At 40.6% G+C, this 72,089-nt stretch overlaps 2 protein-coding genes and 1 non-coding gene across 3 annotated transcripts; all 3 read left to right on the top strand.

Annotated features, from left to right (window-relative positions):
* The first annotated feature begins 12,609 nt into the window (after nt 1-12,609).
* LOC124988059 (tripartite motif-containing protein 26-like) lies at nt 12,610-21,824 on the top strand. Its single transcript, XM_047557227.1, has 7 exons — nt 12,610-13,050; nt 16,008-16,103; nt 16,292-16,522; nt 17,226-17,248; nt 19,118-19,233; nt 20,664-20,696; nt 21,133-21,824. Exons 1-7 carry the CDS (start codon nt 12,610-12,612, stop codon nt 21,822-21,824), a joined length of 1,632 nt encoding a protein of 543 aa, XP_047413183.1.
* A 21,267-nt stretch (nt 21,825-43,091) lies between these two features.
* LOC124988380 (class I histocompatibility antigen, Gogo-B*0101 alpha chain-like) lies at nt 43,092-46,486 on the top strand. The gene is made up of 8 exons (XM_047557837.1): nt 43,092-43,236; nt 43,518-43,787; nt 44,008-44,283; nt 44,869-45,144; nt 45,272-45,388; nt 45,771-45,803; nt 45,940-45,987; nt 46,157-46,486. The coding sequence occupies exons 1-7, from the start codon at nt 43,164-43,166 to the stop codon at nt 45,981-45,983; spliced, it is 1,089 nt and encodes a 362-aa protein (XP_047413793.1). The 5' UTR covers nt 43,092-43,163; the 3' UTR covers nt 45,984-45,987; nt 46,157-46,486.
* A 5,676-nt stretch (nt 46,487-52,162) lies between these two features.
* On the top strand, nt 52,163-52,234 carry Trnaa-agc (transfer RNA alanine (anticodon AGC)). The gene has a single exon. It is a non-coding gene; the product is annotated as a tRNA-Ala (tRNA).
* Nucleotides 52,235-72,089: the final 19,855 nt, after the last annotated feature.

Below are 72,089 nucleotides of genomic sequence, written 5' to 3'. Positions count from 1 at the left end.
TCAAAAGGGGCTAGAAATTTTTCTTTTTATCCCTGAGGAGTAGATTCCATTTCCCTGACAACCTGAAGAATTAATTAAATAAGTAAATCACACTCTCCCTCAGGAGGGGGACACCCTGCTATACTGATACTATACTGATACTATAACATCTGCCTGTACAGCCACTGGTTGTCAAATGCAACCCCAAAATGTCCCTGTTTGATATGCAGTGTCCATTTTCCCTGGGTTATAAGTATATATGGCTAATTAATTGCTAATGAACTAATCTCTCTAGTTTGGAGCATGGTATTTGGCCACCCCAAACCCTAAGGTTAGCATCTCTGACTTACCAATGGGGGTGATTAAAACACATGTGTGGGATTCTGAACCACACAGTTTGTCTAGATAGCTTATACTACAAATGCATGTTTTCTGTTTTTTTTTTTTTTTTTTTTTTTTTGTTGTGGTCTTATTTATTTATTTATTTTTAGTGGTACTGGGGTTTGAATCCACAAGAGTTCTACCCCTCAGCTATATCCCCAACCTTTTAAAAATTAATTAATTAATATTTTGAGACAGGGTCTCACTAAATTGCCCAGGCTGACCTCAAACTTGTAATCCTCCTGCCTCAGCCTTTTAGCTGGGATTATAGGCATGAGCCACCATGCCTGGTGAACAATGCATGTATTTTAGAGTGGACACCTGCTTCCTCTCTGAAGGTGTACTGTATACCTCCATGACTGATCTCCAATAAAAACGTAGACTCCTAGACTCAGATGAGTTTTCCCACAACTCATCTGCACCTAGGAGGGCTTATTCACTTCACAAATATTGTCACACATTGTTGCTGCAGGAATTAAGCATGTTCTGTGTTACTCTACTGGAAAAGGACTCTTGAAAACCCAAACTTTCAGTTTCCTTTGGACTTCACCCTGTATGCCTATGTCCTTTGCTGATTTTATTTTGTATACTTTTGCTGTTATGTGATAAAATATATGTCATGTGAATATATCAGTTTTTGGTTCTGGTGATTCTTTATCACCAAGCCTGTCCTTTCAAAGCATCTATCTCTGTATGGTCTAAGTAACATCCTTCCATAAAGGAAGAAGCTCAATAGAATTAACCTATCATCTGGTGATTAGCTGGGCCCTATCAGGAGTGATCCTATATCAGGAGCCAAGAGTTGACTGAGAGGTTGTGAGTTCACCAGTGTTGGAAGTTTTGGGGGGCGAAATCCATTTTTATTGAGTTATGCATAACCTTCATCTTTACCACCATGGCTATTTTGTAATAGACCTATTGATCAAGCATCAAGGTGATTAATATCTACAGGATGGATCATTATACTTTATTTTGAGAGATTTCCCCCATGAAATTTAACGCACGAATTTTCTAGCTGCTTAGAGTCTTCATGACCAAGAGTTCATATTCTACCTCCAAAGTTGTCCTCTGCTAAAGAGAACTGCCTGGCTTTGTTATGCCCCCTTCCCAAGGGCGGCCTGCATGTCATGACTGGTCAATATTGAGTTACAAAACCCTAGACTTTGCCTCAGTGTTGGATGACTTCGCAGCATCATCCAAGCTCCATAGTTCCTCAAGATAGTGGAAGTTATTTTTTTTTAAGTTTACTTTAAAAAATTCTTTTTTATTAGTAGGTACTGGGGATTGAAGGCATAGTCTTGGTAGGCTAGGCAAATGCTCTGCCACTTAGCTACATTCCCAGTCCAAGATAGTTAAAGTTTTGTTGTGCCCAATTTCTCCCTTTTTCCATTTGTTCCAGATGTACATCCTGAAAGTACCCGCTAACAACTTCCTCCACATTAATCCCTGTCTCAGACTCTGCTACTCAGGGAACTCAATTTGAGACAGGCTACCAGAAGTGAGGTCTCAGAAGGTGATCTCTAGCTGCATGTGGTGGTATATGCCTACAATTCTAGCAATTTAGGAGGCTGAGGTGGGAGGATTCCAAGTTCAAGGCCAGTCTCAGCAACTAAGGCCCTAAGCAACTTAGTGAAACCCTGTCTCAAAATAAAAAAAATAAAATAAAGTAAAAAGGACTGGGGATGTAGCTCAATGATAAAATGCCCCTGGGTTCAATCCCCAGTGCCAAGAAAAAAAAAAAAAATGACCTCTAAAATGGGATTTGGGAGCTATATTAACTATTTTCTAGCTGTCCTCATTCCTGATAGTAGGTGAAACATCAATAGCCCCTGCATAGGTAGGAACACAATTGTTAAATTTTCCAGCATTAGTAAACTGCAAAAAGGTACCAGTGGATACGATGTAAAACTCATGTGAAAATGAAGAGAAATAGAATTATTTTTTAAAATAGAATTATATGGCTGAATATGGAAGCAATTATTGTTCAAGGGAGTGATAATGAAAAATTAAAGATAATAAATCAGGGACAGGGCAGTAAGAGAAGAATGGAGGCACTTTGGATTGTGTAGTGAGAAATGGGACAAGAGGGGATGGGGGAAGGAAAGATAGTGAACTGAGACAGACATTACTACCCTATGTACATGTATAATTACATGAATGTTTTCTCAGATATGTGGAAGCTAATCCACAATGGGGGTGGAGGGTGGAGAACGGAAGTCCAATGGAGTGGACAAGGGAAATGAAGGGAAGGGAAAGGGGATAGGAAAAGGAAAGAGTGGAATGACTCTGACCTAACTTTCCTATGTACACATATGAATACACCACAGTGAATCTCACCACTGTGTACATCCACAATAAACTAATTTAAAAAAATAACTATGGGTAGATGACAGAAAGATCAATAGAGGGAAGGGAGCAGGGAGTTGGGGGAAGGAAGGGGAAGGAGAAGTACTGGGGACTGAATTAGAACAAGAAATATTCTATGCTTTTATAATTACCTCAAAGTGGGTTCTACTGTCATGTATAACTAAAAAGAACAAGAAAGAAAGAAAGAAAGAAAGAAAGAAAGAAAGAAAGAAAGAAAGAAAGAAAGAAAAATACAGAAAAAAGGAAAACGTAGGTTTTCTGAGTTTTGTAATTTCAGGGTCAGGATAAATTTGGTCCTATTGCAGTAGCAACACCCCAATATCAGTAGCTAAAAGATTAAAGGTATATTTTGCACTCATACCTCATTCAAGATTAGCTGTAACTTTGTACTTTGTAGTTAAACTGTGATCTAGGATGACAGAGCAGTCAATTATTTGGAATCTTGTTGGTTGTCATGGCCGAGACAGAGAGAGACAGAGAGAGACTCTTAAAGCTTCTGTCCAGAAGCAGCTTACACTAGGCCTACTCACATTTTATTGGCCAAAGTAACTCCTATGGTCACACTTAAACACAAAAGGGATGGTGGAGAGCCAGAAAATGTGAACAATAATGACTACTGTAGTCATCATTAACCTCTATTCTAATTATTCGCCTTTATTCTAAAACCTTGCTCCTTAAAAATTACTATGGAGTGCCTTGGGCTTGCTAGAACTTTTACTAACTTACATAGAACTCAACATATTTTGTTTCAGTAATTCTATTTATTCCTTGGTTTGGAATAAGTTGTGACATAATGACCAAATGCATACACATTTATTTTTACATTTTAAATGTTAAAATACATTGGACTTATCATTTAACCATGAGTAAGTGTACAATTCAGTGGCATTAACATTCACAATGTTGTGTAACCAATCACCTCTATATATACTTCAAATATTTTCATCTTCCCCAACAAGAACTCTGTTTATGACAACTCTTCTGTCTCCTGCTTTCAACTCCTGGCAAACTCTATTTTATTTCCTGTTTCTGTGAATATATGTATTCTGGGGGAATGCATGCATGGAATCATACAATATTTGTCCTTTTGCATCTAGCTTATCATCTTGAGCATAATGTCTTCAAGGTCTATCATGTTGAAACATATGTTAAAATTCCATTTTGTTGTTCTTCTGAATAGCCTCCCATTTCATGTATACATATGAATGAGTTTGTTTATTCATCTGCTGATGGACACTTGGGTTGTTTCCACCTTTTACCTATTGTGAATAAACTGCTATGAACATTGGTATATAGATACCTTTTCAATTCCTGCTTTTGAGTCTTTTGGATATGGACCTGTGGGGCAATTGCTGAATTACATGGCAGTTCTATAAAGATTAACTTTTTAAAGAATTGAAAAGTGATTAAGGAATGCGACTGCACTGATTTTACATTCCTACCAACAATGAACGAGGGCCCCAATTTTTCTAGATACTTGCCAACACTTGATATTCCCATTTTAAAAATATTTTGACCATTTTAGTAGGTGTAGAGAGGTATTTTATTGTGATTTTAATTTGCATTCCTTAATGACTAATAATGTTGAAAATCTTTTCATGTTATTTTGGCCATTTACGTCTTAGAGACATGTCTATTCACATTTTTTTGCCTATTTTTGATTGTGTGCTGCCTTTTTGTTGTTGAGTTATAGGAGTTATTTAGGTATTCTGGATAATAAGTCCTTTTCAGATGTATGATCTGCAGATATTTTCTTCCACTTAAACATTGTTTTTGCTTTCTCAATAGTGTCCTTTGATGCACAAGTTCTTAACTTTAATGATGCTCAATTTATCTACGTTTTTTTCTTTTTTCCCTTGCCTTTGGTGTCATACCCAAGAAATTGTTGTTAGATTCAATGTCATGTATTTTCAACCAGGTTTTAGACTGAGAGTTTTATAGTTTTAGTTCATAAGTTTAGCTCAAATGGACTTTGGTATAAAGATCCAACCTAATTTTTTATCTATGGTTATCTGGTTCTCCCTGCATCGTTTGTTAAAAAGCCTGTCCTTGCCCCTAGTAAATGGCTTTGGCACCTTTGTTGAAAATCATTTGACAATATGTATCAGAGTTTATTTCTAGGCTATGTATTCTACTTCATTTGTTTAAATGTCTGTCCTTATGCCAGTACCATATTACTTTAATATCCTCAGCTTTGAAATAAGATCTGAAGTTAGGAAGTGTGACACTTTCAGTTTTGTTTTTCTCTTTTAAGATTGTCTTTGCAACTTGGAGTCTGTTTCAATTCCATTTAAATGTGAGGCTCTACTCTTCCATTTCTGTGAAAAGGGCTGTGAAAATTTTGATAGATTGCATTGAATCATGTTGGGCACTGACATTTTAACAATGTTGTCTTCCTATGCATAAAATAAAAATATTTTAAAAAATTATTCAGACCTTCCTTAATTTCAGCAATATTTTAAATTTTTAGTGTAAACATCTTCACCTCCTTGGTTAGGTTCATTTCTGAGGATTTACATTTTTTAGATGCTAATATAAATGGAATTGCTTTTTGTTATGCTTTGGATATGAGGTGTTTCCCAAGAGTCCCTGTGTTAATGCAGGGATGTTTGGAGGTGGAACGATTGGATTGAGAAAGCTGTAACCTAATAAATTTATCCTAGCTAGAGTGCACTGACTGGTTGGTAATTGTAGGCAGGTGGTGCATGCCAAGAGGAGGTGGGCCACTTGGGTTGTTCCTAGAAGGGTTCATCCCATCCCATTGGTACTCTAGGGAAAATGTGGGGCAAGAATTTTAGGATTAGCTGGATGTGGTTGCTCATGCCTGTAATACCAGGGGCTCAGGAGGCTGAGGCAGGAGGATCGTGAGTTCAAAGAGAGCCTTAGCATTTAGTGAGGCCCTAAGCAACTTAACGAGAGATCCTGTATTAAAAAAAAAAAAAAAAAAAAAAAAAAAAGTTTCTAGGATACCAATGTGTGTAGTTGTCTTTGAGTCAGACAACTAAGCTTTTGTGTCCTATTAGGTCTCCAGGCTCTCCAGATTCATGTCTGCTTGAAAATGAGGCTCGTTTCCAGATATCTACCTCATTCTATTATATGACAGCTGGAGCACAGGTCCTAGTTTTCCAGCAGTCCTCACTGCATTTCCCTGTAGCCCTCCCTTCTTTGTGTTAGGTTTGGGCAGTTTCACCAATCTGGTGTCTGACTCCAATGTCTCATGACCTATCTAAAAGTTGGGTAGATGTGGCACAAAGGGGAGCAGGAGAGAAACACGGGATTTTCAAAAGGGCAGAAGCGAATAACGATTGAGAATGGCAGGAACACTTAACAGCAGAGGCTGAACAAAACTTCTGCCACAGAATCTAACCCCACACCCTGGGTCCGGGAAGCCAGGCCCGGCCGGGGGCGCAGGCGTCCCGCGTTTCCGGGCAACCGCGGGGCTCCCCGGGACCGCCCGCAGAGGCCCCTGGAGCTCCGCCATCTTGGCTTGTTGGGGTTGGCCGCGTTACTGGCCTGGTCCTCTACTGATCTGTAAAATGGGACTGCTAGCGCCTTTGCGTCCCGCCTCACAGGACTGTTGAGCATCACAACACGGTACAAACAGCGATGACTGTAAACGCATATTAGCCCGCTCATTCCCTCGGCGCTGCCAGCGTGCCTTTTCCCGAGGCGATCCGCGCGCGTGGGGCCAGAAGGCCGCTGCGCGGGGCCCAGAGCAACGGCTGCTGTTCGTGGCCTGCCGGGTGGCGGCTTCACAGAGCGGCCACACGGTGGAACCGAGGGGCTAGCGTCGCGGAGGCGCGGGCAGGGTTGGAGCTGTCCAGGAGGACTCTGGAGTTATCGCAGAGGCCCCCGCAGCGTGAGTGCCGAGGTCTGTCGCTGGTCGCCCAGCGCGGAGCGCGCGGGCCGAGGAGCCTCAGGGGCCCCGAGTGAGGGCGTGTGGCGGGCCAGGCCTGAGCGGGCGGTGGGGCGTCCCGGACAAAGGGAAACGGAACAGGCAAAACAGGGATCCCTGTGAGGCCCAGGATGTCAGCTCAAAACAAAACATTTGCCCTGAGTTGTTGGCGTGGAAGTAAAAAACCAACATTCTGTAGGGCATTTTACCTTGCAAAATGATCTTCATTTACCTGATCTCATTTAATCTTTTCTGCACTCCCTCTTAGAACACAGGGATTATTAATATTATCCCCTTTAGTTGGAGTGATGTGGAGGGGGAGGGATGCTTGAGGACTATATTAAGGCCAACTGATGTCCTAAGAACAGTCCTACTAGGGTACCTCCAGGGCCTTTCGGTGGTTTAAACATAAAGAGCCTAAGGGTCCTTTGCAGAAATCGGGTGTTGACTTCAATGCCAGTGTATGGCTCACTCCAGAAGGCCAAGACAAAAGTATAAAAGTCTATCCGAAGATACCTTCAAACCACTTTCAGACACTTACCATGACAAGTAAAACTACCAATTAGACCCCCCCCCCCCAAAAAAAAAAAGAGATCTACTAAAGCTTATTGTGGCAATGATAGAATTAGGGAAAAGGATAGCCCAGGAAACAACACCGTGAAGACCCCTTTCCTTGGTCCCCCAAACTCACGCTCATTTTGTTAGTGGTTAATCCAGAGCGGAGAGGCATGTTGTGGAAAGGAACAGACTGGAGACCCAATTCTGGCTTCTACCCTGTGGCTGTTTGAATTCTCACAATTCTGCAATCTAACTTTATTATATCTTGTAATAAATAGAGATGATGCTTATCTCTCAGGGATGTTGGAGGATGACAGTATACAAAAGGAATACATTACCAATCACAAAGATAAAAACTTTTTTCATCCCTTTATAAGTAAGGAACGTGGGGGTTATGTGTCTTCTGAAAGTAATTCAGGACAGTTTTGCAAACATCTAGAGACCCGGAGTGGGGAGGAAAAAAAAGGACATTCTTAAGAACGTCAATTGAGACATGTTGATACATTTATTTTTTAAATTTTCATTAATTTATTTCTATATATTTTATAAAATTTGTATCTATTTCATGTTTTATGCTGTTGTACATGATACTGTTTTTTAAAATTACAATATCTAACTTTCACTTATTTTGTATATAAAAGTACAATTTTTAAAATGTTGGCTCTGTGTTTAGTGGCTTTGTTAAACTTGTTTATTCTTTTTGTAGAATATTTGGAATTTTTAATATATACAGTTATATCATTTGTAAATGAAGATTATTTCCAGTCTGTATGCCTTTTATTTTTCTTGCTTTAGCATGATAGCTGGGATGTTTAGTTTGAGGTTGAAAAGGAATGGTAAGGACAGACAGACATTCTTGTCTTTTTCTTTTTTATATTCTTTCAGTTGTACATGGACACAATGCCTTTATTTAATTAATTAATTTATTTAAAAAAATTTTTTTAGTTGTCAATGGACCTTTACTTTATTTATATGTGGTACTGAGAATTAAACCCAATGTGTCATGCATGGTAGGCAAGTGCTCTACCACTGAGCTACAACCCCAGCCCACATATTTATTTATTTTTTATGTGGTGCTAAGGATCAAACCCAGAGTCTCACACATGCTCAGCAAGTGCTCCACAACTGAGCCACACTTTCTAACATCTGTCATGATTTTCTCTTCAACTCAGGACTTATTTAGAAGTGTCTTAATTTCCAAATGTTTGGGGACTTTCCAAATATTTTTCTGTTACTTATTTCTAGTTTAATTCCATTATGGTATGAGAACATATCTTAATTCTTGTAAGATTGTTTAAAGTTTATTTTATGGTTCAGAATATGGTCCTTTCCTGTGACTATTCGAGGTACTTTTGAAAAGAAAGTGTATTCTACTTTTGTTGGGCACAATATTTTGTAAATGTCACTAGGTTAAGTTAGTTGATAGTTATTGTTCAAGTCTTCATAAATTTATCTATATTGATTTTCTATCTGATTTTTCTCAATTTTTGAGGGAAAAGAATTGAAGTCTCTGACATAATTTTGGGTTTGTCTATTTTGGATTAAATTAGCAGTTCTATCTTTTTTTTTTTTTCTCCCAGTGTTGGGGATTGAACATCTGGTCTGGACTTGTGCATATTAGGCAAGCACTTTGCACTTTGTCGCTGGGCTACATCCCCAGTCCAGTTCTATCAATTCTTCCTGCATGAGTTTTGCTGCTCTGTTGTTAGTTGCATACACATTTGAAATAACAATGTTTTATGGGAAATTGGTCACTTTATTTATTTATAATATAATAGACCTTTTTATCCTTTATAAGACTTATTGCTCTGAAGATTATTTTATTAAAATAGCTACTTCAGCTTTCTTTTAGATGTACAACTTGCAAGGATAGATCTAGATTCTAACATCATTTTCCAATATTTTAATTGTTAGTTTATAATATCATGTTTAATATGGGTTCTTTGGAGATAGAATATAGTTTAAAAAAACAATCTAACAACCTCTGTTTTCTAATAGGTGTGTTCTAATAGTTGACATTTATAATGATAATAATAATCATCATTGTTATTATTAGTGCTGGCTATTAAGCCCATGGTCTTGTGCATGCTAAGCATGTGCTTTTATCACTGAGCTACACCTCTAGTCCAAATGTAATTATTGATATTGTTGAATTTAGGCCCACCATTTTATTATTTCATCTTCATCCTCTGTTTTTTACTTTCTGTTCCCCTTTTCATACCTTCTCTTGGTTTACTTGAAAATTTTTTAGTATTTCAAGTTAATTTACCTATTGGCATTTATATTATTTTTTAATAGATGATCTCTGTGTTACAATATACATACCTAACTATTCATAGTATACTTTCAGACTTTATGATTTTAAGTAAAATGTAGAAACCCTACTTCTATGTTAAATCTCATATTATACATATGAACATCATCTCAGTGATGTTATGTTGTATTTTTTTGCTTCCAACAATCCTTCATGTTAGTACAGAAAGACCTGGCAGGACACAAACCTCATGAATCATTTCAGCTGTTTATTCAGGAACAAAGTTTCACACTGGAACAGGGGATGCAGGGATGAAATGGCACCGGGGACCCACTTTCCTGGTGGAAAATGAGCCCCTGAACAGAAAGGGACTAGGTTTATTTATATGTTATTATTACGAAGGGTGGCCTAGTGAATATATCAGTTTCCTTGGGCACTCAGGAATTTGAACTTTTTTGGGTTGGGGAGTCTATGAGCAAGGTCTGGAGAAGATTTACTTTGGAGGAGATTAACGCCTCCTAAAGACTGTTGCTTAAGGGTGATCAAATACCTCCTCCCCATCTGCAGCCTGCAGCCACACTTGGAAAACATTTGTCTTGAGAGACAAGGCTGTCAGTTCATGGCCTTCTTTTTCACTCCCTTTTCCCAGGCCACATTATCTTGGGGATTTTTTTTTTTTTTCCTTATCTATTACTTCATATTTTAAAGAACTTCTGAGGTATAAAATAGATAATTTATGCAAATTTTACTACTCTTGTTCTTCCTTCATTCCTCAAGTTCCAGATTTCCCTTTGTTATCTTGTTGACAGCCTGAAGACTTCCATTAGCAGTTCTTTTATGGCAGGTTTGCTGCTGACACATTTTCTTAGTTTTTCTTCACCCGAAAATGCTTTTAATTTACTTTTATTCCTGAAGAATATTTCTGCTGGTACACAAATCTGAATTTACATTTCTTTTTTTCTCTCCCAGCAGTTAACAGTTTTCCCATGTTTTCTGATCTCTGTGGTTTCTGATGAGAAATATGATTGAATAGAGAATAACACTTGATTAGTTTCCCCCTTGATGTAATGTTATTTTTTCCTGTCTCTTTTCAAGATTTTTTTCTTTGTTTTTGGTTTGTAGCAGCTTGGTTTTGATGTATCTCAGGTGATTTTCCTAGAAATTGTCACCTCTTTGGCATTTGCTAAGCTTCTTGACATAAATCTAGGTCTTACCATGTTTGGGACAATTTCAGCCATTCTTCTTTAAATATTGTTTTCTTCACAAATTTCTTTCTCCTCTTCTGTGGTTCTAATGACATGATTTTAGACCTTTGATACAATTTCACAGGTCACTAAGTTTCCGGGTTTTCTTAATTTTATTTTATTTTTAGAAATGGTGTTTTCTGGGGCTGGGGAGATAGCTCAGTTGGTAGAGTGCTTGCCTTGCAAGCATGAGGCCCTGGGTTCGATCCCCAGTACCACAAAAAAGAAAAAAAAAAAAAAGAAATGGGGTTTTCTGGTTCATTAGAATTATATATAATAGTGGAATTTGTTGTTACATATCTGTACATACACGCAATATAACAATATAATTCTGCCAATTTTGTTCCCCAGTACCTCCCCTCCCCTTTTCCCCTTCCTGTACTCTGCTCATCCCCTTTCTATTTTTATGAGATCCACTCCCGCTTCTTACCATTTTTTTCTCTGTAGCTTTTACATATAAGAAAAAAATATGACCATTGACTTTCTTAGTTTGGCTTATTTTGCCTAACATAATGCTCTCAGATTCCCTGCAAATGACATAATTTCATTCTTTTTTTTTTTTTATAAACTAAGAAAACTCCATTGTGTATATATAACACATTTTTTATCTACTCATTCATTGATAGGCATCTAGGCTGATTACATAATTTGGTTATTGTGAATTCTCCCTCTATAATAATGGGTATGCATGTATTGCTAAAATATGCTGACTTCATTTGTTTGGGATAAATACCAAGAAGTGGTATAATTGGGTTAGAATTTCTGGGTTTTTTTTATTGCTATTTTAAATTATTTTTCTCTCTGCTATTAAGATTGGATATTTTTTATTCCTGGTCTTCCAGTCCATTGACTCTTTCTTTCTTATCTTCATTCTACTTTTTAGGCCAGGCAATGAAATTTTTATTTCAGATACTGTATTATTTAATTCAGTGACCAGATGTAGGAGGTGGCAGTAAGAGAATGAAGTGTCTAAAATCACTTCTAGGTTTCTGGCTTGGGTTATGGGGTGGGGTTAAGTACCTACTCCTAGATAATGTGTTTGGATATGTAAATTTTAGGTGCTGGTAGTACATTCCAACAGTGATACAGTTGGCCTTTGTAGTTCCCTAAAGTTTGCATCTGTAGGTAGAGGTAAGAGTCAGTGAAAGAGCTGTGGTGGTTTAAACCAGTGTTTTTCAAAGTGTGTAGGTTCCTTGTATCATGACATCATTTTTGTGGGTTATAACATTTTTTAAAAAAATAGGTTGTAATAAAAATATGAATGTATTACAAATAATAAAAAGTAAATAATATGCTATTTAGTGAAATAAGCATTAGTATGTGTGTGCATATATGTGTGTATGTGCATATATGTGTGTATGCTAGGATGTGAATGCATTTGGTACTGTGGTGTTTAAAAAAAATGAGATGGTGAGATTTCCCAGGCAGAACATGAAGAGCAGACCAATTATTGAACCTAGTAGTTTCTAATATCTAACTTTCATGTTCTCATTTCAGTGTTTAAATACAGCCCTAAATTATGTAATTCTCATTTTTTACTATTATTTGCACCAAATATATTTTTACTGAGCTGATCAAAGAGCTATGCACAAATCCTTTAAACTCTCTTGGAAATTTATTTTCCCAAAATCTTCTAGAATACCCCCATACAATTACATCTCTGAGCACCCTTTGTAATGTTACACCAGAGCAAGCTGCCTGATATTAACATGCATTTAATTTTGCAGGCCAGAACTTGTCCTAACTAGTGTTCTGGAAGGAGCTTTGGATTTTGAGAAAAAAGGTGGGGAACAATCTGAACATAAAAATATTTTCTCACAGTTCCTTTTTGATGTTTATTAAACCCACAGTTTCCATTTTATCTTCATGTTTTCTTAGAAAGTGATTCCCTACCTCAAGAGAGAACTCTGCAGGTCCTGAGCATAGTGATCATGGCCACCTCTTCCCCTCTGAGAAACCTGGAGGATGAGGTGCTGTGCTCCATCTGCCTTGACTACTTAAGAGAGCCAGTGACCATTGACTGTGGTCATGTCTTTTGCTATCACTGCATCATTAAGGTCTGTGAATCTTCTAGGCAGCCATTATATTGTTCTCTCTGCAAGACAGCTTTTAAGAAAGAGAATATCCGCCATGTATGGCAGATGGCCAGTTTGGTGGAGAATATCTGGAGGATGAAAGTAGATGAGGAGAGGCAACCCACAGAGGAAAGATCACCTGAGCAAAGAGCAGAGAAGCTATGTGGGCGACATATGGAGAAGCTGCATTACTACTGCAAAGATGACCAGCAGATACTGTGTGTGATGTGTCGAGAGTCCCGGGAGCACAGACACCACGCTGCTGTTCTCCTGGAGAAGGCTGCACAGCCTTATCGGGTAAGAATCTAATTAAACACAGGCCTGTTCTTGTAGCCAAAAAAGTTCCACCATTCCTTAAGGATAAGGTCCAATTTTTAAACCACTTTATTGAGGTATGATTGACATGTGGAAAGCTGTATACATTTAACGTGTACAAATCAATGAGTTTGGGGATAAGTGTACATTGGAGAAATCATCACCAACATCAAGGCCATAGACATATTCATCACTTCCTAAATGTTCCATTCATTCCCTTTATTATTATTATTATTATTATTATTATTGTTGTTGTTTGTGTGTGTGTGTGTGAGTGTGTTTGGTAAGATGACTTATCATGTGACTTGCCCATTTTGTAAATTTTAAGTATACAACACAATTTTGTTAGTTTTAGACATTATGGTATATAACAAATCTCCAGAAGTTATTTATCTTGTTATAAAACTTTGTTCCTTCTGACTTCCATTCTTCTTCCACCTGCTTCTGGCAACTACCATTCTGTTCTCTGCTTATGAGTTTGACTATTTTAGATTCCATGTATAAGTAGGACCTTGTCATATTTGTCTCTCTGTATCTGGCTTATTTTACTGGGTGTAATGTCCTCCAGGTCCATCCATGCCATCACAAATGGCAGAATTTTCTTCTTTATTAAGAATAAATAATATTCCACTATATGTATATGGTACATTTTCTTTATCCATTCATCCATCAGATGATACTTAGGTTGATTCCATATCTTGGCTCTTATGAATAATGCCACAGAGAACATAAGAATGAAGCTATCTTGTGGAGATTATGAATATATTTCCATTGGATAAATATGCAGAAGTGGGGTAGCCAGATAATATAGTAATTTTTATTATTTTTTTTTGAGAAACATTTATACTTTTAAGAAATAATGGCTGTACCAATTTATATTCTGACCAACAAATGTATCAATATTCCCTTTCCTCCACATTCTTGCCAATACTTGTTATCTTTTTTTTTTCTTTTTTAATAACAGCCTTTATAATAGGCATGACAGTCCAAATACTTTAGTATGGAAAGTTCTCAGGCCAGACAGGGTGACACACACCTCTAATCCCAGCAGCTCGGGAGGTTAAGGCAGGAGGATTGGGAGTTCAAAGCCAGCCTCAGCAACTTAGCAAGGCCCTAAGCAACTCAGTGAGACCCTGTCTCTAAATAAAATACAAAAAAGGGCTGGGGATGTAGGTCAGTGGCTAAGTGCCCCTGGGTTTAATGCCTAGTACCAAAAAAAAAAAAAAAGAAAGAAAGTTAGTTCTTGGGGATTGAACAAAGAGTGCTTAACCACTTAGTTACATTCCCAACCCTTTTTATTTTTATTTTTTTGAGACAGGATCTTGCTAAGTTACTTAGGGCCTCACTAAATTGCTGAGGCTGGCTTTGAAATTGTGATCCTCCTGCCTCAGGATCCTGAGTCACTGGGTTTACAGGCATGTGCCACCTGGTGGTGACTCCATTCTTGAATTTGGATAATAAAACTGGTTGTTTCTGTCTTGGTCTGCTTTGTTGTGCTATAACAGAATACAATAGACTAGGTAATTTATAATGAGCAGAAGTTTATTGGCTATTGGTTTGGAAGCTGGGAAGTTCAAGATAAAGGTACCAGCATCTAGTGTGGGCCTTCTTGCTGCATTAAAACACCATGAAGGCATCAGCATCACAAAAGGGAGTGGGGATGGGCAGATCAAACTCACCCTTTTATGAGGAACTTATTCCAGTGATAGCAAACCCATTTACATAAAAAATGGCATCAATTCATTCACGAGGGAAGAACCCTTAAAACCAGTCACCTCTTGGTGTGATGGTACTATCTTTTGGCATGAAGCACTTCTTAGCATGAAGTACTATCTCTCCACACTGTTACAGGATTAAGTTTCCAACACATGAACTTTGGGGAAATATTCACACATACCAGTTTCCACAGCTTTTATAATAATAAAAGCCTGAATGTATTGGTTTTTGAGCCATTTGTTTCAGGTCTTAATCAACAATATAGATTATCAGCATGTAATCGTCTTCAGCATGTAATCATCTTAAAAATATTTTTGAAGATAGAGTTTCTAGTGTAAATATCCTGTATAAGTTTTTGCTCAGAATTTAATCTCACGGAAAATATTTTTACTGATAGACTAGCATGTTTTCTCTTGCCTGTTGAAGAAAAATGAAGCAACTCATTGTTTTCCTTTTCTCCTTGGCTCACAGGAGAACCAATTTAATCACTAAAAACAATTTAATCATTCTTTATATAATTTGGACTTAGGATATGATATAGTTTTGATATGGTTTAAGTTTTCCCCCCAAGGGTTCATGTGTTGGGAGCTTGAACCTCAAGTGTGGCAATGTTGGGAGGTGGTAGACTTTTAAGATGTCTGGTGGTTTGATCTCTCACACATGTGCTGCTGCCATCGTGATACTATCACCATGAGGTCCTTATCAGAGCTGGACTAATGCCAGTGCTATGCAAGTGAACCTTCAGAATTGTGAGCTAAATAAATCTCTTTTCTAAATAAAGAAATCCAGCCTTTCATATTTGTTATAGTAATAGAAAATGGGCTAAAACAGCATATATACTTTCCTTTACTTTTTGTATTTATTTTCCTCTATTTTCATATTATTAATGGATTTTTATTTGAATCATCTGCATTTTGGTGGGAAAGAACCTTCTAAATATGAATAAAAACTGTACCATAAGTCTTGATAGTTATTGTAATGATAATATATTATTCCTTTATTTCACTTTTAAGAAACTGCTTATGATTGTAGTATATAAGGTCAAATGCAGTCTGATTTTACTATGAAATCACTTTGCATCTCCCTTTTATTTTTAGGTCATTTTCTTTCTTTTTTTTTTTTTTTTTTTTTTTTTTTTTTTGAGGTACTGGGGATTGAACCCAGGGCCTTGCAAGATGTCATTTCCATCTTCATCTTGAGATTATTCATGTTTATTTCCATAGGGTAAAATTCTAAATCATCTGAAGATTCTGAAGGGAGACAGGGATAGAATTCAGAATTTTCAGTCTACGGGAGAAGATGAGATTCAGGCCCTGCTTGTAAGAGAATACACAGAAGAAGAATGTTCAGTGGGAGAGGGGTGTTTGTGATTTGGGAGGGGATGAATGGGGGTGGGTAATTGAAGGGATTTCTGTTCTGAATTCATCCCCAGAAAATCTCACACATGGTTCTAGTGTTCTCTGACCTCCCAGAAGAAATCATCATTCTCTTTCTGCATTTACTGTAGACAAAATTCCAGGGCCACAGGCAAGATATTATAACAGTGTTTGAACAGGGCCATCAGTTCTTGAGAGAAAGGGAGCAGTTCCTGTTGGACTTGCTGGTGGGGCTAGAGCAAGAGCTCACAGAAGGGAGGAGCAGCCATATCACTAAAGGCTCTGAGGAGATGGTCCGGCTTGGGACTCTGATTTCTGAGTTAGAGAAGAAGGTTCGGCAGCCAGCACTGGAACTTTTGCAGGTGAGAGACCAACTAAATTGCAGTTGAATCCTTTTGACCCAAACTGTGGCCACTCTGTTAGCAAGAGATTTGGAGCAGGAGTAAGGAGAGCCAAGGGTTTATTCTAATTTATTGAGTCTTTAATAAGTCAATCAGCCAGCCAATAGGTTTAAAACCCAAAATTGCAGGAGACTGTACTGTTTCCTTTTCTTGGTAAGGGGTGGGGATGGATTGGTTGGCTATAGAGAAATGAATGTGATAACAAACATGGTGTATGTGTGGGATGTTGGTGCAGGTGCTGAGGAAGATATGAATAGGGAGATAGATAAGAAAACAGTAAGGGGACAGAATGAGGGAACTACCTTTCTGGAGGAGTCAGTTTAAGTGAAAAAGATATTGAAGGGAAGAAGAGGTGGGTAAGATGGGACCAAATGAACAGAGGTCTTCCAAGGCAGGCTGAGATTTCAGTTTTAACCTGATCTCTGTGAATTGAAAAAAGTTTCCTGGTGGGAAGAATGTAGAACTTAAAAGGGAGGAAAGGATGGACAAGTATGTATCCCTATGAACTGCTTCTGCAGTGGAGAGCAGAACAGTTTCAAGCCCATCAGATTTACTCCCTATGTGGTCCTGCTGTGAACATGCTCCCCAGGGATCCCACAGGGACTGTTGATGGCACCCGAGAACATTCTTTCCGTGACAGTGTCTGTGTTCTTTTCCTTTCCAGGACACAAGTGATATAATAAGCAGGTAAGTGCTTCTTGACTTATTTTAAAACCACTTTGTTTTCTCTTCTTTTAATTTATGAAGATTTTACAAGGGCTAGAGGAGGATCTTTCAGAAGGAAGAGAAATTCTTCTGGTAGCGTAAGTTGAAATGTATTGCTTGAGACTGGGGAAGCAGTTCTAGAAAAATTATTGTCATGGAACATGTTAAGATGGTAATGGGCTGACGGAGAAACAAAATGGGAGGAGATTATAGAAGAATATTAGAGAATATTTAGAATCCACCTCTGTTTCTAAAACTTAGTTTCCTTTTTTTCTTTAATTCCTCCCTGGTTCTCAGTTGCAACTTCTGGCTGCAGTTTTCTCCATATTCTGTAGAGCACATTTCACCATCAGATCATCCTCCATGCTTGGTTGTGATGGTTTCCTGTGCTCTGACTGACTGTAGGAAGAGGACACTCCTATGGGTCACAGGGATGATGACTCTCTGGCATTGGGTCTGCAGAAATGTCTGTTAAAAACTTAACATTGGGGCTGGGGATGTAGCTTGGTGATAGAATGTTTGCCTGGTAAGTTTGAAGCCCTGAGTTCAATCCCTGCCAAAATCAAAACAACAAGGACAACAAAGAAAACTTTGACAACTTTCACAGTTACCCATGATACACAGAAGCCTTGGACAGAGATTCAAAGTCATGCATTTTGATAATGTGCGGCTCATCTCCAGAGTCATCCTGGACAATTTGCATATACTGAGCATGTACTGTGGGCCAGCCATTAAGTAGAAAGGAGGGTAATGAGACAGGTTACAAGATCCTGGCTGGGGAAACTAAACAGACATATTAAAGAAAAGTAATTATGAAAGAAAGCAGGGTGACAAAAAGTAGGCGTACTTCTTGCCTTAAAGTGTGCTGTTTGCTTTTAGTAAATGTTCCTACTTTCTGTATTTTTTATGTGCAGTATAAAATTTGGTTTTGTTTCTTTTCTTTCTTCTTTTTGTTGCTGTACTGGGAACTGATCCCAGGGGGCACTGTACTACTGAGCTACTTTTAATTTTTAACTTTTTTTTTTAATTTTAAGAAAGAGTATGACTAAGTTGCCCATGCTGGCCTCAAACTTGTGACCTCCTTCCTCAGCCTCCTGAAGTACTGGGATTGGGTATGCATCACCATACCCAACTTCATTTTACATTTTGATATTTTTTCTGTATGATCTTTAAGGAGAGTTATGTCTTAATTGTGGATTATAATCCTTACATAATGTAAATTATCTTTTGTTGTCTTATTTAATATTTTTCTGCCTTGAATTCAATCCTATCTAAAATAAGATCAAAACCTCAGATTTCTTTTATTTTGTAGTTAATATTTATCTCTTTCCAGCTTTATCTTAATTTTAATGGTTGAGGGTTTTTGATTGTTTGTTTGTTTGTTTGTTTGTTTTGGTTTTGGTCATTCTGAGGATCTAACCCAGGGCCTCGTGCATGAGATGCAGGCACTTAACCACTGAGCTACATCTCCAGCCACTTTTTTTTCAATTAGAAGCTTTAAAATTTTTTTAAATTCAAATCTGTACCTTAATTTTCTTTATCAGGTGTATATCCTCAAGTAATTTCTTTAGAAGTTGTAATGTTGGTAGCATGTTTTAAAGAGTTCCAATGTAGAAAATGGCTCTTTCCTTTTTAAACAAAACCCATAAATGATATATTGATGGGTAGAGAATGCTTGGGCTGTGGCCCTATTTTCAGAACTCTCTAAATTTTATCCTTTGGCTCTCATGTTGGGACTGACCCCTTGGAGTGTTCACTAATTGTACTGTTACTGGTGTGCCTTGTATGTGGTGACAGGGGCCATATGTGTCTTTCTTCCAGTGGTTTCCACTGTGATTTTACTTTCTCCAGGTACCCCAGGAAGAAGTTTTGGATTGAAAAACCCATAAGTCCTGCAATCAAAAAGCGGGCAGAAGAATTTTCTGATAAAATTCTTTCCTTAGAGAAAGGACTAAGAGGATTCCATGGTAAAGGAATGGGTGAAGGAAGGGGCTCTGTGCCTAGAAAAACCTTTTTCTTGATGTGTTTCCGTGGGTTTTGATTCTGGCCTTAGCTTGTTAGCATTCCTTGCTCTTGTGGAGGTCACTCATACCAGACAGGGGTATTGGAGTGGGAACTTAGTCCAAACCAGGGAGTCTTTGTTCATGACAGTCAAAAAATGTTACCTAGGCTAAGGTAGAATGATAATAAATGGGTCCTGGAGTTGATTAAAAATAATGACATCTAAAAAAGGAGAAATATTGGGAGGCAAGGAAAATGGTGTGACGGTTCCTTAAAAAAAAAAAAAAAGAAAAGAAAAGAAAAGAAAAAAGAATTGCCATATGATCCATTAATCCCACTTTTGGATAAATATCCAAGAAGTGAAAGCAGGTTCACAAATAGATATTTGCATATCCATGTTCATATTCATAATAACAAAGAAGTGTTAATCAGTGGAGGAGTAGATGAGGAAAATGTGTGTATACATACTTTGGAATATTATTAAACCACATGGGAAGAAATTCAGACACATGGATGAAACTTGAGGTCATTTTGTTAATTGGAAAAATCAGTCACATAAAGTACAAATACTGTATAATTACACTTATATGAGGTATCTAACATAATCAAATTCATAGAAACAAAGTGGAATGGTTGTTGCCAGGAGGTGGTGGGGAGAGGACAATGAAAAGTTGTTATTTAATAGGTATAGACAGAGTTCCAGTTTTGCGAGATGGTAAAGTTCTAGAAAGTGGTTGCATGACAATGTAAATATACTTAACAATACTGAACCATACATTTACAAATGATAAAGATGATATATTTTACATCATATGTCTTTTACCACAATTAGAAATCTAAAAAAAATTAAAAACAGATTGGCCTTTGTATATATCCACAAGGCATTTTAAAAATAAAAACTGTAAATAAGTAGAACACTAGACTTGAGGGAAGGGAACAGGGAAAGACAGGAGGGAAGGGAAAGGGGCCGTCCTGGGGACTGAACTAGAGCAACTTATATTCCATGCTTGCATAATTATACCAAAATTAACCTTAATATTACGTGTAACTAAAGCGAACTAATAAAGAAATTAACATTGGGAGAATGAATCTCACAGTTACATTTGATAGTAGAGAAAAGAGTGTTTAAGGTCTCAGAGTTGAGGACCTCATTAAACAGTAGAAAATATGGCCCAAAGCACTTTTTAGTGAAGCACCAGGTACTATAGGCAGATGTTGGAATGGGCACTTGAAAGAGCCACTTTTGAGGAGACGACTCTGGGTAAGTTCTCCCCATTTTAATTTAAGTTCTTATGGTTCCCTGTCACCTTTTAAAGTGGTATTAGATAACAATAATAGAATTTGACCTAGAAAGAGGTGATGTCAGAATCGCTTACTATCTTTTCGTTCATTCCAGGAAAATTGTTGAGGGATCTGGAATATAAAACAAGTGAGTAGTTGGAAAGGATGATTTTTAAATTTTTGCTTCAAACAAAGTGAACTGTCCGACCCAAAATTGCAGTTTCCCTGTGAAGCTCTATTCCCTGTGGTTCACCTCTTTAAATACAAAGGTCTTTATGGTGGCTAATCTACCTAAATTCTTTACCTGACTTCCCAAATTTCAGACCCACACACTTTTGAAGAAAGATAATGATCCCTCTCTTCTCCTCTCAGGTCTAATCACACTGCCTGTGCCCTTGGCTTTTCTCTTCACATTCCCTGCACTTTCTAGATAGGGGAGCTAATGGTAGTAGGAGCACAAAGTCTGAGGCATTTTCTGCCCTGATCCCCAAAGGAGACCATGTCAGAAGGGATCCAGAGCATGTGGGAAAGATCTCCTTCAATATCTTTCATGATGCCACACCTGTCTCCCCTTGTTCCCACAGTGAGGATCATCCTGAATTCTCAGACAGCCAATGGCTACCTCTCAGTGTCTCCAAATGGGAAAAGTATGATATTCACTGGCTTGTGGATGAACAAATACCAACATGGTCAGCGATTTGATCCTGAGCCTGGTGTGCTGGGCAGTAAGGGCTTCACATGGGGTAAAGTGTACTGGGAAGTGAAAGTGGATAGGATCTGGTGGGGAGCAGAGGAGGAAGAAGAAGCAATGAAATACAGAGGTGGAGCCAGAGAGGTGTCTGGGAGCAGCTATCTTGGTGGGTTCATAGGTATCACTGATGGGTATAGTTCTCCTGGGTATAGAAATGAGAGTGAAGATTTGGAGGAAGAATGGTCTCAGGAAAATGGAATATGGCCTAAATTCTGCCTAGTGGGGGTAGCAAGAGAGTCAGTGGTGAGAAGAGGGTTTCTGGCTTTCACCCCTGAAGAGGGATTTTGGACTCTACAGCTGTCTTCAGCAGGGGTCTACATATGTACTAGCTCTGAGCCTTTCCAGATATTGTCCTACTGTCCAAGGCAGATTGGCATTGCCTTGGATTATGATGGAGGGAAAGTCATCTTTACCAATGCTAGAACCCAAGAGTTTATCTATGAATTCTCATTTTCCTTCACTGGGAGGATTTTTCCTTTCCTGTGGCTTAACTGCATGAGATCTAGACTCACACTGAGACCCTGAGAGGAAACCTCCAGGGCACAGTCCTTGGTGTTTTCATTTATCCCTTTTTCCTCTACATCATTTCCAACTTTCTACCTTGGCTAGACTGACCTGCTGGATTTCTGAATCCTTTAGCTGACTGAAGCAGTATGGTAACATCAGGAGTCTCCTGCCCTCTCTGCTTTTTTTCTAAAAAGGATTGTATTTACTTAAAAGTATTTATTAAAGTGTATGCTGCTATTAATCATTTTCTTTCATTGTCTTTGATTTAATCCTTGTCATTGTCTGCCACTGAGGAAATGTATGTAACAAATGCCTGTGTCATGGGATTGCAACCTTCACCATTAATGATAACTGATTACAAAGTCCATATGGGTTTCTAAAGGACCTTTCCTATCTCATTATGTTTTCTGCCAGTTTTCTAAGCAGCTGGGAATATTTTGATGCAAATCATACCTGATTGGGCATTTCATCTTTGTACATTGTGAGGTGTATGTACTAGTGGAAATTTATTAATGTATGTGTAGTCTTTTTCAATTTTTACAAAAGAAGGAGGAGGGAACCATGTGAAGTTCAATATACCTGAGTTTCTGGAAATCACTGTCTTGGAGTATGTCTTATGTTAGCTGGGTTTTGAGATGGTAGAAATAAGTATTTATCTTAAGGATAAATTAATAGTTTTAGCTGAAAGCAGAAAACAAATCTGTATAATTTTAGCAGAAGAAAAATCAATTAAACCATATTGGGGCAAGTAGAGTGCAAAGAGATGGGGATACCTGTGTCTACCCATTTACAAATTCTGGATTTGCCACTGTGTTTCCACAAGAGCCTGCATACTAGTCAGTGACAGAACTGCAGTGAGAGGAAGGAGGAGGTGAACGAGTCATCAGAACTTGTGAGGTTCTTGGGATGGTCACAATGTAAATAGAACACAGCACACATGAGTACCATCTAATATTCATCTGTGGAAGAAATGGGGGGTGTCTTAGTCTGTTTTATGTTTCTATAACAAAAGAGCTGAGACCAGAGGATTAATAAACAATAGAAGTTCACTTGGCTCATGGTTCTGGAGGCTTGGAAGTCTAAGAGCATGGTGCTGGCATCTGCTCAACATCTGGGAAGGGCCTCCTTGCTGCATTATCACAAGGCTGAGGATATATCACATGGCAAGACAGAGCAACCATGCTAGTTTGTGTCTCTTTTTCTCTTCTTATAAAGTCATTAATACTAAGATGGGGAAATTAGCTCTGATAATCGAGCTGTATAGGGATGTTTCATTGAAAAATAAGACCAAAAAATACAAAATTTCTGTATGCTATGGCTACATCCATAAATATAAGCAAGTAGAAGTGGATTATTGGCACTGTATGCTCAAACTCTTGATGTAACGGAGTCAAAGCAATTTACAATTAGGGTTTTTCATTTTAACAGATAGCCAAAAATTTTCACTAGTATATTCTATTACATCTCAGTTCATGTTTAACTTGCAGGGCCCAAGGAAACAGATTTTTTGAGTTAAAGATGCAAAATATGTTCCAAAGATTTTGGTTAGAAATAAATGTGAAACAAAATGTGAACAAGTAGTTACAAAAGAACAGGGTTGGAATTTAGCAAGATATGGAAACAGATAATGGAAGTAGAGAGCAGCAATAACCAGACACCAGTGTTGGCATTTTGATCTTGTACTTTCCAGCCTCCAGAACTGTAAGAAATAAATTACATAGTCTGGCTTTTTAAATGCTGCTAAGACTAAGACATGGTTAAGGAAATAAAAATGCAAGACATAGAAAGAAAAAAAAGTATACAAATAGGGAAAAGCCCAGTATATATAAGGAATGCTTACAACTAAATAATGAGACAGACAGTGCTGTATAAAAGATTTGAAAAACAGTTAACAAATGAAGATATGCATCACCAATAAGTGCTTACTAGGAGTAGTCATCAAAGAAATGCAAATTAAAACCACAGTGACCTACCACCACACATCAACTAGAATGGATAACATTAAAAACATGTAAGATAATACCACATCTTAACAGGATGTGGAGCAATTGGAAATGTCATGAACTGCTGCTATAAATGAAAAAAAAAAAAAAAAAAAAAAACCATGTCACAACTCATGTGTAAAACAGTATCTCAATTCCTGACATAAACTACCTTATGACCTAATAATCCCACACTCAGGCATTTGTCCAAAGGGTGGGAAAACATGTCTAGACAGACAGACTTACACTTAAATGTTCATAGTGGTTTTATTTATAATTGACCCAAACTGGAAAAAATCCACATATTAATCAATTTTTTTAGTAGATAAACCAATGGGTAAACTAGGATTTCAGCAATACTCAGCAACAAAAAATGAATGAAATATTAATACATACAACACATAGGATGAGCTTTGAAATCAGTATGCTAAACAAGACTGCATACTATGGGATTGCACATATGTGAAGTTCTAGAACATTCAAAATTACAGGAGACAAGTGGTCACCTAGGGCTAGGAATAGAGGAGAAAATCAAATACAAATAGGTTTGAGGAAACTTTTGAAGAAAAGGGTCACAGAAGAGCCCATCTGGCTTGTGCTGGTGGCTGTGATTCCAAACAATTACCAGTATTTAATTTTACACCTAAAATTAGCAAATTTATGTGAATAAATAAAAGGGGGAAGAAGGCAAAATGAATGCATATTTACATAAAAACAATAGAATTCAATGCTAGCAGTCGTGCATTATAGGTAATTTGAAGCAAAGTTCTTTAGGACATAGTTTCCTGTATTTTACTGGATATAGATCAGTGTTACCTTAAGATCTGTGGAAACTTAAAATTGCAGGTTTTAATTATTTTGACAAAAATAAGAAACAAATGCAAGGAAATATGCCTAAAAAGCCAGGAGAGGAATAATTAAAAATAAAAAAGTTTACTTGAAACAAAGGAGGGTAGGAAGGGAAAAGCAAGAATGAAGAAAAAATGAAATACTTTAAAAATAAATAGTATAATAGTAAACTAAAAACTATATAAGTAAATAGATTAGCTACAAATGGATAAAAATTCCAATCAAAGGACTGGAATTATCAGTTGAATAAAAATCAAGACAGATCACATGAGACTGATAATAGAAACACTTTAAATGCAAAAATAAAGCTTCAACTCAAAAGTTTGAAGATAGATAAAAATGTCATGTAAGTAGAAAGCATAAAAAACTAAATGTGTGTATTACCATGAAGCAACATAGACTTCAAGACAAGGAGTATTGTTATAGGCAAAGTGGAACCTTACATAAAGAAAATAAGTATCACAAAAGACATAAGTAATAAATATAGAAATAACTAATTACAGAACTCCAAAGTAGATGAAGTATAAATTAGGAGATTGGAAAAAGAAACAGACACCAAAAATCACAATATTTGATGATCAATACTTGCCTCCCATTAATAGAATAAGTACAAGAAAATAAAAATATAGAACTCTTAGGCACATTGTGAACAAATTTGATCCAACTAACATTCATTGAATACCATATTCAACAAGAACAAAATAGACATCTTTTTCCTAAGTGCAGATGAAACATTCATGAAGACCAGCCATCTCCTAGCCCTAAGACAAGACTTAATAAGTTGAAAAGATTGAACTCATTGAATATATTCTCTGTCTACATGACATTGAATTAGAAATTCATAACATTAAAATACCTGGAAAACCTCCAAACATCAGGAAATTAATCAAGGTACTTAAAAATTCATGGGATGAAGAAGAAGGGAAATAATTGGGGATATTAAAATTTTTAACTTAATAAAATATAATCAAAGTATGAAGCATGCTACAAACTTTCTTTATAATGTTTAATGAATAAAACTTTCATAAACAACTTCTGCCAACAAATCAGTTTGATAACTGCTATAGTTTGGCTTAACTGTCCCACAGATTTCCATGTGTTAAATGCTTATTTCCTGCTGGGCACTATAGAGAGGTGGTGGAATCTTTAGAGTTGGGACCTAGTGGGAGGTCTTGAAGTCATCTAGGAATGCCTGGAAGGAGACAGTTGAACTCTGGCCCATTTGTCCTATTTTTTGCTTCCTGGCTATGAGGTAAGCAGCTGTTCTCCACCACATATTTCCCACGATGTGCTGCCACAGACCCAAAGTCACAGGCCAACAGATCATGAACTAAAACTTCCAAACTATGAGCCAAAATAAAACTTACCTCTAATCGATTATCTTAGACATTTTGTTATAGTAACGGAAAGCTAACTAAACCAATGAATGATATGATATAGACAAATTCCTTTAAACATACACCAAACCGAATCAAGACAGAATAGGGAAAATGAATAGCCCTTTATGAATTAAGGAAATTAAATTCATAATTTGAAAATACTTCACAAAGAAATCCTTAGACTGTGAGGCTCAGTTGACTTTGCAGATAAATTCTATTAACTGTTTAAGATTTAACACCAATTCTACATAAATTCTACAAGAAAACAGAGGAAAATAAAATTCCAAATAATTTTATGAGGCTAACCAAACCAAAAAAATAACTCTCCTTAGATCTGACAGAGAAGTGAGAACACAGGAGAAACTACTATCCCCTGAGTTGGATAAAACAGATAGGCAGACAAAGAAACAACTTAATCAGGACAGAAACTATGAAAGGACCAGGCTGAGCTGCCACTAACAAACTGCAGGAGACTAAATACACACAAATGTAAGACATAAAAAATTTCAAGGGAATGCAATCATAGCAGGGTTGTGGTGGAGGAGCTCACAGTTTTGCAAGTTTTACCTCCAGATTCTCACAGTAATGATAAGGAGAAAAATCTCCAGCTTCCTTAGCATAAGGAGGAGAGTACCATTTTAAAATATACTAGAGCATTCTGTTCTTAATAAGGTCTGCCCTCAGGAAAAGAAAAATTATTTACCAAAAGCCAATCTGAGGGAAAGAAAATACTGAACTCCAATCTGTTATAACCTTCCACATAGGAAAAGGGAATACTCTACCTTTTAGCAACCTTCTGCCACCTAAAGGAATAGATTGAAAAAAAAAAAAAAAACTAATGGCTTTCACAAGGACTTTTCACTTTTTAAATTTTTTTTGATCTATCCCTTTAGGTGGAAGCAATATTTGAAGCAATAGTTTCTGAGAATGACCCCAAATTAATGTCAAACACTAAACCAGAAAGCTCATAGAACACCTAGCAGGATAAATACAGGGAAAAATCTATTGCTATGTAAATTATATTCAAACTGTGGAAAATCAAAGATAAAGGAAACCTACTGAAAGAAGCCAGTACATATAAGAGGAGCAAACAGACTTATGTATGACTTCTTGTCAGAAAACATGTAGGTAAGAAAATAGTGAAATAAAATATTTATGCATTGAAAGAAAAATACCACCTAGACTTCTGTGCTCTGAAATTGTCCCCAAAAATTCAAGGAAAAAACACACTTTTGCTGATAAATAAAAATTGAGGGAATTGTTGCCAGTAGAGCTCCTATAAGAAAGGTTTAAAAAAGTTCTTTAGAGAATAGGGAATTTGTATAGATCAGAAAGCCAGATGTATATGAAGAAAGGAAGAGCATTAAAAGAAAAATAAGTAAAAGTAAAAATTATTTGGGGGGTGGTTCAGGAGATTGAACACAGAGCCTCCTTACACATTCTAAATATGTGCTCTACCACTGAGCTGCACCCTGTGATGGGTGGACATATTTGACTCCATGGAAATGTTATAGGCCAGGCTATAGGGACAATGACTAAACAGACTCCATTTTACCCTAAGACTCCACGTAATGTATGAAATGCTTCTCCCGAGGGAACCCATCAACATTTGCTTAGCATAGCATGTTTGGCAACACAAAATGGCAATTCTTATATAATGTAAAATTGTTTTGTTTTTGACTCCTATTTTTCTTAGACAATGTACCATGTCAACAGTGATTGTCTAAATGTTAGTAACCATCCTTTAACTTGTGTCCATCTAAGGTCATTTTGACCCACTTTCCCTTCTGCTTATGATTTTAGATCTCATGTTAGTTTGTAGTTTCGAATCATAGCAAAAGATGCTTATGATTGATGTACTGAATTATGGTATAAAAACCCCTGCAACCCTATGGTTGCATTTTGGGCATTGTGTGAGACAGTCAGCTGGTCGGCTAATAAAGACTCTCAAATTTGGACTTCTCAGTGGTATCGGTCTGTTCTTAAGTTGCACCCCACAACACACCCCCAGTCCTTAATTTACTACTACATGATCTAGCAAAAAAGAGTCCGTTCAGGGCTGGGGTTGTAGCTCACTGGTAGACCACTTCCCTAGCACATGTGAGGCACTGGGTTCAATCCTCAGCACCACGTAAAAAAATAAATAAGAAATAAAGGTATAAAAAAATTCCAGTTCATTCAAAATACAATTCGCCATAGTAATGACTGTAAAACATGACCTGGCAGAACTTCACAAGAAGTAGACAATTTGAATAGAATGGTATTTCTAAAAAAATGAATCAATATTTGATCCAAAACAGAAAGCATCAGGCCCAGTTGAATTCACTTACGAACTTTGCAAACATTTAGGTCCTCCTTATCATTTGTAGTAAAATGTGAGAGGGCTAGTGGTCTTATTTTTTTCCAGAAAGAAAAACTTTATTGGGATGGCCTAGAGCCATGGCTAGGATAGAATAAAGATGCACAACTAGAACTGCATATCCAAGCTGATGGAAAGGAACTCAAGGTATCAAATGGGAGAGGATCATCTTTTCAACAAATGGAGGTGAACAATGAGACACAGAGAAGAACAAACACCATGTACAAAAACACTTGGAAATGAATCACAGACCTGAACATGAAAGATAAAATTGTTAAGCTTCTAAAATAGTGCTAGCCAATGAAAGTATAATTTGAACAACAAAATGTGAGCCATAGATGCAATCTTAAGTTTCCTGGCTCATGTTTTAAAAATAAAAAGTAATGCATGAAATTAGTACCTAATGAAACTTAGTACCTTCAAAATATAATATTGCATGAAACCAATAAAAAGAGTGTTGACAAGATGTTGTGTGTTGTTCTCATTGTTACCCTTTCTCATTATTTCTGTTTGGAGAATCTGAGGCCAGAAAGACCTCTATTTTAGGTCCTGCCAGGTGGTGACTTCCCTCCAGCTTCAAGGACTCTGGCATTTTCTGAACATGGCAGATTCACTTACACCTCAAACCCTGCAGACACAAGAAGAGCACAGAGATGGTCGTGGAGTGGGACCCCACCTCAGCTTGCTCCCTCCACTCCCAACCTTCCTCCAAATATCAGAACTTCAGTCTCCACAAACATCAAGACTTCAGGAAGCCTTCATGAGGCACAAAGGAGAAGCCATCCTGCAACCACTAATCTTCAGCCCAGAATCACAGATGGGAAGTCCTTCCTGAAATCTGCCCACTCCATTCCTGCTGCAATCTGTTGTTCCCTGGTACAGTCCAGAATGTTTGGGCAGTGACCAAATGTCACCTCTTGGTAAATCCCCCTCTAAGGATAATAATCAAAATAATTAAAAATTATAACATATCCTTTGTCTTTACTTGGTTCCTTTTGTCTAAATCACTCCACTTTCTGACACTCCTATCCCTTACTGCAGTCACCTCATTATTTATTAAATCCCCCATCTGAACGTAAGGTCCCTGAGGACAATGGATTTTGCCTGGCTTTGGTTTGATGTATTCCAAGTGCCACATGTAACAGAAAAACACTTGTTAAGGAGTCAATAAACCCAAGGACCAGATCTCCTTAAAGTTCACTCCAGGACAGGAAAGGTAGGTAGTGTTCTTGTATGTGACTGGGGATCCTCTTTGTGCATGTGTGTATGGCAGGGGCTACTTATGGCTTTATTCCCACCTGGAAGCCCTCATTCAGCAAGACCTACAGCATCCTCCACACTGCAGACAGCACCAAACTCTTGACTAGGAAAGAATTCTGTCCACTAACTGAGCTCACAACCTCCTGGAGTAATGAGGGGGGTCCTGGCCAGGTGCAGGGTGCTCCCAGTAGCCTAAGCTCCTGAATTCACTGCTGAAGTGTAGCCCAGTATCAACCAGGCCTTCAGCTACTGACACATCTATTCTTTTTTTTTTCTTTTATTCATTGTACACAAATGGAGTACAACTATCATTTCTCTGGTTGTACAGGAAGCAGAGTCATACTATTTGCGTATTCATACATGTACACACGGTAATGCCGTTTGTCTCATTCTATTATCTTTCCTTCCCCCGTCCCCTCCCTGCCCCTCATTTCCGTCTACACAATCCATCCTTCTTCCACTCTTCCCTAACCTCCCCGCTCCCCTGTTGCGTATCATCAACCACTTATCAGAGAAATCATTGGCCTTTGGTTTTTGCGCATCCATTCTTGATCCTCTAAGAACTTTGTCTCCCTGGCTGCCAGCTGTGTAGCTCACTGGACCCTGTCAGGAACTGGTCTCACAGATCTTTCCTTCTGGAGTTATTTCTTAAGTGACATCCTTTGTTTCCCCTGCATATTCTCAGGGTTAGTACGCTTGATGTTATTGTTGTTGTTGTTTTTCTATGAGTTATTTATTAAGTTGTTTTGTTTTAGTTACCAGGGATTAAACCAGGGTCACTTAACCATTGAGCCATATCCCCAGCCCATTTTTTTATTTTATTTTTTTAAATTTTGAACCAAGTTCTCACTAAGTTGCTTAGGGTCTCCATAAATTGCTGAAGTTGACTTTGAACCTGCTATCTTCTTAGGACTGCCTCCCGGAGTTGCTGGAATTACAGTCGTGTACCACCACACCCGCTGTTCATTAGAATCAAAAACAATTTATAGAAAACCACGTGACCCTGCTCCCTTGTTGCTTTGCATTCCATTGCTCATGACTAATTACCACCTATCACTAGGTTTGGAAAAATTTGGCCTAGTAAAGGCATCCCTTGATCCTGGGAGCAGCAGCAAGAACAAGTCTCAGGGAGTCAATGGCACAAGGTTCTATCCAGGAAATTGAGGGTATGCATTGTGTTTGTAGGATTCATACACAACATGGGTACTTGCCTTTATGGTATGGAGACCTGGATGCTCCCTGGGACAAATCCACTCTCGATCAACTGGGAGAAAACATATTTCATCTTGTTTTTTAAGTAAGAGTTGGAAATCCCGAATCTGACACGGGATGAAAGCGCCAACTAGTGCGCAGAGTCCTGTACATTTCTTGCAATCGTAGGGAGACTCCCAACTGAGCACAGGAAATAGTTCAGGTCTTCTGTGCTCAGCCGCGTGGCCACACGAGGGCGCCCGCCCTCTGAGGCTGCCAGGGAAACTCTGGAGAGGACCTAGCTGTGGAAGGACTAGGGCAGAGATGGGTGATCTAGAGAGGGTGCATTGATTGGGGTGAAGATGCTTCTGAGTTGTCTTTAAGGGCACAGGAGTTAGAGGACGCTCCTACAGGGAATCCTGACGACTTTCAAATCTCTCCAAAAGCCCTTTCTCCAGTTTCTGGATAGTAACCTGGAAAACCAAAAGAAGAGTGTCTGTTTATCTATCTATCTTATCTATCTATCTATCTATCTATCTATCTATCTATCTATCTATCTATTTTAACACGAATGGACACTGAATTTTGTTGAAGGATTTTTCTGCACATACTGAGATGATTATGTGATGTTTGTTTTTAATTTATTTATGTGATACATTGATTTTCATATATTGAGCCAAACTTGAATCTCTGGATGGAACCCACTTGGTGTAAAATCTTCTTAATCTGTGTTTTTTATTTCATATCTTTAATAATGCAGTTGTCTATCTTCTAATGTAGACATTAAACCAAAAAATTACAAAATAATTTGTAAAACTATTAGTTATATCATTACAAAAATCTTCAAGTGTATTAATTTTTCATTGTAGGTGCAGAGGAAGGAAAAATGGATGGAAACACTGCAAAAACCTTAATTTTTGATTTTAGTTTAATGTGTTTTTGAATGTAGATTGCTAATATTTTATTAAGGATTTTTACATCTATATTCATCAGGCACACTGGTAAATAGTTTTGATTCCTTGATCTGTTTTATCTTCTTTGGTATCAGGGTGATACTGGCTTCATAGAATGAGAATTTCTTGCCATTAGGTGATGCATGAATCTAATGTATATTTGATATAGAAAAATTATAAAGTGCTTCCAAGGATAAATAACAAGTGAAAAATAATCCGTACACCCAGAGCAGAAAATCTGTCACATTTCCTTCTAGTCTCTTATCCTCCTCCTCCTCCAGCCTGAATGCTGCTCGTCTCTCTTTCTCCCTCTCTTTCCCTCAGATGATGAACACAGGCTTCAGTGGCCCCAGCACTGCCCTCTCCAAATGCCATTTCCAGGTCAGTTGACCCTCTGGCCTCCTGAGGGGACAGCTTCTCACCTTCTCCTCCTTTCTCACACCCCAGTACTTCTTCCCAGCTCCTCACTCACAGAAGACAAAATCCTTTCTCTTTTCACTTGGAAAAAATAGCAGGACTCAGGTAAGAACTGCATCACATCCCATCACAGTCCCCACACCTGAACCTGTTGTCTCGCTATCTTCCCACCAGTGATGGTGGATGGTCTGTTGCTGTCTGAGGCCACCTCTGCACTTGGAACAGGACTGACCCCTCCCTCCCCTGCATCACCACCTTCCACTCTGTGGCTCACTCACTCCTGCACTAATCATATTGCCGTATCTCCCACTAAAACAAACATAACTAACCTCAGTATATAAATCAAAATCCATCCTTAAACATTGACCACCTGATCCTATATGTCCCTCCATTACTGCCCCATTTCTCTGATACACCTTACAGACTGAATCTGAGTCCTTTCTCTCATGTCTTTTTACTCATTGAATTCTTGTTTTTCGAGTGGAATCACAGTTACTTCTACAAGACTTGGTAAAAAGACAATGACCCTAACCTTCCATTCAGTCCCATTTCCTGATTTTCAGGGGTAGACTGCTTTACTTCTTTTGTCTGATGCTTTTACTGTTACCTCTGTGCCCCTAAGTAGAACGCTAATAGGGCACCGTATTCATTTTTAGTGGACAACTTCCATTCACATGCCCCTCTCCTCTCAACAGTCATTTTTTAATTTTGATAAAGGTAGTTTACATTATACTGACTTTGCAAATGTTCTTCACAACTAGACTTGCAACTTTCATTACTGTTTCCTTGAACTAATTTTTAACTTCCTACAGTTAATAAAAGTGTTGTTCCTTCATTTGTTTAGTTTCCATTGTACTCATTTTTTAACTTTCCCCAATTCTCCTGCAGGGTCTCTGCTATGGTTTGCACGTGTGCCTCAAAGTTCACGTGATACAAACTTGATCTTCAGTGTGGTGGTGTGGGGAATGGGGACTAACGGGAGGTGGGGAGCCATGAGGGTCCCACTCTCATAAACAGATCAGTACTGTTATCTTGGGGTGCGTTGGACCTTCCTGGCTCTCTTGCCCTTACACCTTCTACCACTTGAGGAAACAGCAGGAGGGCCTAGGTGAAAAAACAAATACCTGTTCTTCATAATTTACTCAACATGAGGTGTTAGAGCAGCCAAACAGACTAAGCCAGTCCCCACAGTACAATCAAGCAGATCCAGGTCCCACCAACTTGGTCTTTGTGGAGACCCCTGTCCTAGAGCTCCCAGTCCTGCCAGACCTGGACTGGGTGCCTTCACACCTGGAGTGAAGCTGACTCCCTCCTCTCCTTCACCTCCTGGGGGAACACTTGGCCTCCTGTCTCGTGCTGGTTCCACTCTTACCTACATCCCATGTGTCCCCTTTTCTTGGTTTTCTCCATCATTTTTGTTTCTCACTTCATTTAACCGTATCCTGTAGGAACACAGAACAGAAAATATTGAAAAGCTAAACATCTGAACTGTCTTTAGGACACCCTAGCTCTGAGTCCAACTTTAACTTTCTACAGAATTCTGTGTTGAAAATATTTTCTCTTGGAATGCAGGTGATACTGCTTCAACATTTTCCAGCTTCCAGAGCTGTTCTTCCTGCCTCTTGAAAGGTTCCCTTCTTTTCTATCTACTTTCTGAAATGTCATTGCAATGTATCTTGGCATGGGTCTGTTTTCATTTGTTTTGGAGCAATTCAAATGTAATTTGGGAGGGGGGGTGACTGTAAATGCTGAGAATATTTCTTGAGATTTTAAAATCATTCCTTACTCTCAATTATTCTGAAATTCATATTGTTCAGTTGTTGGAGACCCTGTATTGATAGCCTTGTGCTCTTACAGTTCTTCTGTCTTCCTTACCATTATTTTTACACTTACACTACTTCTTTCCTGGTTCTATTTTAATTGCCCAAATCATCTATGGAATTATTCATTTCTGTGACCAATTCTTCATTTATAAGAACTTCTTTTTGTTTTCTTTCTGCATATAATTGTGCATAATTCCACTACTTGTTCACGAATACCATGACTTTTAACAGGTTTTAGCAGTTAATGAGAGTAGTGGCACTGAATCAAGCCAAGAAGTTCGGACCAGATGGAATCTCTCCACAGTTTACTCAGAAGTGCAGTTCTCCAACCGTGATCTGTTGAACCCTTGCAGGTATTCAGACTATTGCACCGTATCTGTATGACCAAAAAATATTTTTATATTATTAAAACATTTTTTTATTGTCAACAAATGGGATACATGTTGTTTCTCTGTTTGTACATGCAGTAAAGGCATACCATTTGTGTAATCATAAATGTACATAGGGTAATGATGGTTGATTCATTCTGTTATTTTTTCCCTTCCCCCAACCCCTCCCACCCCTCTTTTCCCTCTATACAGTCCTTCCTTCCTCCATTTTTGCCCCCCTCCCTAACCCTAACACTAACCCTAAAACTAACCCGTTCCATGCCCCATTATGTGTTATCATCCACTTATCAGCGAGATCATTCTTCCTTTGGTTTTTTGAGATTGGTTTATCTCACTTAGCATGATGTTCTCCAATTTCATCCATTTGCCTGCAAATGCCATAATTTTATCATTTTTTATGGCTCAGTAATATTCCATTGTATATATATACCACAGTTTCTTCATTCATTCATCAATTAAAGGGCATCTAAGTTGGTTCCACACTCTGGCTATTGTGAATTGAGCAGCTATGAACATTGATGTGGCTGTATCTCTGTAGTATGCTGATTTTAAGTCCTTTGAGTATAGGCCAAGGAGTGGGATAGCTGGGTCAAATGGTGGGTCCATTCCAAGTATTCTAAGGAATCTCCACACTGCTTTCCAGAGTGGCTGCACTAATTTGCAACCCCACCAGCAATGTATGAGTGTACCTTTTTCCCCACATCCTCGCCAACACCTGTTGTTGCTTGTATTCTTGATAATCGCCATTCTAATTGGGGTGAGATGGAATCTTAGGGTGGATTTGATTTGCATTTCTCTTATTACTAGAGATGTTGAACATTTTTCCATATGTTTGTTGATTGCTTGTAGGTCTTCGTCTGTGAAGTGTCTTTTCATTTCCTTAGCCCATTTGTTGATTGGGTTATTTGTATTCTTGGTGTAGAGTTTTTTGAGTTCCTTATAGATTCTGGAGATTAGTGCTCTATCTGAAGTATGATTGGCAAAGATTTTCTCCCACTCTGTAGGCTCTTTCTTCACATTGCTGATAGTTTCCTTTGCTGAGAGAAAGCTTTTTAGTTTGAATCTATCTCAGTTATTGATTCTTGCTTTTATTTCTTTTGCTATGGGAGTCCTGTTGAGGAAGTCTGGTCCTAAGTCAACATGTTGAAGTTCTGGACCTACTTTTTCTTCTATAAGATACAGGGTCTCTGGTCTGATTCTAAGGTCCTTAATCCATTTTGAGTTTAGTTTCGTGCATGGTGAGAGATATGGGTTTAGTTTCATTCTGTTCCATATGGATTTCCAATTTTCCCAGCACCATTTGCTGAACAAGCTATCTTTTCTCCATTGCATATTTTTGGACCCTTTGTCTAGTATGAGAAAATTGTATTTATTTGGGTTTGTGTCCGTGCCCTCTGTTCTGTACCATTGATCTACCTGTCTATTTTGGTACCAATACCATGCCGTTTTTGTTACTATTGCTTTGTAGTATAGTTGAAGTTCTGGTATTGCAATACCGCCAGCTTCATTTTTCCTGCGAAGGATTGCTTTAGCTATTCTGGGTTTCTTATTCTTCCAGATGAATTTCATGGTTGCTTGTTATATTTCTGTAAGGTACGTCATTGGGATTTTAATTGGAATTGCATTGAATCGGTATAGCACTTTTGGTAGTATGGCCATTTTGACAATATTAATTCTGCCTATCCAAGAACATGGGAGATCTTTCCATCTTCTAAGGTTTTCTTTAATTTCTTTCTTTAGTGTTCTGTAGTTCTCATTGTAGAGGTCTTTCTCCTCTTTGGTTAGATTGATTCCCAAGTATTTTATTTTTTTCGAAGCTATTGTGAATGGGGTAGTTTTCCTAACTTCTCTTTCTGAAGATTCATCACTTATGTATAAAAATGCATTGGATTTATGAGCATTGATCTTGTAACCTGCTACTTTACTGAATTCTCTTATGAGTTCTAAAAGTTTTCTGGTGGAATTTCCAGGTTCCTCTAAATATATAATCATGTCATCAGCGAACAGGGATAGTTTGAGTTCTTCTTTTCCTATTCATATCCCTTTAATTTCTTTGGTCTGTCTAATTCCTCTGGCTAGAGTTTCAAGGACAATATTGAAGAGGAGTGGTGAAAGAGGGCACCCCTGCCTTGTTCCAGTTTTTAGGGGGAATGCTTTCAGTTTTTCACCATTTAGAATGATATTAGCCATGGGCTTAGCGTAGACGACCTTTACAATGTTAAGGAATGTTCCCACTATCCCTATTTTTTCTAGTGTTTTGAGCACGAAGGAGTGCTGTATTTTATCGAATGCTTTTTCTGCATCTATTGAAATAATCATGTGATTCTTGACTTTAAGTCTGTTGATATGGTGAATGACATTTATTGATTTCCTGATGTTGAACAACCTTGCATCCCTGGGATGAAACCCACTTGATCATGGTGCACTATCTTTTTAATATGTTTTTGTATGCGATTTGCTAAAATTTTGTTGAGAATTTTTGCATCGATGTTCATTAAGGATATTGGTCTAAAATTTTCTTTCCTCGATGTATCTCTGTCTAGTTTATAGAATGAGTTTGGGAGGGTTCCCTCCTCTTCTATTTCATGGAATACTTTGAGAAGTATTGGAATGAGCGCTTCTTTAAAGGTTTTGTAGAACTCGGCTGAGAACCCATCAGGTCCTGACCTTTTCTTTGTTGGTAGGCTTTTGATGACTTCTTCTATTTCATTACTTGAAATTGGTCTATTTAAATTGTGTATGTCCTCCTCGTTTAGTTTAGGCAATTCATATGTCTCTAGAAACCTCTTGATACCTCGAAATTTTCTATTTTTTTGGAGTATAGATTTTCAAAATAGTTTCTTATTATGTTTTGTATTTCAATCATGTCTGTTGTGATATTTCCTTGTTCATTCCGAATTTTGGTGATTTGGGTTTTCTCTCGTCTTCTCTTTGTTAGTGTGGCCAAGGGTTTATCAATTTTGTTTATTTTTTTGAAGAATCAACTATTTATTTTGTCAATTTTTTGTATTGTGTCTTTTGTTTCAATTTTGTTGATTTCAGCTCTGAGTTTAACTATTTCCTGTCTTCTACTACTTTTGGTGTTGGTCTGTTCTTCTTTTTCTAGGGCTTTGAGCTGTAGTGTTAGGTCCTTTATTTGTTGAGTTTTACTTCTTTTATTGAATGTGCTCCATGAAATAAATTTTCCTCTAAGTACTGCTTTCATAGTGTCCCAGAGATTTTGATATGATGTTTCTTTGTTCTCATTTACCTCTAAGAATTTTTTAATTTCCTTCCTAATATCTTCTGTTATCCATTCATCATATAATAGCATATTGTTTAATCTCCAGATGTTGGAGTGGTTTCTGTTTTTACTCTTTCATTTATTTCTAATTTCAATCCATTATGATCTGATAGAATACAAGGTAGTGTCTCTACCTTCTCGTATTTGCTAACATTAACTTTGTGGCATAATATATGGTCTATTTTAGAGAAGGATCCATGTGCTGCTGAGAAGAAAGTGTATTCACTCTTCATTGGATGGTATATTCTATAAATGTCCATTAAGTGTAAATTATTGATTGTGTTATTGAGTTCTATGGTTTCTTTGTTCAGTTTTTGTTTGGAAGATCTGTCCAGTGGTGAGAGAGGCGTGTTATAATCACCTAGTATTATTGTATTATGGTCTATTTGGTTTCTGAGATTGAGAAGGATTTGTTTGACATACATGGATGAGCCACTGTTTAGGTCATAGATGTTTATGATTGTTATGTCTTGCTAATTTATGGTTCCCTTAAGCAGTATGAAATGTCGTTCTTTATCCCTTCTGACTAACTTTGGCTTGAAGTCCACATTATGTGAAATGTGGATGGATACCCCAGCTTTTTTGCTGAGTCCATGTGCATGGTATGTTTTCTCCCATCCTTTCACCTTTAGACTATGGGTATCTCTTTCTATGAGATGAGTCTCTTGTAGGCAACATATTGTTGGATCTTTCTTTTTAATCCAATCTGCCAGTCTATGTCTTTTGATTGATGAATTCAGGCCATTAATATTCAGGGTTATTATTGAGATATGATTTGTATTCTCGGTCGTTTGATTCATTTTATTTATTTATTTATTTATTTATTTATTTATTTATTTATTGTTGACATGACTTGGTTCCTCTTTATTTGAGAATTCCTTTAGGATACTCCTCCCTTTGCTGATTTGCATCGTTGTTTTTCATCTCTTCCTCATGGAATATTTTGCTGAGAATGTTCTATAATGCTGGCTTTCTTTTTGTAAATTCTTTTAGCTTTTGTTTATCATGGAAGGATTTTATTTCATCATCAAATCTGAAGGTAAGTTTTGCTGGGTATAAGATTCTTGGTTGGCATCCATTTTCTTTCAGAGCTTGAAAAATGTTGTTCCAGGCCCTTCTAGCTTTTAAGGTCTGGATTGAAAAATCTACTGATATCTGTATTGGTTTCCCCCTGAATGTAATTTGGTTCTTTTCTCTCACAGCCTTTAAAATTCTGTCTTTATTTTGTATGTTAGGTATTTTCATTATAATGTGCCTTGGTGTGGGTCTGTTGTAATTTTGTGTATTTGGAGTCCTATAAGCCTCTTGAACTTGATTTTCCATTTCATTCTTCAGATTTGGGAAATTTTCTGATATTATTTCATCGAATAGATTGTTGATTCCTTTGGTTTGTTTCTCTAAGCCTTCCTCTATCCCAACAATTCTTAAATTTGGCCTTTTCATGATATCCCACAGTTCTTGGAGATTCTGTTCATGATTTCTTACCATCTTCTCTGTTTGGTCAACTTTGTTTTCAAGGTTAAATATTTTTTCTTCATAATCTGAGGTTCTGTCTTCCAGGTGTTCTATCCTATTGGTTGTGCTTTCTATGGAGTTCTTAATTTGGTTTATTGTTTCCTTCATTTCAAGGATTTCTGTTTGTTTTTTTTTTCAATATCTCTCTTTATTGAAATGATCTTTTGCTTCCTGTATTTGCTCTTTTAGTTGTCGATTGGTGCGATCATTCAATGCCTGCATTTGCTCTTTAATCTCATCGTTTGCTTCCCTGATCATCTTAATTATGTACATTCTGAACTCCCTTTCTGACATTTCTTCTGCCATGCTGTCGTTGGATTTTATTGATGTAACATCTGGATTTGTTTGGGGCATTTTCTTCCCTTGTTTTCTCATATTGTTCAGGTATCAGTGGACTGCTGAGATATTGCAGATTTCCTCTATTGACTTATAATGTCCCTGAAGATTTCTAGTATATCCCCTCTTAGCCTTCAGTAGCCTGAAGTCTTGGAGGAAGTTGATAATGGGTGCTCCACAAAGAAGCTGCCTCTCTAGGGGTGGTGACCCTCAGGTGGGGTATATTCCCTGCTAGTGGGCAGAGGTGCCTCCACTTGTTGACCAATGGTCATCCAAAGGGGAACTAGGCTGCAGGCTGAGGCAAGGCCTGTTTGGGCCTGTGTGTCTGGTTTTACCATCCTTGTGGGAAAACCTCACCCAGCGGGGAAGACTCACCCGGTGGGGAGGTCTCGCTGGTCAGTTCCCCTCCTGGAGGTTCCCCTCAATCCACAACTACCGCCTGGGCATGGCAGCCTTCCTAGGCAACGTTCCCAAGTGCCCGGACCTACCTCCTGGGCCTGGGAGCCTTGCCTTTCGCAGACGAGTCTCCTTAAGCTGCCCCTCCTCAGAGAAGCTGCCCGCAGTCCTGGATACTTCGCTCCGCCCTCAACTTGTCTCTGTGCAGTTCTTCCACCGAGAAGCTGCCTAGGTCCCCGGACCGTGCTTTGCACCTAATCGCCTGGCTATGCGACCCCTCCTCTGAGCAGCCACCTGGAGCCTCATACAGATGCTCCGAGCCCCAGTGACCCGCCGCTCACCTCTTCCTCCAGGTAGCCACCTGGTGTTCTGTGTGGTCGCTTGGAGACCAAGCAACTCACTGTGCACCTCCACCTCCTCAGGGCAGTCCCCCACCTCGTTGTTCAGCGGGTTGCTCTGAGTCCAAACAGCTCACCACCCAGCTCTTCCTCTGGGCAGCCGCTGGAGCCCCGGTGGGTTGCTCCGAAACCAAGCATTGTGCTGAGCAGCCTCCAATACAAAGCTCCCAGTTGTCTGTGTTCACTGCTCCAGTGGGGGGAGGGGTATCTTGCCGCCTTGGCTGGGCTGCCTTCCTCTGCAGTGTTCCCAGGGGCCAGGACCTACCTCCTGGGCCTGGGAGCCTCACCCTTCGCAGACGAGTCTCCTTAGGCTGCCTCTCCTCAGAGAATCTGCCCACAGACCTGGAACCTTCGCTCCGCCCCTCAGCTTGTCTCTGCAGCTCTTCCACCGAGAAGCCACCTAGGTCCTGGGACCCTGCTCTGCACCTAATCACCTGCCTATGCGGCCCCTCCTCTGGGCAGCTGCGGACGCCCAGTGGGTTGCTCTGAAACCAAGTGCTGTGCTGAGCAGCTTCCTCTGCAAAGTTCCCAGTTGTCCGTGTTTACCGCTCCAGTGGGGGGAGGTGCGTCTCGTCGGGCAACTCTACTTCACAAAGTTCCCTCGTTCCGGGGCTACCGCCCCATCCGAGACGCCTCCCCAACGGGAGAGACACACCCGGCAGCTTTGAGTTGGTCCCAAGTCTCTCAATATCTCCTCTTTTGAATCCTGAGTTCTGGAGCAACATGAAATGCAGCCGCCCTCTAGGCCGCCATCTTGAAAAACCCCCTTAAAACATTATTTACACTAAATTAAAACTTGGCAAAGTGGAAACTATGTTACCAAACAGCAATAGTAATCATTATATCCTTGAGCACCTTTTAACTGCAGAAAGGAAAACATGTAAGTTCACTTAAACATGTTCTGGGTTGAAGTGTTAAAAGTCATTACCTTTATTAAATTGCCGTTTCATAATCCACATTATAAAAACACTTATTGATAGAATGGGAAGTACACATAAGCACTGCTGTTACATTGGAAGGTAGGGTGTCTGTGTCAACAAAAGCCATGTGGTGAGTTGTATCAGTCCCATTTTTTGGAACACCATTCCTGCTTCAAAAATGAAGGACAGAGAAACTATTCTTTAGATTTCAATATTTGGACAGCATTCTAAAAAACGAACTGAGTCTGTCCCTTTGAGATAATCCATAGACAACAATATTTTCAATGATAAAATATATGCTCTTGAGAGAGTATAAGATTCTGGGAGAGCCTGCATCCACCACTATCAACCTGATAGACTCCCAAGTACCTACAACACTTTCTGGTGAAATCTGTGAAAACATCAACATATGACCTATTGATTATTCACATTTAAATAGTTAACTCTAGAAGGTCTCTATAACTTGGACAAATAGTGCATGACTTTACAAAAATATCATGCATTAGCACAAGATCCATTCAATATGCAATACACACCCACAGGCTTAATGCGACAGAATATGAACTATTCAATGATAATTTTTCAGAGTCCACATGGCAAAGAACCTTTTTAAGAAGCTAACACTCTGTCAACTTAGTGTAGTATCAAAGATGAATAGCCACAGCTGTTGAAAGTGCTATAAAAACATTCTTATTAGATCTTTCCCTGAGGTTGCATTTCTTGGTTCTAACCAAAGTCACACGTTAAATGCAGAAGATATGAATAGCTTGCATTCTCCAATGACAAATGAAAAGGACTTTCAAAATTGTAAAAAGTAAAATGATCCAGTCTTCCAATTAAATCTTTTGATTTTGGAAAAGTTATTTCTCTTTGAAACTACTGTTTCTGTCAACATGTAATTAGTTATTAATACTCAGAAGGAATAAAATATCTTTAAAATGGAATTAATTTTTAATATGGCAAATATTGATAGACATAATCCACATAAACATGATTACCTTTGGAGTGCACACTACTTTCTTAGAGACTATAAAGATCCTGAAGCAAACTAGATGCCCTTCAACAGACAAATGGATTTTTAAAATGTGGTATATGTATGGGATGGAATATTACTCAGCCTTAAAAAAGAATGAAGCTATAGGATGGAATATTACTCAGCCTTAAAAAAGAATGAAGTTGGGGCACTTGCGGGTAAACGGATGGAGCTGAAGGATAAAATGCTAAGTGAAATAAGCCAATCCCCCAAAACCAAAAGTCAAATGTTCTCTCTGATTTGCGATGCTAATTCACAATGGGGGGAGAGGTTAGGGAAGAATAGAGTTACTGTAGATTAGGTTGAGGTGGTGAGGAAGGGAAGGAGAGTAGAATGAATCACACATTATTACCTTATGTACATAGGTACCCATACGACTGGTGGGATTCTATATCATGGATGACCAGAAGAATGAGAAATTATACTCCATTATATATGAAGTATGAGTGTGCATTCTACTGTCATGTTAACTAATCACAACAAATAAAAACTTAATTACAAAAAAAAGATCCTTCAACAAAAACGTTTGAGAACTGCTGATTTGCACCGTGAGGCAGGAATCAAGGGAAGTGAGACAAAGAAGGATCAGTACACAGGAGGGTTCAGGGCAAAGTCCCAGCCTGGGCGTGGCGCTCAGGGTCGGGAGCGGTGTCCGGGGTGTGGACACAGAGCGCTGGGGATTCCCGATCTCCTGCGGTTTCACTTCTCCTTCTCCCAACCTGGGTCCGGTCCTTCTGCCTGGACGCTGCTGACGCGGCCCCAGGTCTCACTCCCATTGCGCGTCCTGCTCCCAGAGAAGCCAATCAGCGTCGCCGCGGTTCGGGTTTAAAGTCCCCGCCCAGCGGCCGGGACGCAGACTCTCCAGAGCTGCAGGATGGGGGTGATGGCGCCGCGAACGCTGCTGCTGCTGCTCTCGGGGGCCCTGGCGCTGACCCAGACCAGGGCGGGTGAGTGCGGGGTGGGAGGGACGCGGCCTCTGCGCGGGAGGAGCGAGGGGACCGTCCCCTGAGCCTCAGGACCCGGGAAGCCGCGTCCCGCCGCCCCCGGGACGGACCCTCCCAGCGTGGCGCGGCCGGTGCTGACCCTCCACTCCGCCCCCGAGTCCTGCCCGCCCGCGTCCCGCCGCCCCTCAGCGTCCTGAGCCCCCTCCTCTCCTCCTGGCGTCCTCGCCCTGGGACCTGGGTCGGGGTCGGAGGAGGTCGCGGGTCTCAGCGGCTGCCGCCCCCAGGCTCCCACTCCATGTGGTATTTCGACACCGCCGTGTCCCGGCCCGGCCGCGGGGAGCCCCGCTTCATCTCCGTGGGCTACGTGGACGACACGCAGTTCGTGCGCTTCGACAGCGACGCCGCGACGCCCAGGATGGAGCCGCGGGCGCCCTGGATGGAGAAGGTGGGGTCCGAGTATTGGGAACGGAACACGCAGAATGTCAAGGGCCACGCGCAGACTCACCGAGTGAACCTGGACACCCTGCTCCGCTACTACAACCAGAGCGAGGGCGGTGAGTGACCCCCGGCCTGTCGGAGGTCGCGACCCCCCGTGTCCCTCAGGGACGGTCGTCAGGGATCCCGGCCGAGCTTCACCCGAGGCTGAGGGGCCCGCGGGGACCCTCGACCCAGAAAGTGCCCGCGGGGACTGTGACCGGTTTCGTTTTCAGTTTAGGGACAAACCGGGGGCGGGCGGGGCGGGGCGGGGACGCGGCTGACCGCGGGCGGGGACAGGCTCTCACACCATCCAGACGATGTATGGCTGCGATGTGGGGCCAGACGGACGCCTCCTCCGCGGGTACACGCAGTTCGCCTACGATGGCGCGGATTACATCGCCCTGAACGAGGACCTGCGCTCCTGGACCGCGGCGGTCTCGGCGGCTCAGATCTCGCAGCGGAAGTTAGAGGCGGCCGGTGTCGCGGAGGGTCACAGGGCCTACCTGGAGGGGACCTGTGTGGAGTGGCTCGCCAGATACCTGGAGAACGGGAAGGAGACGCTGCAGCGCGCGGGTATGAGCCGCTGCGACACCCTCTGGTCTCCTGTAGATCTTTCTGTCAGCTTCCCACAGTGAGGGGAGGAGAGTGGCACCCACGCTGGACTCCGCCCTGCTCCTCTCCAGAGGGAGGTGGTGGGCCTGGATTCCCAGGTGCTGTCCTAGAGGAACTGAAGGCCGCTTTCTCTCAGGACAAGTGAGGGATGCAGTCTCTCTCTCCCTGGCTGGTGGGAAAGAATAAAAACTGTCCACAGTTCCCTGGCGGCAGTCTTGGCGTCAAGGACAAACTGTCAGGTCCACTCCAGCCTAGTGTCTCTGGAGGTCGGACTCCAGCTTTTCCACATGTCTCAGCCTCTACCCAAAGGGAATCTGAAGTCCCTCTTAGGGACCTAAGCCACTTCCACGAGGTTGTCCCCATCTAATTCTAGAACTTTCCAATGAATAGATGATGCCGGAAGCCTCGGTCCCAGCTTGTGTCTAGGTTTTGTGCTTCCTCCCCCACCCCAATCACGTTCTCCATTCTCAGAATGGTCATGTGATGGCTACTTCAGTGACTCATGAGAGGTAATGCCAAAATGTCTGAATTTCCGTGTTCTCTCAGACCCCCCAAAGACACAGGTGACTCACCACACTAGCCCTGAAGGACACATCACTCTGAGGTGCTGGGCCCTGGGCTTCTACCCTAAGGAGATCACCCTGATATGGCAACGAGATGGGGAGGACCTGACCCAGGACATGGAACTTGTGGAGACCAGGCCTGCAGGGGATGGAAACTTCCAGAAATGGGCAGCTGTGGTGGTGCCTGCTGGAGAGGAACAGAGATACACGTGCCATGTGCATCATGAGGGGCTGCCTGAGCCCCTGGCCCTGAGATGGGGTAAGGAGGGGCTGAGGGCACAGAGCCTGTTGTCAGGAGAGCAGGAGGCTTTCTGGAGACCCTCAGCAGGGTATGGACTGAGAGCTGGGGATCAGGGCTCCTCACCTCACTTCTCTTCCTCTCCCAGAGCCACCCACTTGGTCCACCATCACCATTGTGGGAATTGTTGCTGGAATCTTTGCTGGAATCCTTGTCACTGTAGCTGTGTTCGCTTTTGTCTTGTGGAAGAAGAAGAAAAACAGAGGTAGGTAAAGTGCAGGCTCTGAATTTTTGTCCCAGTGGTGGTTTCAGGTCCTGGTAGAAGTGAGCCTGCCTAGTTAATGGGAAGTGACATCTACACTGTTTACTCTTTGTAAATCACATAGACATTAAAGGACAAATATAACCTCTTGATTTTTGTGGTTATGGGGACCTAATTCCCATCATTTAGAGGCCAGAGGGGAATTTCCCTGCTGAGGACAAACAACCAGGAGAACAATTTCTCCGTTCCTACCAATCTACTTCTTCTCGTCCCCTGATCGTTCCCTACATCTGCAGCACAGTTGTGGAGACTTCCCCAGTGTCCAGCACTAGGAGGTAGCTCTAAGACCCAACCTGTTCCCTCACAGGATGCTTTCTTCCCACAGGTGTAAAAAAAGGGATCTATGCACCAGCTGCCTGTAAGTATGAAGAACAGTGATCCCTGAAGCCCAGGGGATAGTGTGGTGGGGAGCCATGGGGAGCTGATCCATCCCATGATTCTCCATTGCCCACATCTCCTGTGGACTCTGACCGGGTTCTGTTTGTTCTCCTCAGGTAACGACAGTGCCCAGGGCTCTGATGTGTCTCTGACTGCTTAAAAAGGTGAGACCCTGGAGGGCCTGAAGAGGGAGAGGGGTTGGGGTACGGGGAGACTCCTGGGTTACAGGAACTCTCACAGGGATTTTTGACATTTCGAGTGTTCAATGGGTTGTTCATGGTGTCTCCATTACAATGAGTGATCCGAATTTGTTCATAACACTTTCTTTTACAGTTGAGACAGCAGCCTTCTGTGGGGCTGAGCACCACAGAAATGATTCAGTTCTCTTCCTGCTCCCCACTGTGACTTCAAGAGATCCCGACTTCTCTGTGCAGCTGGCATCTAACTGTGTCTATGTGCCTGTGTTCCTGTCATCATCATGAGAGGAACTAGAGAGAGGAGTACATCCCTGATCACCAAGACCCCTCCCCACACTGTCTGTTCCCTTCCTCAATCAGCTTTCCTCAGTAGCAGATGTGAGGCTGGATGTCTTCAGTCCTGATTTAGATTTATGTTGCCCTGGGCTGTAGCTTCTTTCTTACCTATTAAAAAACAGAATCTGGATATTGTTTTGTATTTCAAATTTGTGGCCTGAAGTGTGGTTGACGGTTAATTAAATGACAAGAGAATTTCTAAAATTTCTGGGAGAAAATAAACCTGAAACCTTCCAGAATCTGTGTGTTTGCTGTGCTGCGTCTGCTGCGGGTGGGGACTGGAGAAGGATGAAAAGAGCTGAGGGTGGACAAGGTGGCACCCAGTCTGTGCTCAGTGCATCCTGCGCCTTGATGTGGTCACTCCTCAGCTACAATCTCTTCCCTGCTCCTTAGTCCTTGTCCCTTCAGTTGAACATCATCCCACCAGGACCTGTGACGACAGCAACTCAAGCATCACCAGGACTGGTCCTGTCCCAGCACCATGGGCCAGGAGGCCAGCATGCCAGTGGGTCAGCACAGCTGAGACCTGAGTCTAACCTGCTCCCATCTCTTTTTGTTTCTCAGTTTCTATAGAGAATTATCTCTTTTCTGGTTATTAAGTAAGAGTTCTCTTCTCATCCTCCTCTGGGTGTCTCTCAACTTTGACAGCAGCAGGAGTCCTTTTTCCTGTCATAGTCCCACAAAACCAAGGGCAGTTTCCTGGATTGTATTTTCTATTATTCCTGCAATATTTTTAAGTGAATCAGATTATGGGATTAGCAGAGAGGAAGGATCTCATGATTCTCATCTTAGATTAAATCCTCTTGGTGTTCCCTATTCTCTGTTCCACAACTTCACTGTCCTTAGCAACAATAATCCTAGAACTTGCTCCATTACAGATTCTTGGATAGAGAAAACAGAGTCTAAGAGAGGTTTCTGTTTAGTTGGAAAATATGACCTCTCAGTCAAGGACCATCTTTTCTGAAGATCGAAATGTGCTTGGTGCTGGGGAGCACAGGGGGCTGGTGTGTAGGGAGGGAGGGCCACACTTGTGGGAAAAGCCCAGATGGCTCTGACCTCAGTGTGAGGAGCCCTGTGCTGCAGGTGCCACAGCAGCATTTGGTCTGAGGCTCCTTTAATAAAGTGAGTGTCTCTAGAAGAGGGAGGGGCTGACGCTGACATTCTCTCCACTCTCATTTCTTGAGTACTGAATAAGTGACACACAGTTTGCACCTAGGATACATCAGGGAACTGAAAACAAACCAAGAGTGCCACCCTGGTGGAGCCTGTGTTCTGTAGGAAAGAGAGAAGACGCACTGTAAGCTGGTAAATAAGGGTAGTGCTCACATTAGGTGGTAAGTATTGGAGGGCAGGTGTCAGAGTGGGTGTGTTGGGACAGGGAAGATAGCAGTTTACTAGGGTGGTCAGCATAGAACTTATTAGCAAGGTGACCTTTAAGGATGGATTTGAAGGTCATGAAGGAATTTGTCAGGATGTTTGGAGGAAGATGTTTTAAAATTTTTTTTATTTATTTTGATTCATTATACACAAATGGGGTACAACTATTGTTTGGTTGTACACGAAATAGAGTCACACCATTTGTGTGATCATATGTATACATAGGGTAATGATGTTCATCTCATTCCGTTATTTTTCCTTCCCCCACCCCCGCCCCACCCCTCTTTTTCCTCTATACAATCCATCCTTCTTCCATTCTTGCCTCCTTCCTATCCCCTATTATGTATCAATATCTGTTTTTCAGACAGATCATTTGGTCTTTGTTTTTTTGGGATTGGCTTATCTCACTTAGCATGATATTCTCCAACTGCATCCATTTACCTGCAAATGTCATAATTTTATTCTTCTTTATGGCTGTGTAATATTCCATTGTGTATGTTGCTGCCCGCGGCAACAACCCCGAGACTGAAAATCGGAGGCAGACTGGGAATGAGCAGTATCTTTATTTTCCGAAGTTACTTCCTCTCCTTCACCAGGAAAGAGGGTCCTATCTACCATCCAACAGCCAATCATCCTAGAATACCCCACTTGTGATCAGAGCACGAGCACAGGCACTGTATAAGAAAGAATAGGGAGCCTGAGTTGTCCAAGAGTAGGGAAGGAAACCTGACCAATCAGAGTAGAGATTACGTATAAGCCCACCCTACTAAGGCCACACCTGCACCACCTCTTGGCTCTTTGCCAGCCGCCATCTTAGAACTACTCCTCATATGACTCTCTCACATGTGTATATATACCACAGTCTTTTTATCCATTCATTAATTGAAGGACATCTAGGTTGGTTCCACAATCTAATTATTGTGCATTGAGCCGCTATGAACACTGATGTGGCTGCATCACTGTAGTATACTGATTTTAAGTCCTTTGGGTATAGGCCAAGGAGTGGGATAGCTGGGTCAAATGGTGGTTCCATGAGGAAGGTATTTCTACTTAGGAAGAAGCTGCCCTGCAATGCACCAGGGCAGGATCCTGTGTGTGTGTTCTGGGGAGAGGCAGGATCTGGGATGTCCTGAGCAGAATCAGAGAGGAGCTCAGAGGCACGGTCAGTCACAAGTTCTGGAGGTTGGCAGAGGAATCTTGCATGGAGCGAGGCAGTTTTGAGCAAAGCAGACATGGCGCATCTTTTGAAAGCATCACACTAACTGCTGAGCTAAGAACAGACTTGAGATGGAAAGACTAGCAAGGCAGCAGGGAAACTGCAGGGAACTAGTCTCTCCTTTGGTGGAGAGATTGGTCGCTTCACCTGGAGTATGAGAAAGAGGAAGGAATAGAGGACCAAAAATTTGTGACACTGTAATCAGAAAGACAAGTGATGCACCAAAGAAGAAGGGAAGATTGTCAGGGGCATGTGTGAGGACAGGACTTTGCAGGCCCTCAGGGGAGATGCTGAGCTGAGTTGTTCAAACTGCTATACTAAAAGCTAATGATCAAACTGCTCTCAGACGACCCAAGGGTTTGATGCTTGACTGGTGTTAGTCTGGGGCAAGGTGTGGCAGAGGTGTCCTTGCTCACTCTCACTTCCTGTATGTGTCTTCTTAAGGGTTGGAAACAAACATTTCACACTCCAGTGCTAGTGCACTTAGCATCATTTGAGTAGCCTTGCTCTAGATGGACCAGTGTTCCAGCCTCTGCCCGGTGTCAGATTAACAGCAGGAAAAAATCAGGTCACGGTGATTCCATTTTTACTAACATGAGTTTAAGGTTGTCTCTTCCCTTAAAATCAGCTGGAAGGAAGACATAAAATGGAAGAAGCATCCAAAAGTAGAGAAGTACAGTAACAATTCTTTAGTTCAAACTATAAATGTGGGCAAAAATTCATGGAGAAATATTACTCTTATTCCAAGGCATTTCCCCAAACTGAAAAAATATTAGCTTTGACTTTTTTAGACTCAAGGTATATTACTGTGTTAGATTCTTATCAGAATAACCAAATACCTGAGATAATTCACTTATAAAGAGGAAAGGTTTATGATGGCTCATGGCTTTGGAGGGTGAAGTCCATGAAGTCCTGCCACTTCACACCTGTAGAGAGGCAGCACATTGTGTTGGGAGCACTGGGCAGACCAAAACCACTCACCTCCTCACCAGGAGCAAAGGAGAAGAAGGGAGTGGTGTCCAGCAATGTCCTTCAAGGGCACAGCCCTCAATGTCCTAAGGACTTTCTACTAGGTCACAACTCTCAAATATTTCACCACTTCCCCGTAGCACCACCCAGGGACCAAGCCTCTAGCACATGGTCTTGGGGAACACTGAGCGTTCAATCATAACAAGCACACAGGTGATGATAGGAAGTATCATGAAAGACATCCTGGCTTTCTGTTAAATCTGGAAAACAAAATATTTTTATCCTCTGAACAAGAAGTGAAAAATCTTTTTTTCCCCCATGCCAAATTGGTCTTAGATACTTATGGTGAAGAAAATAAGAAAAACAAACAAACAAAAAATCAAGAAACACAACTGTTTTTGAGAAATTTCTAATCAGCACCCTGTACTCCTAGAGGTTTGTTACCTGAGTTGTCTTCACCACTTTGGGCCAAGCTATCATCCTTTATTTTGTTTTATAAATGTCCTGGGTTGGTACTGACTCAAAATTTGAAGGAGGGAATAACCATTTCTATAGGAATCCATAGTTATCCAATGTGTGAGATATTTTACACAGTTTATTTCAAAAGGAAATGAAAAGCTAGGAGCACATATGTGTAAGTACAAGTGGAAAATGACAACAGGGTTGAAAATCAGTAGAAACGAAATGATAGTAGAAAGAGGCTCATAAGTGTTAAGAAAGAAAATGTTATATATCCTCACCAGTGTTATCTACAAAGAAATACATGACAACCTTCAAAATGCCTGTGGAAGTACAAAACTAATCACAACCTAGCTGTTTTTCAAAGACCCCTTATTTAGTTATGAGAGAGGAAAAATCATAATAGTTCACTGACTTCTGCTCTGAGCCATAATGGAGTCAGAAACATTAGAAATTCATAAAAACATGAAAAGACAGAAAGACATTCAGACATTGGGCAAGTATGACAGAGACTGCAATCACCAAGAGAAAAGGAATGAAAGAGGTGAGGCCTGCAGTTGTCCATCTTCCTTCCTGGATGCAGTTCCCAGCACCCAGTGCAGGGAGGAGGAGCCCTACACAGCCCGGAAGCCTCAGGGAGTTGAGGGCACAGAGATATGTATTTGGAGAGGCCACAACAGCAGAGTATGCAAGATGAAGGCAGATAGAGAAGGCTGCTGAAAATAACAGCACTGCAGGTCTGGAGGGCACCTCTCACGCCCTCAGTTCATCAGCACACACATGTAAGAACACCACGCAAGGACAGGAAAAGATAGTCCAAAAGCACCAGAGGGAACAATGTACCTAGGGATACACAGAGTGAGAGAAAGTGTGTTCCCACTGGAAACAGAAAGCTGGGAAGCTAATAGTTTGCTGGATATTGGAGACAGTATGCAGAAGGCTCTGTGACATTATTAATGAATAACATGTGGCATCAAACAAAAAATTATCAAGTATTCAATGAAAACAAGAAAATGCTATACACAAAGAGCAGAGAAAAACAATCCAGGGAACTTAACATTAAGACAGTTATTGTAAATGAATTCCTCATGCTCAGAAGGTTACATAAGAGGCAAAAGGTAGACTAAAAACATCAGTCATGGTAATCCAAGCTTGTAATTTTAGCTACTCAGGAGGTTGAGACAGGAGGATTGCAAGTTCAAGTGCAGCCTGGGAAACTTAGCAAGACCCTGTCTCAAAATAAAATAAGAAGATCTAGGTGTATAGTGTTTACCTAGCACACACACAACCCTGAATTTGATCCCTAGTATCAAAAAAATAGATAAATAGATCAGTGAGGGTACATAAAAGATCACAATAATATTTGGAATGATGAAAGTGTCCGAGATGTGAAGTGAGATTAATGGTAGACCCTGCACTGGAGAATAGAAACCAGTGAGCTTGAAAACAAAGAAAGAAAACCTTTTCAAAATTACACAAAGCAACACTTACAATTTATTGTTGGGTTTATGACATATTCTGATATGTACTTATAGATAACAACACACAAAACACACACAAACCAGGAAATACAACTATAAAGAATTTCCATATCTTGGTGAAATTAAGTTAATATAAATCTGAAGTAGTTTCTTATAAACTTCTAGGAGCTAATGAAATAGCTCATTTTGGAGAGTGCTCGCCTAGCATGCCTGAAGGCCACAGTTCGAATCCCCTGCCCCTCAGGGGGAAAAAAAACAAAAACAAAAACAAAAACAAAAAACAGAAACAAAACTCTTTGGGCTAGGGATATAGCTCAGTTGGTAGAGCGTTTACCTAGCATGCACAAGGCCCTGGGTTCAATCCCCAGCACCATCAAAAAAAAAAAAAAAAAAAAAAAGAAAATTCTAGAGTAAACAGTAATAAAAATGTAGTGAAAAAATTTTTAGAACATTAACTGAGGGAATTTCCATTACAGTAGAAAATCAGGGCTGCCACTCCCACCACAGGCCACCACTCCATCAGAGTGCACAGACCTGAGGACAAGCCTGCCTCACTAGGACTCAGAGTGGGGCACCCCTGGTTTAAGTAGGCCAGGATGTTGCTGCCTGGAGCCTGGGGTCAGGGCTGTCCAGCTGAGCCCTCCTGGTGTCTGGTTTCACAGGATCACAGCTGAGAGACATTTACTTCAAGAAGAATTGCACCATGTGTCTGTCTGAGCCATATCTAATTTAAATAACACGTAGAGGAGACTATGGACAAAACACATTAGAAATGATGCTGGATTGGTTTAAGACTGGGAGGGTATTGGGTAGATGAATGTTCTGCATGCAACAAGGGTCTGGGGGAGGACAGAGTGCTTGTACAACCTCACCCCCACCCATAGGAAAATTCTTCTGTTGAAGTTCTAGTTGCAATGTAACTGTGTTTGGAGTTTGGGTGTTTAAGAGATAATTGGGAAAAACTTTTTAGTTTGAGTCCATCCCATTTATTGATTCTTGCTTTGATTTCTTGTGCTTTGGGAGTCTTATTGAGGAAGTCTGATCCTAAGTCAACATGATGAAGTTTCGGGCCTACTTTGTCTTCTATTAGGTGCAACATCTCTGGTCTAATTCCTATGTCTTTGATCCATTTTGAGTTGAGTTTTGTGCAGGGTGAGAGGTAGAGGTTTAATTTCATTCTACTGCATATGGATTTCCAGTTTTGCCAGCACCATTTGTTGAACAGGCTATCTTTTCTCCAATGTATGTTTTTGGCTCCTTTGTGTAGTATGAGGTGACTGTATTTATGTGGTATTGTCTCTGTGTCTTCTGTTCTGTACCATTGGTCTGCCTGTCTATTTTGGTGCCAATACCATGCTGTTTTTGTTACTATTGTTCTGTAGTATAGTTTAATGTCTGGTATTGTGATACCTCCTGTTTCACTTTTTTTTATTCAGGATTGTTTTGGCTATTTGAGGTTTCTTGTTCTCCCAAATGAAGTCCATGATTGCTTTCTGTATTTCTATGAGGAAGGTCATTGGGATTTTAATTGGAATTGCATTGAATCTGTATAGTGCCTTTGGTAGAATGGCCATTTTGACAATGTTAATTCTGCTTATCCAAGAACATGGGAGATCTTTCCATCTTCTAAGGTTTTCTTCAATTTCTTTCTTTAATGTTCTGTAGTTTTCATTGTAGAGGTCTTTCACCTCTTTCGTTAGATTAATTCCCAAGTATTTTATTATTTTTGAGGCTACTGTGAATGGAGTGGTTTTCCTAATTTCTCTTTCAGAGGATTCATCACAATCAAGAATGTGAAGACAGAGCCTACAGAGTGGGGGAAAATCTTTTCCACACGCACTTCAGATAGAGCACTTATCTCTGAAATTTATAAAAAACTTACAAAACTTTACACCAAAAGAACAAAGAACCCAATCAATAAATGGGCCAAGGAACCGGACAGACATTTTACGGAAGAAGACACACAGACAATTAATAAATATATGAAAAAGTGTTCAAAATCTCTAGTAGAGAAATGCAAATTAAAACAACTCTAAGATTTCATCTCACTCCAATTAGAATGGCTTTTATCAAGAACACAAACAATAATAGATGTTGGTGTGGATGTGGGGAAAAAGGCACACATTTACATTGCTGGTGAAGTTGCAAATTGGTGCTGTCACTCTGGAAAGCAGTATGGAGAATCCTAAGAAAACTTGGAATGAACCCACCTTTTGACGTAGTCATCCCACTCCTTGGTTTATACCCAAAGGACCTAAAATCAGCAAACTACAGTAACACAGCCACATCAATGTTTATAGCAGCTCAGTTCACAATAGCAAGATTGTGGAACCAACCTAAATGCCCTTCAACAGATGAATGGATAAAGAAACTCTGGTATTTATACACAATGGAATACTATTCAGCCATAAAGAAGAATAATATTATGGCTTTTGCAAATAAATGAATGGACTTGGAGAATATCATGCTAAGTGAACTAAGCCAATCCCAAAAAACCAAAGGCCAAATGTTTTCTCTGATAATTGGAGGATGATATATAATGGGGGTGGGGGTGGGGAATGAGAGAATAATGAGGGAACTTTAGAATATGTAGAAGGAAATGAGAGGGAGGAGGGTATGAAAAATGGTGGAATGAGACAGACATCATTACCCTATGTACATGTATGATTACACAAATGGTATGAATCTACATTGTGTACAACCATAAAAATGAAATGATGTACCCCATTTGTGTACAATGAATCAAAATGCAGTCTGTAAAAAAATAAAAGCTAAATAAAAAAAAGATAATTGGGGCTAAATATGTTTATTAGAGTGAGGACAAGGGAAAGAAAGAAGGAAGGAAGGAAGGAAGGAAGGAAGGAAGGAAGGAAGGAAGGAAGGAAGGAAGGAAGGAAACAGTGCAGCCCTAAACCAATAAAACTGTTGCCCCATAAGACGAAAAAAAGAGAACTTACTTCTCCTCCTCCTCCTTTCCTCCTTCTCCTTCTCACTCTCTCCATTAAACCATGCAAAAACGGCCAGGATGTTACCAAGCAGCACAGTATCCCACTCTGGGAAGAGGAGGTTAGGACTCAGTTGTTATTGGGCAGGTATAACACTGCCTGGGAGGAAGGAAGCCAGGCCATGAGGCTCTCTGCTCCAGGACGTTTTGAAATCGAATTGGTAGGAAAATGGGTTTTATTTAAAGCCAGCTTTGAAGAAAGATGGAAGAAACTTAATTGTTTCAAATGTTCCATCTCCAAAATAACTGAAGATTTACAGTATTTGTAAAGAAGAGACAGAAAAGTGACATGGGCAGGAAATGTCCTTATGCAGACTTACTGATCCTGCAGATGGACAGGCCTGAGTGGGCATCTCTGCTCCATCTGCTGTGGAGATTGCCAGGGTGGGGGATCTGGGCTTCGGCTTCCTTCTCTCAGCAGAAGAAATATATTCCCAATTCAAATGGAGTGTCCTCCAAACTTATTCTGACTCAAAATTGAAGGCGTTTTGGGCAACTTTGAATCTCAGTGACCAAAAGGAGACTGACAAGAACAACATGAAGGAGGAGAAGTTTATTTGTGTTTTGGGGTTTCAGAGGTGTCAGTGCCTAGACAGCCAACTGCATGGTCTGGGCCTGAGGTGAGACAGAACATCAGGGCAGAAGGGTGTGGAGGAGAAGAGCAGCTCAGGACATGGCAATACAGAAGGAGAGAAACAGAGAGAGAGAGAGAGAGAGAGAGAGAGAGAGAGAGAGAGAGAGAGAGAGACAGAGAGAGAAGGAGGGCACGCATTCCACTCACCAGGAACAGAACTACACCCCCTAAATGCAGACACCCCCAGTGACCTACCTCCTGCAGTCACACTGAACGTGCCTATAATTCCCACCCAGTGAACCCCTCTCAGTGGATCAATCCACTTATTAGGTTACACCTCTCCTGATCTCATCATTTCACCCACTGATGTTCTTGCATTGTCTCACAAAGGACTTTTGGGGGACACCTCATATCTAAACCATAGCAGTAGGAAAGTAGGTTTTACTCATTGCTAGCTTCGAAAAAACTTTGATGAAAATAATTGTTTCAATAGTTCCACATGAGAAAAACCCTGGGACAAGGAAAGCTTTGAAAAGTGGGAGGGGTACACTAGGAAGAAGGACAGAAATTTCACAGGATTTCCCCCGTTAGGAGACATTGTGGCCCAAAGAAAGTTCACAGGTTTTGCATATTTCTGAGCCCTTGGAGCCTTCTCCTCATACAAAGGAGCCAGGACTTCCTGGGGCCGGCATCTGTGCCTCACCACTGTATATTAGGCTTCTCAGGGTTCAGCTAGCTCTTCCCTTCATTTCACAGGGTGAGATGTTGTGAACTGAATATGGAGAGCTGCACTTACATCAGTTCATTCAAGGAGACTCCTCACTACCTGGACCTGATTCAGATGATGACACTCTGGAGTTACACCAGTTAGGTGATGAAAATGAGTCTTTTGGAAGTGTTGAATAGAGAGCAGTTTATGGTGCATGTGGAGGGAATATGAATAATTTGAGGTCAGAAGGATGTCTGTGGTGGTTTTGAACTGATCACAAGTTCCTTGATACTCAAGAAGAGAAACTAGTTTCCCTTCCCATGAACATGCTGGACTTGCAAAATTCACGTCTGGTGAAGAGACAAAGCAGAATCAATGGTGTGCAGCCCCAGAGAGAAAGGCCCTGGGGTCTCCTGCTTGCTCTGGTCTCTCTTGCATCATTCACTCTTATCTAAGTCATCTTCAACTGGACAGTCACCTAAAGGGAGGCCCCAATGGCCAGGAACTGAGGGCTGTGGCCTAGAGCTACAGGAATGATCTGTGAATGGGATATTTCCATGTCAGTCAGCCTTCCAGGTCTGGTCTTAAAGAATGCCTATAGGAAAGTGGTAAGAAAAAAAACCCTGGTAATTTTAAGTTGCTTCATTTTGCAGGAATGGTTACAAATAAGTAATTAACAAATGTACAGGCAATGACTATATAATCAAGGACTTTTTTCTCTTCACAAACAAAAAAAGTTGTCCAGAAGAAATGGAGTGTTTTATACAAATTGGTAGAGAAAGACTGCCAAATGACTTTTTATCCACTGAAACTGTCCTTCAAAAATGACTTCTTGAATGATTTAAACTGCTTTTTGAATCCCATTTTAATTTTCTTGCTACCTTTAGTTTTTGCACTATTTTCATAAGGATTACAGTGGTTATCTTCACTTTTCAGTCTGCCTCCACTTAACATTGTCTTAGTTTACATAAACAGAAATCTTTAGACTTCTAAACTGTTCCTATTGTAATGTTATAGGTATTATATTTAATATGTCTACTCAGGATTCAGAGTCCCCAGGAAAAAATCTCTATCTGTATTTCTTAAGAAAATGCAAAATGTCAAAGAGAGCCAGGTATGGTGCGGCACATCTGTAAGTCCAGCTTCTCAGGGGGCTCAGAGTCAGGAGGATTGCAAGTTCGAACCCAGCCTCAGCAACTTAGCAAGTCCCTAAGCAATAGTGAGACACTGTCTCAAAATAAAATATAAAAAGGGATGGGGATGTGGTTCAGTGGCTAAGCACCCTTGGGTTCAATCCCTGGCACCAAAAAAAAAAAAAAAAAAAAAAAAAGAGGGAGAGAGAGAAAGAGAAAAGAGAATCTTTTGCATTGAGTCAGACATTTGACATTTGCTCTTACCTTTTCTAGGAGTCTGTGTTTTCCACTGGCACTGTTTGCTTTCAAACAATGTGCAAAAAGGTGGAATTGATTGTGGTGTATTTATGTATGTATATAGAAAAAAGATGTCAGATTCATTCCACTGTCTTTCCTTTTCCTTTTCCTATTTCCCCCGCCCTTGCCTTTATTCCCCTTTGCCTAATCTTCTGAACTTCTATTCCTTATTCTTTTCTTGAATGGGGATGTAAGCAGTAGAAAATACTAACTTTAAGAAGGAAAAAAAAAAGGAAATCCTGACATTTAGGAGCTGCTCTGACACTTAGAGCTAGGCCTCAGAGGTCTTAGGAGATGTCGAGGTGCTCACAGTGAGGCCAGGCTAGTCCCTGTTGGACAAAAGGCCGATGAGGAAGCAATGTCAGACAAGCTCATTCTACAACAACACAAGTGAGGTTAAAACATACCTTTTGCCAAGTACATGCAAAAACAAGACACTAACCATCTCCCTGCATTGGTGAATCATAGTGACAGCAGCTTCTTCATCAATTACATTTTTATCTTTGTTCTAGTCTTTACTTATTATGACCAAGATTTACTGAGACACTCCATCCTGCAATTGTTCCTGCTTCTTGACAACACCTAATCTGCAGTGAACATCCAACCTACACCACTTGCTTAGCTGTCCCCATGCCATCCATCAAAGCCCCAGGCCTAAATCTTACCTTTTCAACCACCTTTGTACTAAGACAGCCTATGTTTTTCTTATGAAGATAATTTGAACAGGCTTCCATCTAGGAATCACAGTGTATCTTTCTGGGTGGAAAACTGAATATTAAGAACATACTAGAAGTACACTTTAAGAAATAGTAAATAAGGACTGGACATAGCTATTTATAATCATATTAATGAAAAAAATTTTAAATTAAATTGTTTAGCGGCTAGCCACATTTAAGGGCTTCATAGCCACATGAACTAGTGGCTACCTTATTGGAAGTTGCACAGATAGAACAATTACATCAATCACCACAGAGTATTCTACCAAGCAGTACTACTGCCACCTGGCTTCAGAATCTCCTCAGATTGGGCGATGGAGATCCTGAGGCCTGCAAGTCACTCCCTGCTGAAGGAGGGGCTCCTGGTCCCTACCTTGAAGGGTAAGTGCTGGGTCTACAGGGAAAAGACCTCTGCTGGGGAGAAGCTTGGGGGCAGCTCCACTGAGCCACAAGACCCAGGTGATGTGGAATCTACAACCCTGGCACACACCTTCTGCCCACCTTGGCCACTCAGTGTCCTTACCTCTTGCCTACCCCTCACCTCCTATTATTATGCTCCTCCCCAACCAACTTCAGTTCAGCCCTTCATCTATCTCCGTTCTCCCCTTTTCTGTCTCACAAGCCCCATACTCCACCTCTACTCCCTTTGGCCCCAGTGAACTGGAACCCAGGGTCCTGTGCAGCCACATGGGTTGTGCCAGGTCTCAGCCTCTGTGGGTCCCTACGGTTTCACTTCCTGAAGTATTTCCACACAACTGTGTCCCCATCCTGGTGCCTGGAGCCCTGCTTCCTTCCAGTCCACTATGTGGTCTACCTGCAAATCCTGTGTTCCACAGCCTCACCCTGAGTCTCATGATGGAGCTGTGGAAGCAGTGTATGGAGCCTTAGGTTCTGGAGGATTGGGAGGAGGAGACACTGGGCATCCCAGACTCTGGAGAGTCTTGCTTCATAGACCTGAACAACCTGCATGGCTACTACTGGACTAGTGCACGGAACTGGGGAAGGATCCCCCATGCACGAATCCCAATGACCAGAACTCTGGGTCTTTGCGTGACCACCTAGACTTTTCATGACCCCACCAGCTCCCTATCTCCTCCATCTGGCAAGAGGGTAAGAGACTGTAGGCATTGGCTTCCATTTCATAGACCCTGGGCCCAGGAAGAGGGAGTAGTTCTGAAAAATCACTGCACTCTGTGATCTGGAGAGGTGAGGCTGACAGCAGAGTGTGACAAGAGGGCTTTGGTGACTTCACAGTCATGACCAGCATCTCACACATTCCAGGGGATGTCTAGCTGTGAAGTGGGTACTGACAAGCACCTTCTCCACAGGTACCATCACAACCCCTAGGATCATGGGGATTTCCTCAGCCTGATGGAGGACTCAAGCCTGAACCACAGCAGACAAGGTGGCTCCGATGACCAGGCACCCAGTGGGAGGCTGACCCAGAGGCTGAACTCATCAGGGCATACCTGGAGGACATGGGCATGGATGTTCCAGAGTGGCTGGCTGTGGTGCTCCCTCTGGAGAGGAGCAGACATACATATGCCTTGTGTGGTATCATGAGCTGCCTGAGCCCCTCACCCTAAGGCAGGGTAAGGAGGGTTGAGGGCACAGGGCCTGTTGTTAAGGGAAGCTGGAGCACTGTCAGCAGGCTCTGGTCTTGGGGGTCAAGGTCCCTCACCTTGCTTTCCTTACCAAGAGCCACCTCCTTAGCCACTATCCCCACTGTGAGCATCACTGCTGTCCTGGTTCTCCTTGGAGCTGGACTGGCTACTCTGAGGTGGAGGAGGAAGAACACAGATAGGGAAGGGGTGGGGAAGGGGTTCTGAGCCCCTGGCGTGTGGGGGTCAGGGCCAGGTGGAAGCTTGCCCTCCTCCTCATTGGGAAACGCCGTCTACACACGTGTGCTCACCCAGCCTGGGGCCATGTCTTAGACTTGCTGTGTTATACAGTATCTGGGAAGTAAAGGACAGATTGATGACACTGACCGCTAGAGTGATGGGACCTGACTCCCAGCAGTCAGAGCTCTGAGGGGAAGGTCCCTGCCGAGGACAAATCTCCAGGAGCCAGTGTGTCCCAGTCCCTGCACATTTCTCTCCTCGTGTTTGCTGTTCCTTTTGTGGATCTGCCGTCACAGTTCTGTAAACTTCCCTGGGTTCAGAATTTCTGGTTCCTCTAGGCCTTCCTGGCCCTGCCTCCTCCCTGGCTTCTCCCAAGTTGTTTTCTTCTCACAAATGGAAACAGAGGGAGCTCTGCTCAGGCTACATGGAAGTGTGGGTACAGTTGATCCTGATACTTTTGGGTTAATTACACAGGATCTCTTGGGGGAGCTCACCCACCCCATAATTTCTCCTTTAACCACATCTCCTGTGAGCTCTGACAGTTCCTGTTTTTTCCTACCCCAGAAAGTGACAGTGGTACCAATGTCTCTCATGGCTTGTAGGTGTGAGTTCTTGGAGGTTCTGAAGGGGCAAGTGTGTGAGGCAAAAGGAGCACAAGTGGGTCATGGGGCCTCTGGTATGGATCTGATGTGTGATGGGCTATTCCTCTTACAGAGACTGATCTGAGTTCATTCATGTTTGTTTTCATTCATACTGTGAGACAGCTGCCCTCTGTGGAACCAGGCAACACAAGGTTTCTGAAGTCTCTCCACCCCTACTGTGAAATGAAGAGCTCCTGGATTCTTTTGCAACTGGTGTGTGTGTGTGTGTGTGTGTGTGTGTGTGTGTGTGTGTGTGTCTGTGTGTGTCTGTCTGTCCCAGAGCAAGAAGATCCCCTCCCCACACTGACCTCTGCCCTTTTGCCCTGTCTACCTCCCTGTTCCAGCAGAGGTGTGGCTGGGTCGTCTCCATCCTTGTCTCAACTTTGTGGTGCACTGAGCTGCAGCTTCTTACTTCTCTACTGAAAATAAGAGTCTTGTCATGAGATGTGGTTGATGGGTTAATTAAAGCAGAGGAAGTCTCCTAACAATTGAGAGGGGATGCAAATCCTGAGAACTTTCCAGACCCATGTGCTTTTTGTGCTGCGTTTATTGCAGTGGGGACAGAAGATGTCTGTGAGGAGCTGAGTGGACAAGTTGTGCCCAGTTCGTGCTCAGTCCATCGTGGGCTTTGAGTCAGTCCCCGAGAGGGTCCTCTTCCATTCTGGTTTGTCCTCGTCCCTCAGTAGAGCCTTGTCCCCTGTGAACACAGGGACGTTGACATTGTCTGGACCTTGCCCAGTCTCCAGGACCTTGGGCAGCAAGAGATTACTGCGGTTGTGTCAGCATAGGATCAGGCCTGGCTCTGGCTCTTAGCTGCCAACTTTCCTGTGTTGAGTTTTTGTTTCTTTGTTTCTGTGGGAGGATATTTCCTGTTGTTCTTTTGGTGAGTCCTGGTGTCACTCCCCTCTGGATGTCTCCTGCCTGTGACTGCAACATTGTCCCCACACAGCTGAGGGCAGCCCTCACACAGCTCTCTGTGATATCAAGAGGTGCATTTTCACTGACCAGATGTTGGCCTCCTTCCAGGGATGTTTCCTGGGTTGTATTTCCCATCTTTTCCCTAATCTTTTTAAAATGAATAAGATTGTGGGAATAGCAGAGAAGAAGCATGTCACGATTTCTCCTCTTAGATTCCAGCGAGGTTTGCATCTGCTCTGCTCCCCTAATGCCCCTCTCTGCCCTTAGTCCTAGTAGTCCTGGTCATGAGTCCTATCCAAACTTATGGATTCATAAAGCAGAGTCTAAGAGAGATTTTTATTTGGTTGAAAACAGGACCCAGGAGCCCAGGTAAGGGAGGACAAGCATCATTGGATAGAAAAGCCCAGGTGGCCCTGACTTCAGTGTGAGAGGACCGTGTGCTGCAGCTGCCATTGAGCAGTCTTTGTTCTGAGGTCCCATTAATAACTGTACTGTTTCTAGATTATGGAGGTGTGGACAGTGAACCTTCATTCTACTGATATTCATTTTATCTTTTTTTTTGGATGAGTGCTTTATTTTGTTTCTGATTTACAAAGAATATAAATCATTGTTCTTTGACCCAACCAAAAATTTTAAATTACTGTGTTAAGATCTATTTTAAGACAGCTTATTACTTTCTTTCCCTTTTTAAAACTTTTTAATTTTACAGACTGCATTTTGATTCATTGCACAGAAATGAGGTACAACATTTTATTTCTATGGTTGTACACAATGTAGATTCACACCATTCATGTAATCATACGTGTGCATAGGGCAATAATGTCTGTCTCAGTCTACTATCTTTCCTTCCTCCAACCCCTCCTGCCACATTTTCCTCTACCCAATCCAAAGTTCCTCCATTCTTTTCTTGCCCTCCCTGCCAACCCCCCTTGTTATGTATCATCATTCACTTATCAGAGAAAACATTTGACCTTTGGTTTCTTGGGATTAACTTATTTCACTTAGCATAATATTGTCCAACTCCATCCTTTTACCAGCAAAGACCATAATTTTATTCTTCTTTATGGCTGAATAATATTCCATTGCATATGTACACCAGTTTCTTTATCCATTCATCAACTGAAGGGCATCTAGGTTGGTTCCATAATCTAGCTATTGCGAATTGAGCAGATATGAACATTGATGTGGCTTTACTGTAGCATACTGATTTTAAGTCTTTTTTGTATAGGCCAAGGAGTGGGATAGCTGGGTCAAATGGTGGTTCCATTCCAAGTTTCCTTAGGAATTTCTATACTGCTTTCCAGAGGGGTTACATCAACTTGCAACTCCACCAGCAATGCATGAGTGTACTTTTTTCCCCACATCCATGCCAACATTTATTTTCTTGTGTTCTTGATAATAGCCATTCTAACTGAAGATAGACGAAATCTTAGGGTGGTTTTAATTTGCATTTCTCTAATTACTAAAGATTATGAACACTTTTTCATATATTTGTTGATCACCTGTGTATCTTCTTCTATGTAGTGTCTGCCTAGTTCCTTAACCCATTTATTGATTGGGTTCTTTGTATTGTTGGTGTAAAATTTTGTAAGATCTTCATGAGGTTTGAAGATTAGTGCTCTGTCTGAAGTGTGTGTGGTAAAGATTTTCTCCCACTCTGTAGGCTCTCTTTTCATAGTATTGATTATTTCCTTTGCTGAGAAAAAGCTTTTTAGTTTGAATCAATGAACTTTATTGATTCTTACTTTCATTTCTTGTGCTCGGGGGTCTTGTTAAGGACCTAGTCCTAACAAGACTAGTCCTAAGCCAACATGATGAAGATTTTGGCCTACTTTTTCTTCTATTTGGTGAAGGGTCTCAGGTCTAATTCATAGGTCCTTGAACCAATTTGAGTTGAGTTTTGTACAGGGTAATAGTTAGGAGTTTAATTTCATTTTACTGCATATGGATATTCACTTTTGTCAGCACCATTTTTGAAGAGGATATCTTTTTTCCTTTGTATGTTTTTGGCTCCTTTGTTTAGTATGAGATAATGGTATTTATGTGGGTTTGTCTCTGTGTTTTCTATTCTGTACCGTTGGTCTACCTGCATATTTTGGTCCCAATACCATGCCATTTTTGTTACTATTGCTCTATACTATAGTTTAAGGTCTGGTATTGTGATACCTCCTGCATCACTCTTCCTGTCCAGGATTGATTTGGCTCTTCTGGGTCTTTTGTTTTTCCAGATGAATTTCATGATTGCTTTTTCTATTTCTATGAGGAATGTCATTGGGATTTTAAGTGGAATTGCATTAAATCTGTACAGCGCCTTTGGAAGTATAGCCATTTTGACAATATTAATTCTGCCTATCCAGGAGCATGAGAGGTCTCTCTCCCCTGTTCTTGGATAGGCAGAATTAATATTATGAAAATGTCCATACTTCCACTGATATTTTTTGAGTACTTGGTACATGGTGAATAATTTTTGCATTTAGAACCTATCTTGGAACTTAAAACAGTGAAATTTCTATTTTTTGGAGTGTGACTTTTACTAGGAACAGGTAGATGATATACCCTATGCAGAGTGAGGAAAGAGTTCCTGTTAGGAGGTGGTCAGTGTTACAGGGAATGTGATCCAGTGTGCTGTTGTGTGGGGACAGGGAAGATGACGGTTTCACTAGGTCAGTGTGGGCCTGTTGGGAAGGGGACAGATTTGAAGAACATGAAGAAATCTGTCATGAGGATTCTGGGGAATTGTTCCCCAGGCGGGGGAAACTGTCAGTGGGAATGCACTAGGGAAAGCCCACGCCTCTGCATTCTGGAAGAAGAAGGAGGCTTGGGTGACTGCCGCAGAGTCATCGGGAGGAGGTTATCAATACAGACAGAAGATGTGGACCTGAGGTTTGTTGGTAGGACTCTTACTGTGAGTGAGGCAGTCTATAGGAAGGACAGACGGGGCACAAATTCTACCTTCAAGGACTCACTGTGGCTGCTCTGCTGAGAACAGTATGGAGAGGACAGGGGCAGGTGAGGAGTTGGATAAAGGTGTAGAGAACCAGTGAGTCCTCCAGGATGGACATGTTTGGTCACTTCACCTGGGCATGAGCAGTAAAACCTGGAAGGGACTGGATTCTACACACATATTGAAGATGAAGTTGAGTAGCAACTGTGCTACTCAGATAGGTGGGAATGGCTGAGGATAACTGAATGCATCTCAGAGGCTCAGGGCACAAGATGTTGTGCTGAGCTCTGCAGGTGAGGTAGCCATTTGGCAGTGGGACAGATGACTGTGGGAACTCTTAGAAAAAACTTCTGTATTGGAGAAATAGAAGTGGGAATTGTCACCATTTAAATGATAGTTAAAGCCTTGTGACCTGATGAAGTCATCAAGGGAGAGATTGTCTGCAGAGAGAAACGGAACAAGCACTCAGCCCTGGAGTTCCAGCGCAAGTAGCCCGATCAGACACCAAGCCCAGAGCAGCAGCACAATTCTGGCATCACATCTAGAAGCTCATAGACCAGAAGTCCCAGACTTTCCTGTCCACTGGAATCCCCTGAATGTCGTGTCAACTGGCAGACGGGGTAAAGTTGAGCAGACTCCATATTTAAGACAAGGTGGTGCTGATGCTGCTGGTCTGGTGATCACACTTCTTACTGCTGTGGTAAGACGGTAGAGCAGGATTCCCAGACTGTCACTGGTGGCTCGTTTCATGTTTCTTCAACAAGCAGTCCTTGGTCTTGGGCACAGGACTGAGACTGCAGGTCTGGGAAGAGGTCAGCACTGCAAAATAGCAGTCATGTTACTACGAGAGTAGAAACTGCTGAGGCCAGGGTGTTCAGGCTGGAGGGGTCTTACCTCTATAATTAAATGTGTTATTGTCCATGGAAAGGAAACGAGGGATAGATTTAGTCAATTATCACACCCAAGCTGGGAGTAAGTGTCATTTTCTTTCCCATGGGGTAGAGGCAGATGGGAGATTTCAGGAAGTGACTCTCGGCTTAGACTAATACAAGCTTCAGATGTGGCTTTCTGAAACCTCTCCCCAAACCTGTATTATTAGTCATTTCTTGGAGCCAATGATGGAGTGCTAGTTTTTCTGATTTGAACATAAAAGAATTTACATATGTGATTTGAGGGCCTGATTTCATTTGGGGGAAAGTCAGAGAACCAGGCTTGAGGATACATGGCCAGAAACACAATCCACAATCCATCCTTCAGTTGGGAACCACTGACCCTGGTGCTAGACTCAGATGACACTGAGACCTGAGACTGAACACTGGACACTGCAGCAGGGACCATTGTCATTGCTGCTCATGGAATCTGGACAGCACTGTTGCTGCTCATGCCACCTTTGTAATTCATTGTGCACAGTCCTGGCTGCTCTGTGTCAGTGCATCCTGGTCATGGTCTGGTAGGTGACATGTGGTCATCTTACCTGTAGAAATGAAGCCCAATATAATAATCAAATGCAGTAATGTTGGAAAAAGCAAATTTTCCTCTTTTGGGGAAGGAATTTATGTCTACCTCCTATCAAAAGTCTGTAAAAGTGGAATTTCCTACAGCAGGAATAGAGTTCAAGTGCTGGGGCAGAGGGTTGGAGGACGCAATCACTACTATCAGTTCCTGGGATGGTGAACTGAGGGAACTTGATGTAGTACATATCAGCACCTGAGTTGCACTGACTAAGTTCTAAATAACATCTATCAAATTATTCCTCTGACATGCCAATTTGGGGTCCACCTTTCTTCTCCAATTTATACTCTTGGATATTGGAATGACCACATGGAATGGTAAACTGATTATTTCATTGATTTTTGTTGCCATCTTTGTCTCTTGCTAGGATTAAAATACTCAGATCAGTAAGACAAATAAGGATCATGATCTGATATTAATGTTAAGTTTTATATTTTGTTGTACATGCACAGAAGGAGAGTGTCCATAACTTTCATCAGTTATTTTCCTTGACTGCCACAAAATCTTAAACATCCCTCTGGTGTAGTTGTTTTGCTACCCAAACTGGTGTATTGACAGCTGATGTTCACACTGTTCCTAGCAGACCCAAGGACTTGACATATGTGCACAACTTTGCTTGACTGTTACCCATGTGGACAGGGTAAGGTAAAAGGTTACTAGCTTATTCTCACCATTTCTTCATGTACCTTTTGTGGCCTGGTAATAAAGAGGGTAGAAAATTTAGCATTATAATGAGCAAAGTATATTCTAAGTCACCTGGAAGAGGGGCAGGGCGCTTTGGCTGATTTCATAGGTTTCTTGTGGTTTACATTGGAAGGCCTTATCTGAAACAACAACTGCAACAAAAACAACAGAATCAAAAGCAAAAAGCAGGGCTGGGGATAGAGCTCAGTGTGTAGAGTGCTTGTCTTGCGTGCACAAGGCCCTGGGTTCAAACCCCAGCACCACAAAAACCAAAATAAACAAAACAAAACCAAAACAAAAATATGACTGGGTGACATGAACAGTCATTTAAAGGGGCAGCAGTATCTTCCCAGCAAGTACAGGTGCTGCCTAAAAGAGCCTCTCTAGCAGCTAACACCATGATAGAGAAACAAAAATCGCTATATTCTCACATCTTCCTACATGACAATTCAGAAAAATATATGTAAACATGGACAGGTATTGAGACTGCACAGCAAGCACTCCAGAGACTGTAATGTCTGAGACAAAGGGAATAAAGGAGGAGGCCAGACATTATCCATCTTATTATGTGTAGAGTTTCCAGGACACAGTGCAGTGGGGAGGAGCCCTGCACAGCCCAGCTGTCTCAGTGAGTTGAGGTTGGAGAGTTGTGAATTTGGAGAGTGCAGGGGAGCCAGGCTATGCAAAATGAAGGCAGCTAGAAAAGCTTGCTAACAAAAAAAGCAATGGAGGTCTGCAGAAAGCTCCCGTGAGTCTTGAGCTCATCAGAAAATACATCTTAGAAAATTACCCAAGGAGAGGGAAGAATGATCCAAAATGCCTAGAAGGAACACGGTACTGAGGTATACATAGGGCCAATCACATTATCTACTTCCACTAGCACAATTTTAAAGGTTCATAGTTTTCTGAGCATTTGATAGAACACTCGGATGGGTCTCGTGTCTTTGGTGGTGAATAATTGCCCTGGACAAAACAGCTTCTGGTTTTAGCTAAGAAATACTAAAAGAGAGTGAGAGTGATGAGACAGGTCTTGAATGACTTTATTTGCTAAAAAATGTTTATGGAATGCAAAATTATTTGGCACCTAAGTTGTTTAGGTCAGAATGTCTTCCATCAAATAAAGAGTCACCAATAACATAATGAAAACAAGAAAATGTAATTCAGGAGACAGAGAAAAGCATCAATCAGAACTAACTTAGAACTACCACGAAGGTTAAAATGAGAGAATGATTTTAACACAATGTTAATGTATGGAATAATAAGTTACAGAAGTGACAGGAAGAAACATAATAAATCAAGATGAAACTTCCAATTGAAGAGTGACTGAGGTACAGCCTGCTGGATATAAGATGGATTAATGGTAGCTCCTCTGGTGTAGAAAATATCAATGTCTTTGAAGGCATATAAGAATTTTTCATCCCAGGGATGCAGGGTTGGTTCAACATAGGGAAAACAGTAAATGCAATTTATCAAATCAATAGACTTAAAAACAAGTGATATGATAATGTCAATAGATGCAGGAAAAGCATTTGACAAAATAAAGCACCCCTTCATGTTCAAAACACTAGAAAAACTAGGGACAGTAGGAAAATACCTCAACTTCATAAAATCCATATATGCTATACCCAAGGCCAGCATAATTCTATGTGGGAAAAATTGAAAGCACTCTCTCTAAAAATTGGAACAAGGGTGCCCTCTTTTACCACTTTTATTCAACATTGTCCTTGAAACTCTAGCCAGAACAATTAGACAGAAGAAAGAAATTAAAGGTATACAAATATGTAAAGAAGAAATCAACTCATCACTATTTGCTGATGACTTGATTCTATATTTAGAAAATTCAAAAAAATTCCACCAGAAAACTTCTAGAACTCATAAGTGAATTTAGCATAGTATCATGATATAAAAGCAATACCCATAAATCAAACACATTTCTATACGCCAGTAATGAATCCACTGAAAAAGAAATAAAGACAACTACCCGATTCACAATACTCTAAAAAAAAAAAATACTTGGGAATCAATCTAACAAAAGAGGTGAAAGACCTCTACAATGAAAACTACAGAACACTAAAGGAATAATTGGAGCAGATCTTAGAAGATGGAAAGACCTCCCATGCTCGTGGATAGGCAGAATTAATATTGTCAAAATGGCCATACTACCAAAAGCATTATACAAATTATTTCAATTCCTATTAAAATCTCAGTGGTGTTCTTCATAGAACTAGAAAAAGAAATCATGAAATTCATTTGGAAAAAATAAGAGACTGAGAATAGCAATCCTTAGCAAGAAAAGTGAGGCAGGTGTCATCACAATACCAGACCTCAAAATATAATACAGAGCTATTACAATAAAAGCAGCATGGTATTGGCACCAAAACAGACAGGTAGACCAATGGTACAGAACAGAAGACACAGAGACAAACCCACATAAATACAGGTATCTCATACTAACCAAAGGATCCAAAAACATTCAGTAGAGAAAAGATAGCCTATTCAGTAGAGAAAGATAGCCTATTCAACAAATTGTTCTCAGAAAAATTGAAAGCCACATGTAACAAAATGAAACTAAACTCTTATCTCTCACCCTGCACAAAACTCAACTCAAAGTGGGTCAAAGACTTAGACACTAGAACAGACACTCTGCAACTACTAGAAGAAACGTAGACCCAAATCTTCACCATATCAGGCTAGGACCTGACTTCCTTGACAAGACCCCTTAAAACCCAAGCAGTTAAATCAAGAATCAATAAGTGGGATGGACTCAAACAAAAAAGCTCCTTCTAGCAAGAAAAAAAAAACAATCAGTAATATGAAGAGGGTGCCTACAGATTGGGAGAAAATTTTTACCACCTTTCCCTCAAATAAAGCATTAATCTCTAAGATACATGAAAAACTCAAAAAAATTAACACCAAAAACCAAATAATCCAATCAATAAATAGACTAAGGAACTGAACAGACACTTCATAGAAGAAGATATACAATCAGTCAACAAATACATGAAAAAATGTTCAACAATTAGAGAAATGCAAATCAAAACTACACTAAGATTTCATCTCACTCCAATCAAAATGGCCATTATCAAGAATACAAACAACAATAAATGTTAGTGAGGATGTGGAGAAAAAGGTACACTTGTACCTTGCTAGTGGGAATGCAAAATGATGCAACCATTATGGAAAGCTGTAGGAATTCCTCAGTAAATGTGGAATGGAACCACCATTTGACCCAGTTATCCTACTCCTCAGTTTATATGCAAAGGACTTAAAATCAGCATACAACAGTGATACAGCCTCATCAATTTTTATAGCAGTTCAACTCACAATTTCTAAACTATGGAACCAACCTAGGTGACCTTCGATAGATGAATGATAAAGAAAATGTGATACACATACACATGTGCGCGCGCGCGCACACACACACACACACACACACACACACATATGCATACTGGAATACTACTCAGTTTTAAAGAAGAATGAAATCATGGCATTTTCTGTAAAATATGATGAAGTTGGAGAATATAATGCTAAGTGAAATCAGTCAAACCCAAAAAACCAAAGGAGGAATGTTTTCTCTGATTTGCAGATGTTAATTTTCCATGAGGGGGTAGGGTAGAATAGAGTTACATTTTATTAGGTAGAGGGGAGTGAAGGGAGGGGAGGGGATGTAGGGGTAGGAAGGTTACTAGGTTGAAACAGATATTATTACCTCATGTACACATATGACTTCGTGACCAGTGTGATCCTACAACATGTACAACCAGGAAAATGAGAAATTATACTTCATTTTTGTATGATCTGAAAAACAATCTTTCCCTACTTATATAGAGATATAATTTTTACAACAAGTTAAGTATCCACCATATTCAGATAAGATATATTTAACAATAATCACAGAAAAAGCAAAAAGAGAAAACAGAAGTATAGAGGTAGCATTCCTTTACTCCCATATAGTAGTTTCCCAAGTGATTTCTAGTAAGACCAGATGTATCTGGTAAGTCTTACAAGTAACCATTAAGAAACCTCTGGGGAAAAACTATTATGGAAATTAACGTACTTTAAAATGTCCACTTGATACATGCAGAATAAATAAAGGAAGAATTAATGGACAAAATATGAGTCACATAAATATAAGAATAAAATGACTGATGAATTCATCCGAATAAATATTAACAATTTCTTTACTCCTTTCTTTTCATGTTTGTGTTTGGTTAGAACACTAAAGATCTGTCCTTTCTGCATATTTCAAGTGAACAATGGAATATTATTCATTCTAGTCACCATGGTATATATTCATAGATTATGTCTTCAGTACTGTTTCATTTTGCATATCTTAAAACTAGTTCTCTTCCACCAGTACCCTGTCCCACACCAGATTAAACACATGGGTGAGATCATGTCATCTTTTTGTACTTATTTTATTTAATATAATGTCCTCCTGATTCATCTGTTATTTAAAAAGACTGAATACATATTTTGTTATAGTTTGTTCCATAATTGAACACCCACAAAAGCAATTGTTCCACCCTCAAAAGACATTATCAATTGCAATGGGGTGCTCCCATAACAAAACTTCAAAAGGATGAAGTAGATTTGGAACTGGGTAATCAGTACACTTTGAAGACATTTTGAGGGCATTCTTTAGGGGAACTAGTTTAGGAGAAACACTGCCACTTTTCAGTGTAAGGGACAGAGACCAATAGAATAAAGAGAGACCCATAGAGCCCTTGAGTTCTATCAGCAAGAAGCAGTGAAGAAATTTTGACACTGCAACCCAGGCTGTCTTTCATTGAAAAAAACCAGTGCATCACCAGGAGTGTAAAAGAGTTTTCAGTTTAGAGAACCAGAAACTATTCTCAGGAGGAAATAACAATAAGACCTAATCAAGGAACCTCCAACGTTCACCTAGCTGCATCTGAATAATGCCACAGACGTGGGGTTCTTTCATGCCTCTCACCTGCCCTCAATTTGAACGTCCATAGTGATTTTCTATTCCCCACCTTTGCATATTGTGTATGTTCGGGAGCAGAGGGTGAATTTCATGACCTCTGTGTGAAGAGCTGCACCCACATCAGCTCACTCAAGGAGCCTCATTTGTACCTGGGCCTGATTCAGGTGATGAGAGTCTGGACTTTCCACTGAGAATGTGATGGAATGAGATTTTGGGAGGCTTTGGGCAGAAGCCTACATACTATACATGTGAAAGGAATATAAAAAGCTTGTGGTCAGAAGGATGACTGTAGTGGCTTTTGAAA

The sequence above is a fragment of the Sciurus carolinensis genome, chromosome 7, assembly GCF_902686445.1.
Source record: "Sciurus carolinensis chromosome 7, mSciCar1.2, whole genome shotgun sequence".
Lineage (NCBI taxonomy): Eukaryota > Metazoa > Chordata > Mammalia > Rodentia > Sciuridae > Sciurus > Sciurus carolinensis.
The sequence above is the reverse complement of the archived record's forward strand: the minus strand, read 5'-3'. Positions and strand labels throughout refer to the sequence as shown.

What these genes read in the sequence shown, in the direction of transcription:
- LOC124988059 (XM_047557227.1), top strand. Translation starts at nt 12,610, where the DNA reads ATGGCCACCTCTTCCCCTCTGAGAAACCTGGAGGATGAGGTGCTGTGC. An exon ending in AGGCTGCACAGCCTTATCGG is followed by an intron (nt 13,051 to 16,007) that starts GTAAGAATCTAA and finishes TTATTTCCATAG; the next exon opens with GGTAAAATTCTAAATCATCT. An exon ending in GGATCTGGAATATAAAACAA is followed by an intron (nt 20,697 to 21,132) that starts GTGAGTAGTTGG and finishes TTGTTCCCACAG; the next exon opens with TGAGGATCATCCTGAATTCT.
- LOC124988380 (XM_047557837.1), top strand. Translation starts at nt 43,164, where the DNA reads ATGGGGGTGATGGCGCCGCGAACGCTGCTGCTGCTGCTCTCGGGGGCC. An exon ending in GCCCCTGGCCCTGAGATGGG is followed by an intron (nt 45,145 to 45,271) that starts GTAAGGAGGGGC and finishes TTCCTCTCCCAG; the next exon opens with AGCCACCCACTTGGTCCACC. An exon ending in GAAGAAGAAGAAAAACAGAG is followed by an intron (nt 45,389 to 45,770) that starts GTAGGTAAAGTG and finishes TTCTTCCCACAG; the next exon opens with GTGTAAAAAAAGGGATCTAT.